At 44.2% G+C, this 71,751-nt stretch overlaps 3 protein-coding genes across 3 annotated transcripts in view; 2 read left to right on the top strand and 1 right to left on the bottom strand.

Moving 5' to 3' along the window:
• The window catches only part of NKAIN4 (sodium/potassium transporting ATPase interacting 4), a 114,817-nt gene extending 109,774 nt beyond the window's left edge, over positions 1-5,043 (top strand). Inside the window, exon 7 of the mRNA XM_032218124.1 lies at positions 4,529-5,043. Within this exon, the coding sequence (XP_032074015.1) occupies positions 4,529-4,538 (10 nt within the window). The 3' untranslated portion in view covers positions 4,539-5,043. The remainder of the gene's footprint in view (positions 1-4,528) is intronic.
• Positions 5,044-23,731: 18,688 nt separating this feature from the next.
• Positions 23,732-46,617, bottom strand: BIRC7 (baculoviral IAP repeat containing 7). The gene is made up of 7 exons (XM_032218620.1): positions 45,972-46,617; positions 43,375-43,474; positions 42,902-42,971; positions 41,564-41,692; positions 35,075-35,120; positions 30,469-30,540; positions 23,732-23,934 (listed from the first exon to the last, which is right to left on the bottom strand). The coding sequence occupies exons 1-7, from the start codon at positions 46,615-46,617 to the stop codon at positions 23,735-23,737; spliced, it is 1,263 nt and encodes a 420-aa protein (XP_032074511.1). The 3' UTR covers positions 23,732-23,734.
• Positions 46,618-55,098: 8,481 nt separating this feature from the next.
• YTHDF1 (YTH N6-methyladenosine RNA binding protein 1) lies at positions 55,099-66,949 on the top strand. The gene is given in 9 exon segments (XM_032217457.1): positions 55,099-55,768; positions 58,315-58,339; positions 61,484-61,562; positions 65,042-65,154; positions 65,157-65,323; positions 65,325-66,167; positions 66,169-66,364; positions 66,367-66,438; positions 66,441-66,949. Coding segments are annotated over 9 exon segments (1,683 nt in total). The 5' UTR covers positions 55,099-55,741; the 3' UTR covers positions 66,602-66,949.
• Positions 66,950-71,751: the final 4,802 nt, after the last annotated feature.

The following is a 71,751-nucleotide window of genomic DNA, read 5'->3' as shown; positions in this document are numbered from 1 at the left end:
CCTCTCTCTGTCATTTATAGGTATCTATCTACCTATCTCTCTATCTATTTATCTATCTATATAATCTATCTTTCAAACAGCCATCTATCTATCATCTGTCTGCCTGTCTATTATATATCAATCACATTTTTAAATAGGTGGAGCTTGGACTGACCCTTGTAGACGCCATCTTGACTTCCGCCTAAGGCCACCTCTGAATCTTGTGATCACAAAGATTCCCCAACTAATTTCATCAATTCTGCCAAATTCTTTTGACTATGAAAATCCTGCACAGACCAAGGGATTGGATTCAATTCTTCTATGATTCTAATCATCCATTTGGTGTTGCATCTGAGAAAAAGCTTGCAGATTCATTTTAATTTTGCCTTGCCAACATCAAACGATGGTTAATAAAGAAATAAAAAATCAATAAATTTTGGTTGTAGATTGGGATGACATATAAGAATGTGGTTACTGAGATGCATAATGGATAGAAGAGAAAGAGCCAGGAGATGGTGAGTTCTAGTCCCGCCTTAGGTACGAAAGTCAGCTGGATGATTTTTGGACCAGTCACTCATTCTCAGCCCAACCTACCTCACAATGTTGTTGTGGGGAAAACAGGAGGATTCCATTATTATAATATCTATATATATATAAATGTCTGTGAGAGAGTGTGTGTGTTTGTGTGTGTGGACTCTGGAACGCCTCGAGCAATTTTAACCAAACGTGGTACACAGATGACTTACCCTCTGGAGAAAAATACTGTGGGTCAAACATTCCTAACACCCCTCGGATGTGTCTTCTGTTAAGATACAGCCTGTTGTGCCTTAAAATGGCTTCTACTGTACAGCGCAGTGGAGTTCCCATGGTAACGGCTTCACACTACTCCACAAGGGGGCTTCCTCTGGTAAGGGGGGGGGAAATCCAACATTAGAAATTACGTTTGGCTGGGACACTTTCCCCCTATAAATAAATACCTGGGCAACTCCAGGTTATCATCTAGTTACTTATAAAGTAATAAAGGCAGGATAAACAGCTAATAAATAAAAATATGATGAGAATACTGAAAAAAAGAAAAAAAAATGGTAGGCAAACATACAATTCATCATATTGTCCGCTCACTTTCCAATTCAGTATAAGCAGAGAAGAATCAGCATCCAAATTTTCAGGGATCCTATTAATATTTCTGGAGTAGCTCCTGCAAATGCACTTGGGCAAAATTTAGACTATAGCATGTCAGGAAGAGTCTCCTTGTTGGCAAGGTGGGTGGCAAGCAAATTTCGCTAATGAATAAACGAGGGAGAATGCGGGATATTGCGGTCACCCGAATTAGCTGGATGGAATGCAAAGCCCATCAGCCTTTCTGGCACCCAAATTGCATTCCTGTTGCATTCTCTTCTAGGCGCTGCGCTTAATGCCAGAGAGAAGGGGAAGGCTGAGCTAATTTGACACAGCTCTGGCAATGTGGGATTTGGAGAAAGAAAGAAAAAGAATGAAAAGGGAAAAAAGGGGAAGGGAGGGGAGGCAGGGAGGAAGGAGATGGGATGAAGGAAGAAAGGGAAAGAGGGAGGGAAGGAAGGGGAAAAGGAAAGAAAGGGGAAAGAAGGGAGGGGAGGAAGGAAGGAAGTGAGGGAAGGAGGAAGGAAGAAAAGAGGGGGAGGGAAGGGAGGGAGGAAGAAAGGAAGTGTTGTGGCCTACCAGTGGCCAGCGGAGCTGGCAGTAGAATCGGACAGTGAGGAGGTTGGGGAGGAACATGGGCCAGTCCTGGAGGCTGGGGAAGGATCAGACAATGACTTTTCATCAGAGGCAGAGAGGGGGCCAAGGCCATCTGGCAGAGATCAGATGCCTACAGAGCTAGACAGCAAGGAGGCAGAGGAACAGCTGGAGCCTGTTCTCAGTGTGCATATGGCCAGAAGGAAAGAACCGCTAAGTCACGGTCAACTTAGGAGTAAAGTCACAGGTAGAAGATAATTGCCCCCCCGCATAGGAAATAAAAGAGATCTGTTGAAGATCTGTCCATGAATCTCAGAGACTCTATGCCCAGCCTTTCCTCGCACAGCACCTCATTTGGAAAATATTTACATGGCAGCTTTCCAAGCTAGATAAGGTCTGTGGTCATAAATATTCCTTTGAAAGACTGTTTGCCAGGTCTTTGCTGAATGTGAATGAGAGGGATTCACATCCATTTAATAAGAAGGGTTTTTGTCAGGACCAGGATTCTGCCTTGTGCTTTGGGGGGGAAGCCTAGGTCAGAACAGGAAGATTGGAAAGAGGGAAGGGAGGAAAGGAGCATCAGATGCAGCTGGGCCAGGCCAGTGTCTCGGGGCATAGAGAAAGTCCCGCGTCTCCCAGAGTGACCAATGCGCCATGTCGTAATGGGCTCCAGGAAGAGGAGGGGATGCCGTCTCCCCACTGTGAAGTGCGCTAAATTTAAGCCTGCTGGGCAGGGCACTGCAAGAGCAGCAAGCAGGCCATGGAGGCGGTGAGAGCACTGGCGCCAGCTGCAGCTGGGCTGGGACAGTGTCTCGGGGCAGAGAGAAAGTTGCAGGGCACCCCAAGCGACTGAGGTGGGCGCAGCACTAACGAGGGCTGGAAGAAGAAGAGGCGAGAACAGGTGGCGGCATCACTCCCGCTCTGGAATATGGCAAGTATCCATCTGCTGCTATCGCCTTCTCAGGCGAGGAGCAACTAGGAGGGGGAGAGGGAGGGGTGGGGCCAGCCAGTGGTGAGTTCAGCTGGCAGGAAGCCATAGCAGGGGGGCAAAAGAGCTTCATTTATTTGGGAACCTGAAATGACTCTTGATTTAAATCACATGGTAAAAAGCACCCAAATTAGAAGAAAAAACAGCATCAGCAAAAGGTTGCAGGAGGTTGTGGCAGCTGAAAACGGAGCTCAGGTGGGCCACAAGTGGCCCTGTCGAGGTTCATTTTCACCAGCAGAGGCATCTCTGACCGGTCCTTCGCTGTTTCCAGGGCTGTCCTGCGGGCCAGATCTAAAGACCCCGTGGGCCGGATCCGGCCCAAGGGCCTTGAGTTTGACACCTCTGCCCTGGGAGGGTGGGGGAGGAGATAAATACTCTTTGAGTTTCAGGATTGAATACCTTCCAAATTGCTCCTCATTTGGATGGATACAGCCGGAGATTAAATATTGGGGTTTTTTTCATGCAAAGTGGGGATCCACGATGCCTCTGTGGAGCAATGGGAAAGCTACTTGCTTTACTAATCCAGGAGGAAAGAAGCTCAGGAAGGAAGCAGGAAGAAAAGAGGGGCTTCAGGATCCAGAGGGAGGGGAAAAAGGAGGGGCCCCCAATCGTGTTGCAAGCAAGATAGCATAAAAATATTGGTGATTAAGAATCGCTGCATGCTTACATCCTGGAACCAGGGCTGGGCTGCAGGGGGTTTGCAGGGGTTCGGGAGAACCTCTAGCTAAGATTCTGTGCAGTTCAGAGAACCCCCAAATCTCACTCCTGGCTGGCCTCGCCCACTCCGCCCTGCCCCTCCCAGGAATCCCCACATGGCCCATTTTGGATGCAGGTAAGTGCAGGGCACGCGTGGAGGCTTGGGGAGGGCCTACCGGAAGTTCGGGAAGGCCAGAAACAGGCCTGTATCCGGCCTCCAGAAGGCCTCCGTAGCCTGGGGAGGCCATTTTCGCCCTCCCGGAGGCTCGAACAAAGCCTCTGGAGCCCAGGGAGGGCAAAAATCCCCCCCCCCACTGTGGTGCAGGAGGCTGACTAGACCATGCCCACCATAGCCACAGCAGCCAGGAAGAGAACCCCTTGCTAAAAATTTTGAAGTCCACCCCTCCTGGAAATATATGAGCCCCGAGCACAGCGGTAAATTACTACACCCACGTTACACCTATCCTCCGTGAGCTGCACTGGCTACCTATTGGTCTCCAGACTCGCTTCAAGGTGCTAGTCGTTACTTATAAAGCCCTACATGGCATCGGACCCGGGTACCTGAGAGACCGCCTCCTGCCGATTACCTCCCATAGACCGATCAGATCGCACAGACTAGGCCTCCTCCGGATCCCATCTGCCAGCCAATGTCGGCTGGCGACTCCCCGGGGGAGAGCCTTCTCTGTTGCAGCTCCAGCCCTCTGGAACGAGCTCCCCGTGGAGATCCAGACCCTTACTACCCTCCCGGCCTTCCGCAAAGCCACTAAGTCCTGGCTGCTCCAGCAGGCCGGGGGGCTGTTGAAGTATTCTTTTTAGCAGGGCTGCCTCACAAGACTGGCAGCAGCCTTGCGAGTCTGAAAATGCATTTCTCCCCCTCCCCCTTCCTCACCTTTACACTCCCAAGACATTAGGGAGGGTCCCTTCCGGAGACATTTGTACCTGCGTCTTGTCTGCAGTTCTTCCTCCTGTCTCCCAAAACCGTCTTCCCGTGTCTTTACACAACCTTGACACACGTTAACAACTTCCAGGAGAATCCAATGTTGCATGATCAATGGTGGCAAAGTGTGCAGATGGCTGGCTGTCTCTCACTCTGGGCTCCCCTCTGTCTTCTGCTCTAAACTCTTTTTTTTTTGTGTTCACACTTTCTCCTAGGCCTGCATAAATGACAAGGATCCAGTGACTGGATAGGCGGGAAGCATCCATCCCCATCCGAAATGCCAAATGTTCCGCCGGGTACTGTTGGCAGCCAAGGAATGGGAGATGCCTTCCAGGTGAAAGAGCACGACACCTCCATGGGATCACTATCCTCTACTTGGTGCTTCAGGCTTGCTGGCATCTGCTCAGACAATGCCTCATTAGTGGATTTCTAGGTTTTGTTATGAATGAATGAGTATTTCCTTCTTTCTCTCTCCTCCCCGCCCAAACCCTACCTTCACTCCGTTGGGATTATGAAGAGAACATTTGGAAAATGCATATTTGGCTCTTTTCTTCCGTATGACAATGAAATTGCATCGCCTCTGGATATTTGGAGGCATAAACTTTTGTTATTATCAATGGACTACTTCTCACTCCCCTTTCAACCTCCTCACCTACCCTGAACCATCTCAACTTTGTGGTTTCTATTAATGGACAAGCTGTTAATTAAAATTATCTGTATCTGGGAGTTCTTCTAAGTGTCGTAGGAAATAAGATTGGGAAAAGCCTTAAAATCCCCACTCGCTCTCCAACTATTCTTCACTTAGGACAATTAAAATTGGTGGGAAGCTTTGCCACATTCTAGGCCAGGGGTCAACAATCTTGCATTCCTCTGCTGCGACTCCCTGTCGCCAGTGGGCTCCACAATTGATGGGGCTTTCGGTTAGGACAGGTAGAGGAAAAAGGATGCCGCGCTAGGAGGAGACTCTCTGGTGGGGGAACCAAACTTCCGGTTGGTCCCAGGACTAAACAGGGGGCTTCCAGTTAGGACCTCTGTGGCTCTTTGAGTGCTTAATGTTGCCGACCCCTGTTCTGGGCAAAACAAATCAGGGCCAAAGACAAAGTGCCAATTTTAGCTCCCCTCCATTGACTTTGCAACTTGCAACTTTAATAAGATTTGTATGCCGCCCACTCCCAAGGGACTCTGGGTGGCTCACAACAAAAGTAAAAACATAAAAATATTAAAAATACAATTATTTAAAAATAAGATATCATCCATTCAATCAAGTGGGGCTGGATATTAATCAACAGCCCCAAGCCTGCCGGAACAGCCAGGTCTTGGTTGCTTTACGGAAGGCCGGGAGAGTGGTAAGGATCCGGATCGCTGCAGGTAGCTCGTTCCACAAGGTTGGCGCAGCTACAGAGAAGGCCCTCCCTCGGGGAGCCGCCAGCCGGCATTGTCCGGTCGACGGCACCCGGAGGAGGCCCAACCTGTGCGATCTTATTGGTTGTTGGGAGGTGAATGGCAGGAGGCGGTCTCTCATTGAGAAGGTGTGTCTTGACTTACGATTTATTGCATTTTCATTTAAAAGTAATATGTTAGTTGAAATGTCTCCAAAGTGTTTTGTCAAAAGACAACTGGACTTTTTTACACACACGCACCCCGACGACATTTCGCTTCTCATATAAGAAGTGTCATTGGTTCTGGGGGGATGAAGGGATCGTGTTTCTTCTGGTTGTTTGCACTCTCTCTGAGAGCCATTGAGGTCTCCTGAGAGTTGTGGCCTCAGGGCCACCTGAATTAGAGTGCAAACCGATATGGAATCTTCTTGAAACTGCTAAAAGGACTACCTCGTAGACGTGAGATATGTGGTGTCTTATCCCTCCCTTTCTGTTGAGAGGGGGCTGTTCAGTTTTAACCAGGGGTGGGCTTCAAAAATTTTAGCAAGCGGTTCTCTGCTCGGTTGCTGGGTGGGCGTGGCCTAGTTGGCCTCCTGCACCATGGTGGGGGGGGGGGCTTTCTGCCCTTCCTGGGCTTTGGAGGTTTTTCTCAAGGCTCTCCGGAGGCCGGAAATGGCCCCATTTTCGGCATTCCCGAACTTCCTGTAGGCCCGTTTTTCACCCTCCCCGAGCCTCCACCCATTCTCTGCACTTACCTGCATGCGAAATGGGCTGTGTGGGGACTCCTGGGAGAGATGGGATGCAGTGGGCGGGGCCAGCCAGGAGTGGGATTTGGGAGTTCTAGGAACTGCACAGAATCTTAGCTAGAGGTTCTCCTGAACCCCTGCGAACCCCCAGCAGTCCACCCCTGGTTAACATAGATGACCTCTTTTTATCCCTCTTTCAAACCAATGGTCCACATTCTGGATAGATCATTGGTTTGAAGAAGGTGGACTTCAACCCCCAGAATTCCCCATCTTGCCACGTATCTTAGAGTCGCATACCCAGCTGAGGAATTCTGGGAGCTGAAGTCCATCTTTCTTGAAAGTTACCAAGTTTGAGAAACACTGTGTCAGCGTTCCAAATATCATCGAGAATTAAATCAGAGTCCAAGGCAGAGCTTTCATCAAAGTTCCAATTTAATAAGAGAGACACGTTGGTACAAACTGTGGAAACCCGAATCTGAAGGCTTCCTGGGTTTCCACCCAGTTGAAAGTTCAAACCCTTGCCCCCACACCCACAAGTCCATCACATGGTCTAATCTTCTACTGCCACGCTGGCATTTCCACCCATCTAGTTCCGGTCAGGTGCAGAGGTGCGGAGACAAAGAATGACCTTGGGCTTCTAGAAAGGCATTTTTTATTTCAACAACAACCCATTCTACACCTTACGATTCTCCCCTCCCAATTCCCCACTAATGAAAAAGCATAGTAAAATAAGAGGGTGTGTGGCAGGCCAAAGATCTTAAAAGGAATATGACTGCAGGCCTTACACACTGATTTAGGGGAAGGATTAAACTTATACACATAGACCACAATACTTCATACACTGCACAGGTTGTGTCAATGCTGGACCGATAACATCTCTGCCCCCTTTTAATTGGAGATGTCAGAAATTGGATCTGGGACCTTTTGCATTTTGTGTTACAAAGTTGTGTGATCCAACTGCAGATATTCTAGCAGTGGGATGGCAAAGCTGCAGTTTTCTACAATGAGTATTACAATGAACCTTTAAGGATGAACAGGACAAGAAGAAGAAGAGAGAATGCAAAAACGGCACATGGTTTTCAATGGCTGTGGTAGTTAAAATCCCCATGAATTGGGACTGACTCCCTTACGTTGGCATGGACATAACTATACAGGTAGTCCTCCACTTACGACCACACCGAGCCCAAATTTTATGTTGCTAAGGGAGAAATGTGTTAAGGGAATTTCGCCCCGTTTTTACGACTTTTCTTGCCACGTTTGTTAAGCGAATCGCTGAAGTTGTTAGATTAGTTACATGGTCGTTAAGTGAATCTTACTCCCCCCTGGATTTCGCTTGTCAGATGGTTGCAAAAAGGGATCACGTGACTCCGGGACACTCCAACCGCCGCGCGAGTAGCGGCAAGCAGATGCAGAAGAAGGTGAGTCAGTAGAAAACACCCCCCCAAAATAAGACCTAGTGCCTTTTTTGGTGGAAAATGTATATAAGACCGGGTCTTATTTTCGGGGAAACATGGAATCTAGGTTGGTGAACCTGTGGTCAATTGTGCAATCCAGAATTCTCCATGCTACAATTCTAACTGCCCAGTTCTTCTATAACCACAGCCTCCGGGACATCATGTATCACTCCAGATTTTATTCCTCTCTTCATCACCATATTTTTATTTTTTTTTAGTTCTGGGTTAGTTCTACTAACCCAGTAGACTACCCAGTAGTAGTTCTACTACTCCCAATCCTGTTGATGTCTCCTCCTTTTGTGCGCCTAGATAAAATGTTGGCTATGTAAGCGACAGGCATTAAGAGACCTGGTATCACACACACTTAATTGGATAAGCGATTACATCTGATGCCTTCTTTATACCTTTGGTTCTGCACCAGAAGATTGAAGAAAGCCTTCTACATTTGGGACACTCGTAAATTATCCCTGATTTGCCGCAGGCGTCCAACTCATGACCAAGCAGGTTTGACATTATGGGAATCAAGATGGGGAAGCTATAATAAAGTCTATAAACTTGATTAAAATCTCAGAGCCTCTCAACCGGATCCAGCTTTGAAAGCAATTTTAGATGGCTCGTTCAGAAGACCTAACCACCTTGATTTGCACAAGTATATAAAATTATTGTACTGTGTGACCTATAAGGTGATGTGCATTGTCTAACTTCTATTAGATCTTTATAGGGTCTTGGGGTTCATAGTAAATCTCTAAAGACTTTTAAGGCTAGGTAATACACCCAATAAGTTCTTTATTTGCCTTTCTTCTCTTCTTATAAAACAAAATTAAACCAAGGCTCACTATATCACCCCCTGAAAACTAATCCTCAGTTGCTCTTTCTTTCCGGAACACAATTTCTGGCAGTAAGAAGACCTCTGTGTTATATGGGGCAAAGAAGAGAAATCTTCCCAACGGAGAAGTATTATCATTAATTGCACAGTGTTGGGTGCAGTGATCCAGAGCAGAATTGCAGGACAGCCTTTGTGTTTGTGTGTCTGTGTCTGTGTGTGTCTGTGTATTTACGAGCGCAACCACAAAACCGCTCCTTCAGTCTCAGCGCCTGGCGGGAATACTTCGCTTTATATTTCAAGGAGAATTCCTGGGCCATAGGATGCTTGATTTGTCCTTCAGCCAAAAATTACAAACCGGACCCAGTTTGCTTTGGGAACTAGGCAGTTGCCAAAACTTCAGCCAAAGCGCTAATGGGAAGGATGATAGACCCTTTGGCTTGTTTCGCAACTAAAAAGAAATGTTTTTGTTTTGGGATGTATGTTTTGGATCCTGGCCAAGGAAACGAATCGTTGCGAATTGCAAAGTACAAATCTGGGTTTCATTGTGAGTGCTGAAGAGAGAGATGGAACTTGATTTTTCCGGGTCCCTAAGCCCCCATCCCATCTGCTAAGCCCTTGGAAAAATTGGCCGTAGAGTTTCTCTCCACAGTGAGGCAGGAAATGCGACAATTGTAGTGTGAAAGCAACCGTCAGTTTCTAGACTGATAAAGATTCAGGATGTTATTGGGCAATGAGTCAACTAGAAAAATAGAATGCAAGGGATCTTGGAGGCCTTCGAGTCCAATCCCCTGCTCAAAGCAGACTTTATACAGCTGTGTTTTCCCGAAAATATGACCTACCCTGAAAGTAAGTCCTAGCTTGATTTTTTTTACATGTGCATCTAATATAAGCCGTAAAGGTAAAGGTTCCCCTCGCACATATGTGCTAGTCATTCGTGACTCTAGGGGGCAGTACTCATCCTCATTTCAAAGCCGAAGGGCCAGCGCTGTCTGAAGACATCTCCGTGGTCATGTGGCTGGCATAACTAAACGGAAGGCCCACAGAACACCATTACCTTCCCACCAAAGGTGGTCCCTATTTTTCTACTTGCATTTTTTACATGCTTTTGAACTGCTAGGTTGGCAGAAGCTGGGACAAGTCACGGGAGCTCACTCCATTACACGATGCTAGGGATTTGAACCGCCGGATTGCCGGCTTTTCTGATTGACAAGCTCAGCGTCTCAGCCCCTACGGCCCAAATATAAGTCCTACCACCCCAAATAAGGCCTAATTAAGACCCCGCCCACTCCAGGGTGCCTGGGTAAAAATTAAGCTAAGGTGGAGATGGGGGTGGTGGAGCTGCCCTACTGCTTACCTTCGGACAGTTGCAGCCAGGCTGGGCACATCCTGACACCTGCCTTGCCAATCCATTTCTTTGGCAGTTGGCAGCATTTTTATTTATGATAGTTGGAATGTCCTGGGATCAGAGTAACACAAAACCAGGCAGGATGAGACAGGATGATCAGATAGATTTAAGACGAGAGAGATAAGAAATCTGATGCTTGGCAATTGACCCATATTTATGATGGTTGCAGTGTCCCAGGGTCACGTGATCCCTTTCTGTGACCTCCTGACAAACCTAACAACCAGGTTACTAAATTAACGGAGGCAATGATTCACTTAACGACGTCGGCAGGAAAAGTAGTAAAACGGAGCCAAAACCACTTAAGAAATGTTTCACTTAGCCACATAAATTTGGGGCTCAATTGTGGTCGTAACTCAAGGACTACCTGTCAGGACTCCTTCACTTAATAACCAAGAAAGAAACCACTCAACTCCATTTTGCAGAATTAAGAGTACTTTTACTGATTATAAGTAATGAGAAGCTAAGCAAAGCTGGATCTGAGCAAAAGCGCGCGAAAGCGTTAGATATCAATACATGATTTATTCCCCTCCCCTTGGTAACCCCAGTCCATAGTCCAATCCAATATCTCCACAGCTGTCAGGTGGGAGACATCTTCAAAAATCATCATCAGGGTTGGGTAGTATTATTTTTTTTTACGTCATTTTATTGAGATTTATAGGCCGCCCTTCTCCCTGAGGGGACTCAGGGCGGCTTACAATCACAAGGAGAGGGGGTGCAGTACCAAGAGACAAACAATAGTGAACAAAATAAAATGGTAAACCACAACATGCATTCAACAGTCAACACTCGGGCGGGTAAATTGGAAACAGCCAAGGTGGCGCAGTGGTTAAATGCAGCACTGCAGGCTGACTGCTAGATCAGCAGTTCAGCGGTTCAAATCTCACCGGCTCAGGGTTGACTCAGCCTTCCATCCTTCCGAGGTGGGTAAAATGAGGACCCGGATTGTTGTTGGGGGCAATATGCTGACTCTGTAAACCGCTTAGAGAGGCCTGAAAGGCCTATGAAGCGGTATATAAGTCTACTGTTATTGCTATTGCTATTAATCTATCCCCAGGCCTGCTGGGAGAGCCAGGTCTTGAGGGCTGTGCGGAAGGTCTGGATGGTGGTGAGGGTACGAATCTCAACGGGGAGATCGTTCCACAGGGTCGGAGCTGCAACAGAAAAGGCTCTCCTCCGTGTAGTCGCCAGTCGACATTGACTGGCGGATGGAATTCGGAGGAGGCCCAGCCTGTGCGATCTAATCGGTCGGAGGGAGGTGATCGGCAGAAGGCGGTCTCTCAAATATCCAGATCCACTACCATGGAGTGCTTTAAAGGTGGTCATCAATACCCTGAAGCGCACCCGGAGACCGACAGGTAGCCAGTGCAGCTCGCGGAGGATGGGTGTAATGCGGGCGAACCGCGGTGTGCCCACTATCACTCGCGCGGCTGCATTCTGGAGTATCTTGATCTTCTTTGGGTATCAAAGATATAAACGCTGTCTTCCAAGATGGAGGCACTTCACCTTCCATTTGAATCATATTAAATAATTCTCTAAGAGGTTCTACCATTTCTAACTGTAAATTTTTATGGTAAACCGCTGTCAAACCGTCTGTACCTGGTGCTTTCCCTAACTTTTATTGCTTAATTACCTGCAAGATTTCCCCCGAGGTTATTGGTTGATTCAATTTTTGCCTGTGCTCTTCTCTAACTAAAGGTATTTTCTCTTTATCTAAATATTTGCCTATATCTAGAGCATTAATTTTATCCCCTTTATACAGTTCTGTAAAAAATTCCCGAAATGCCTTTTGAATCTCTTCCTGTTGAAACACCTCCTTCCCACTGTAAATCAGTTTAGATATATTTCGAGTTTTCCTTTTTTTCCTAATCTGATAAACTAACCATCTGCCAGGTTTGTCAGGTTGGTATGCCGGACAGTTGGCCTTGGCGGGAAACTCCCCTCCTTCCATATGCGCAAACGAATGGTGTGAACAACTCCCCATTAGCAGTCCTCCTATACAGATTATTTCCCTCACCCAAATACCATGCCCACCCTCCCCGTTTCAATGGCAGCCGAAAAGCAAGCAGCAAAACAGAGGCTGACACTGCCCATATTGTCTGTTACCCATGAAAAGTCTCTCTGTTATCCACCAAAAAAGCTGCCACTTCCCAAAATTCTAGGAAAAATGCTAGAAAGACTATCAGAGATTTTTTTTTTCACTCTTACGGACTCTCGCTCGATCTTGTAGATTAATCCTACACGGGAAATAGTTCAGGGGCTTGAATTTTTGTAATTCCACCCAAGCCTATCGTCTTTATAAAACTTGCTACAAGGGACTCTGTGAGAACCGTGCCTGGAAAATTTTCTCCTCTCCTAGAAAAAACGAAATACTCTAGGAAATATTAAAAAGGCAGAATATTGTATTTCCTTGGATGAGAAATGGAGAAACATGTTTTTAGGAAGGAAAAAGACTCACTCTTAATAGCCCCCACCATCCTCAATAGCTCACAGCAGATGTCCACACTTAAGAGATAAAGAGATAGCTAGGTCTATTCATAGGCAAATGCTTTCACCTAAGATCCAGCAAAGGTAGGATTAGCCCTCTACCATCTCACCACATGGCACCTGAGAAGATTACATCACCCAGCAAGGCTCAACCAAGCCTGGGACTCAGGACAGCCTACTGAGTTGCCTCTGCATGGCCCCATGGGAGTCTGACAACCAATCAGAATACAAGCTCAAATTCAAAAGCCCAGAGAGGGCTTAAAACCCAGGGACTCTCAGCATCTCTTCCCCTTTTTTCCTTCACCCAACATCTTCAAGGCATGTGATCCTGTCCACCATTAAAACCATCTTTCCAAACAGCCACCATGTTTCCAGCGTCTGTCTCCCCACTTGGAACTGAACCCAGGACATTTCTTCTAACAGGTTTTAGCAGCTGCCAAAAAGCTTAACAGAAAAGTCGAAATATATTTAAAACAGCTCTTATAAGTGATTTAAAAAAAAAGCAAAAGAAGAATTTTGGGCTTCATGTTTCCTGTAACGTATCTCTAATTAATAGATAGATATTATCTAATTTTATCTACTAAATATCTATTAAATATTATCTGGCTTGTTTAAATGTTCCCTCTCTCCCTATCGAGGGGGTGTAACTAGTGAGGTCCTCCGGCATCTGTCTTAGAACTTCTGCTTTGAAATATAATGATTTCAGGATCTGGATTCTGGATGTACCTTAATGGAACAGTGAAGCTTATTGATGGCACTAAATTATTCAGAGTGGTTAAAACAGTAACGGGGTTGCAAAGAGCTCCAGAAGGATTTCGGCGCATTTAAAGGCGTGGGTGTCAAAATTGCAGATGTCATTCAAAGTGAGGGATGCACATTAGTGCCAAAAAAAAACCTCACAGCTGCAGCTGCATAAAGTAATGGGGATGAGAGTTAGTAGCGGCTGATGAGAAACCTCGGAGTAATGGTAAACAGTTCAATGAAGGTGTCAATACGTTCTGCATTCAGTGGGGGGGAAAACCCCATGGCAAGTTAGGGATAAGAAAAAACGGTGCTGAAAATAGAAACGTCGATAGGATAATGCCCTGATATGAATCAATGGTGCATCCGCATTTTGGAATATTATGTGCCATTCCGGTCACTGCACCTCAAAAAGGGATAGGCAGGTAGTCCTCCACTTACAACCATCATTAAACCCACAATTTCAGTCATAAGACGTGATGCTCATAAAGCAGATCACCACACAGCTGTGAGCAATTTTATAAAAGTGGGGTTTTTTGCAGCCATCGTTAAGCTATCATTGCAATCCTTAAGTGAACCCCCAGCTGTTAGGGGGCATTTTTTGTGCGTATGATGGAAAATGGAAGTAAATGTCAATTTCTACACCCACCCCCCCAAAAAGCCCCTAATAATAAATATTGGCTTTTTGACTCGAGGGTGCTCCAACAATTGTAAATATGGGTCAGTTGCCCAGCGCGCAAAATGTGGTTGTGTGACCACGGCGGATAAGGGGGGCACGTAACTTTGAATTAGGATGATAAATCTGTTTCTCAGGGTTCAAAGAGTGACTGGCTCAAAGTCATCCAGTTTTCATGCAGAAGATGGGACTAGAACTCACGGTCCCCTGGTGATTGGTCCAAAGTCCCCCAGCTAGCTTTCATGCCTGGGACTAGAACTCACGGTCTCCTGGTGACTGGCCCCAAACCCCCCAGCTGGCTTTCATGCCTGGGACTAGAACTCACCGTCTCCTGGTGATTGGCCCAAAGTCCTCCAGTTGTCTTTCATGCCTGGGACTAGAACTCACAACTGGACAGGTGCAAACTTTTTAAGCCCTCTCCCCCAAGGGGGCTCATTTGCAGAGGTTCTGACCTTAGGAAGATTTGTTATTCCTTTCGGAGTTTAAGATTGGCAATTTGCAGGTTTGATGGCCTGTAAACAACATTCAGGGGTGCTATGGCTCAGCAGGAATGGGAGCTCACCCCATTGCATGGAGCCCGGGCCTTGAACCCAGCTGTCAGCCCTCCAGAGGAGAGCTGACAGCTGGGTTCAAGGCCCGGGCTCCATACAATGGGGTGAGCTCCCATTCCTGCTCCACCAGCTCCTGCCCATCTAGCAGTTTGAAAAATGCAAACACAAGTAGATTAATAGGTACCAATTTGGTGGGAAGGAAACAGTGTTCTGTGCGCCTACGGTGTACAGCCATAATGGCCCCATGATCATGGAACCATCTTTGGACAATGTTGGCTCCCTCAGTTAAGAAAAAGAGATGAATACTGTGCTGTAGAGTCAGACATGATTGACAGGGAAACCTGTCAGCTTTTAAACAGCATTCTTCAAATTGCAGATGAAGGTTGCACGCTTACCTTTTAAAGGTTGCGCAGGTGCTACTACAAATTTAGAGCAATTCTGTATTGTAACACACCTTGAGGGGACAAGGACAGGGGACCTTTTTCCTCCAACGAGTTTTATTAGCTAGTGGATTCTGCCCTCCAGTGGAAAAAAACTGTACATATATTTTTTCCCAAAGATTTTTGCACACCGTCTTTGCAACTCAACTGCCATATCAAGAATTACAATTAGAAAAAAAACCCATCTGTATGTATATAATAGGAGGTCCGACTGCAAGTATTTCATGGGGTATGATAAAGAGTCAAAGATGGTGACTGTGATGGTGTGATAGGCGCGCACGCACACACACACACACACACACACACCGAGAGTCAGGCACAAAGAGCCAGGATTATATGATACATTCCAGTTAAGAAGATTTAATGCTCAAGTCTATACAGAAGGTCAGCATTAAATTGGTTGCTAGAAAAGGATCAGCAGAATTCAAAGGGGGTGGGACTAGGAGCATTTGTGGACATGTAACGATTCTAGGCTAAGTCCTCTTTTGACTCTGCCCCAAGTTTAAGGAGAAATTTTCAGATACTGGGAACAATTAATCAGTGGAATAGCTTGATTCCCAGAGTTGTGGGTGCTCCATCACTGGAAGATTTCCAAAATAGACTGGACAGCCACTTGACCGGGATGGTGTAATGTCTCCTACCTTAAGCAGGGTGTTGGACTAGAAGACCTCCATGGTCCTTTCAGCCCTATGATTCATTGAGAAACTATTAAATGTCTGCAAATAACGAATACAGGTCGTCCTCAACTTACATCGGTTCATTTAGTGACCGTTCAAAGTTACAACAGCACTGAAATAAAGTGACTTTTGACTGTTTTTCACTCTTACGGCCATTGCAGTATCCCCATAATCACATGATCAAAATTTGGATCCTTGGCAACTGACTTGTATTTATGACAGTTGCAGTATCCCAGCGTCTTGCGATCTCACCTTTTGTGACCTTCTTACAAGCAAAGTCAATGGGGAAGCCATATTCACTTAACAACCATGCTACTCGCTTAACAACTGCAGTGATTCACTTAGCAATTGTGGCACCAAAGGTCATAACAAGGGGCAAAACTCACTGAACAAGTGTTTCACTCAACAACAGAAATGTCGGGCTCTTGTGATCGTAAGTCGAGGACTGCCTATAATGAATTGGTGGGGTTGGACTAGAAGACCTCCAAGGTCCCTTCCAGCACAATATTTCTATGTTCTCTTCTTCTCCTACACTATGGTTTTTATACAAGTTGCCCGTAAGTCCATACCCTCTGCTTTCTTGATTTTTTTTCACTAGAACCTATAGCTGTACTTGTCCCACCATTCCTCCCTCCCTCCCTCCCTCCCTCCATCTATCTATCTCTACCTACCTACCTACCTACCTACCTACCTACCTACCTTACATCCATCTATCTATCTATCTATCTATCTATCTATCTATCTATCTATCTATCTATCTATCTATCTATCTATCATCTATCTATCTATCTATCTATCTATCTATCTTATCTATCTACCTACCTACCTACCTACCTACCTTACATCTATCTATCTATCTATCTATCTATCTATCTATCTATCTATCTATCTATCTATCTATCTATCTTATCTACCTACCTACCTACCTACCTACCTACCCACTCTCTCTCTCTCTCTCTCTCTCTCTCTCTCTCTCTCTCTCTATCTATCTATCTATCTATCTATCTATCTATCTAAATGGCTGTGTGTGTGTATGTCTTCCAGCATAACTATGGAACGCCTCAAGCAATTTCAACAAAACTTGGTACATAGATAACTTACTCTCTGGAGAAAAATACAGTGGGAGTAAGACACCCTTAACATCCCTCAGTGTGTGTGTTCTGTTAAGATACAGCCTGTTGTGCTGTAAAATGTCTTCTACTGTACAGTGTAGTAGAGTTGCCTTGGTAATGGCTTCACAGTACTCCACAAGGGGACTCCCTCTGGTAAGGGGGAAAATCTAACATTAGAAATTACGGTATGTTTGGTCTAGACATTTCCCCCCTATAAATAAATACCAGGCCAATGCCGGGTTAATGGCTAGTTGTAAATATACTGTAACTGAGAACTATTGAATTTATTTTTATGTCTACTGCAGGTTACGTACCCAGAGCCCCATTTCCAGAATATGTGTGATGTGGGCTAAAGTAAACTTCTCTCAAGTTCATACTTCAACAGACAACTCCGTTCTCTTCTCGGAATAGAAGTGATAATTGCAATAAATCCAATGAGAACACTGCCGTTAGGGAGCTGGAAACTACCTTGTTTACTAGCCACCATAAAGAAGACACCAAAAACCCCTTCCTCTCCTACTGGATATCTATTTTTAGTGGTGGATTCAAAGCTGGACAACTGAAGTGGTTGTGAAAATAAGGTCTCTAAGTCCTCCTCAAGGCTGTCTGATCAATCAGCGACTGCTATATTTACACAATACACTCCAATTGTTCAACCAGCAATCCATTCTCCAGTTCCATATAAACACATTAAATACGCTCACCAGAGGTTGGATTTGTACAGGGTGCTAAGCAACCGGAGAACAAATAAGCTCTAACCAAGGTTAAAACAACCCAGCATGTTGAATGAATGCAACGGCTTGGTTTTCAACTGGCTTGGCAAGAGTCTGTTGCGTGAACCCAAGGAAGGAGATTTTTGCCGAGGGAGTGCAAGCAAGAATTGTACTTTGGCTTACTTTAAAGTGTAAATACTTTTACAGATTGAAAATCTCCTTGTGGGGATCATAAGCCTGAATAATTTTTGCAAGGCAGCATTCTAACACCATTGTTATTTTCCAAATGTTATTCTTTCCTTCTATGGATTTTATTTTGTATTACCATATTTTTCAGAGTATAAGACGCCCCTTTTTCCTTCAAAAGAGGCTGAAAATCTGGGTGCGTCTTATACACTGAATACAGCATTTTTTGCCTCCTGAAACCCCGCCCCCTTCACCAAAATGGCTGTGCATAGCCTTTAGGAGGCTTTCAGAGAGCTCCTGGGGGCTGGAGAGAGCAGAAATGAGCAAAAAATGGGTGTCTTTTTTCTCATTTTTGTCCCCCCCCCCAAAGCACTCTACAAGTCTCCTAAAGGCTATTCATGCCCCTTTTTTAAAAAAAGGCCCATTTTCACGAAAAACAGTCCATTTTGGGGAGGTTTGCAGAGTGCAAAAATTTTTTTATTTTAATTTGCCTCTTCAAAACCTCGGTGCCTCTTATACTCCGGTGCGTCTTATACTCCGAAAAATACGGTATGTGTACCACCCAAACCCATAATTAATAATTAGAATCAATTTGATGTAGTGATTAAGGCACAAGGCTATGGAGTGGTAGCCTAGAGGTGGAGCCTCACAATCAGGAGGCTGTGAGTTTGATCCTAGGTAGAGGCAGATATTTCTCTCTCTGGGCACCCTGTGACTATATCTGCTGTACAAAACTCCGCCCAGGCGATTGGAAGGGCATCTGGCCACTCTGCTTGCTCCATTCAGTTGCCCAGACTGCATCCTGCAAGGGATTAGGGGTCATTAAATGAAGATGATGATGATTGAGGCACAAGGCTAGAAACTAGGAAACCATAAGTTCTAATCCCGCTTTAGGCATGAAAGCTTGTTGCATCCGTCTGTATTCGTGTCAAAAGCTAACCACTGGTCGTTCTAGGTTGGAAAGTTTTGCTGGTGATAACACAGTTGCCCAGGGGATGCCAGACTGCCAAAATTAACGCAATCTTCAGGGATGCTCCTTTCATGATCACACACCCACACCCACACCCACACCCACACAAACACACACCAGTGACATGCGGTGAGCTTTATGGCTGGTGAGGCAGCTTTTTAGACTTGTGGACTTCAACTCCCAGAATTCCACAGCCAGGCATGCTCAGTTCCGATTTAAAGCAACAGCATTTTCCCCCCTTGCAAAATAAGTTTTCCCATTCTTTTTCTTCTCCCTCCCTTTCCTTCCTCCCTCTCTCCCTCCCTCCCCCCTCTCTCAAACAGACACACGCACACAGAGAAGTTGGATCCCTCTCTCACTCACTCACTCTCAAACAAACACAAACACAGAAGTTGGATTGGATATATTTTCCAAAGGCTTGAAAGCAGCTCCTCTGCCATACCCCCCCTTTCCCTGCTGCCTTCCGATCAAACTTTTTGAATTCCTCACCCCTCCCCACATATGCACCTTTTCCAGCTGTTTCAGAGACAATTTCAACTCTGCTTCTCCCTGCCCTCATGAAAGGCCAGAGCTCTGAGTCAGACTGACCTAGTCGCTCCCAGATAACGCTAAAAAGCCTCTAAAAATGCCCTCTACAGGAGGCGAGAGAACACGTGCCTCCTTTGCATACAATTTTTTTTGCTTTTTAACCCTTGCTTAACTCTTAAAAGGCAAAAAATTGCTTATGCACAGGAGGCCCCTATTTCTCTCGCCTCCTCCTATAGTTAACACTAAGCACTGTTCCAAGTCACTGTGACTTGGAATCTGGCAGCAACTACCTTGGCTTTAATTATATTAAAAAAATTCTTTAAAATTCTTTCCTTTTCCTCATGACTGGTGAGGCCACGCCTCCCCTGCCTCTAGTGACTGCACGTCCCTGACACACACACACACACACACACACACACACACACAGCTGGTTGCGTGAATTTGGATCAGTCTTTCTCTCTCTCAACTTATGTCTCAAGAGTTCTTGTGGGGAAAATAGGAAGAGGAAAGAATATTAAGACATGTTTGCCGCCTAGAGTTGTTTATAAAAATAACAAAAGGTGGGAAAGAAATAACAGAGTTCAGATAGTTTATAAATTTATTGCAATAATATAATAAATCCATAAATGGTTACAGAAACGATTAGAAATGGCTCCAGAAAGGCAGGTTAGTTTATTCTCTTTAAAGGAAAACCATCACAAGTCAAAACACACACAAACTTTTCACTCCAAATTATCTGCTTTAAAAATCTTACACAAGTAAGAAAGGGGAACAAGCGTTTCCAAATATGCTTTAAATAATTCCTCCCCATCACCACCACCACCACCACCACTCCATGAAGCTCCCAATCTCTCCACAAGAGAAACCTTGAAACAGTTTTTAATCTTTCATCTCTGAAATCGAAGGAGGTTTCAAAGAAGTTACGTCCGCAAGATCATCAAATGGGGTGCAGGGTTCAGAGGAAGGAAATCGAGTCTTTTTTTGGAAAGGGGCAGCCGGACCAGCCAAGTCAAATAAATAATTTAATCCAATAAATAAATAAATAAAGCACCCCAGTATATTTATTGATTCAAGTCCTTGTTTGGTTCCTCTTCCCTCCTCGGGCAGAGTCGAGTCTTCCTGGGCCCAAGGAGATCGTCCCGAGGAAGAGTTGAGTGGCTGTGAATGTTCTGAAAAGGCAAGAAATGTCCCTGTGACGGATTTGTCTGCCATTTCTCAATCTTGCCTGACATACAGATAACTCTTGATTTACGTTTAAAGACCGTTCAAATGTTATAACACCACTGGAAAAAAAAGTGACTTATGTTTTTCACACTTACGACCGTTCCAGCATCCCCATGGTCATGTGGCCAAAATTCGGACGCTTGACAACCGACTTGTATTTATGATGGTTGCTCGCGATTAGCAGTTAGCAGTTAGACTTATATACCGCTTCATAGGGCTTTCAGCCCTCTCTAAGCGGTGTACAGAATCAGCATATCGCCCCCACAGTCTGGGTCCTCATTTCACCCACCTCGGAAGGATGGAAGGCTGAGTCAACCTTGAGCCGGTGAGATTAGAACCGCTGAACTGCAGATAACAGTCAGCTGAAGTGGCCTGCAGTACTGCACCCTAACCACTGCGCCACCTCGGCGATTCCCTTTTGCGACTGTCTGACAATAGCAATAGCACTTAAGACTCATCTACGGCTTCACAGTGCTTTACAGCCCTCTCTAAGTGGTTTACAGAATGAGCCTCTTGTCCCCCAACAATCTGGGTCCTCATTTGACCCACCTCGGAAGGATGGAAGGCTGAGTCAACCTGGAGCCTGGTGAGATTCGATCCGCCAAACTGCAGGCAGCCGGCGATCAGCAGAAGTAGCCTGCAGTACTGTCTTCTAATCACTGTTTCATCGCGGCTCTCAATCAAAGCCAATGGGGGAGCCCGATTCACTTAACAACCGTGTTACTGACTTAACAACTGCCCTGATTCACTTCACAACTGTGGCGAGAAAAAGTCGTAAAAAATGGGGCAAACTCACTTTGCAGCTGTCTCACCTAGCAACATGAATTTTGGGTTAATTGTGTTTGTGAGTCGAGTACTACCTGAATTGGGGAGGAATGAATCACAGTTGATAATTTGGTTTATGCCTGTCTAATTTTTCCATGGCTATCGCACCATCAAGGCAATGTGATAAAGCAATGAAAGCTTAACTAGCAGCCGGGAATCTATTGGCAGAAACAGAGGACATTCAAAACACCGTGGACTAGCTTGGTGGGCAGGAGGAGATTGGGGTAAACATCTTTGAGCTCTTCCTGGATCCGCAGCTGACGTTAGAACATCACTTGTCGGCTGTGACCAGGGGGGCCTTTGCCCAGGTTCGCCTGGTGCACCAGTTGCGGCCCTATTTGGATCGGGAGGCACTTCAAACGGTCACTCACGCCCTCGCCACCTCAAGACTGGACTACTGTAACACGCTCTACATGGGGCTGCCCCTGAAAAGTGTTCGGAGACTACAATTGGTCCAGAATGCAGCCGCGCGAGCGATACTGGGTGTACCAAGATACACCCATGTTACACCTATCCTCCGCGAGCTGCACTGGCTTCCTATCGGTCTCCGAACACGATTCAAGGTGCTGGTCATTACCTTTAAAGCCCTACATGGCCTAGGACCCGGATACCTGTGAGACCGCCTACTGCCACATACCTCCCAACAGCCGATAAGATCGCACAGGGCGGGCCTCCTTCAGGTGCCGTCAGCCAGGCAATGTCGGCTGGCGGCTCCCCGGAGGAGGGCCGTCTCTGTAGCCGCTCCGACCCTATGGAATGAACTACCCCCAGAGATCCGGACCCTACCCACTCTCATGGCCTTCTGAAAGGCTATCAAAACCTAGCTATTCCGGCAGGCCTGGGGCTGTTGACCTCATGCTGAGGTCCAGCCCCGACCAGATTGAGTGCATGATGTGGTTTTTAATCTGTTTTTCTCTGTCTTTTTAATTCTTATTTTTAAAATGTATTTTCTGTAAGCCGCCCGGAGTCCTTCGGGATTGGGCGGCCTATACATTTATTAAATACTAATACTAATACTAATACAATTAAGGGGCAAATGGTAATGGAAGGGAAAGCTGGATCTCTCCATCCTGACCCTCAGTTATAGTACCTCAGGCCTTCAAAGCCTGCATTAAATACTACCTATTAGAGGGCACTCTGCTTTATACCGTAGAAGGAACCCAGATCAACAGGATTAACATTAGACTGGCAATCAAGTAAACAATAGAAAACAAAAGAAGAGAGAATCAAGCTGTTCTCCAAAACACCTGAGGGTAGAATGAGAAGCAATGGGTGGAAACTAACCAAAGAGAGAATCAACGTAGAACTAAGGAGAAATTTCCTGACAGTGGGAATAATTAATCAGTGGAACGACTTGCCTCCAGAAGTTGCGAATGCTCCAATACTGGAAGTTTTAAAGAAGATAGCAATAGCAATAGCAGTAGACTTATATACCGCTTCATAGGGCTTTCAGCCCTCTCTAGGCGGTTTACAGAGAGTCAGCATATCGCCCCCAACAATCTGGGTCCTCATAAAGCCCTATCAAAAGTCATTCCGATTCCCTACCCTGCTTTGCCTACATCCGGAGGCTGCCACGTTCGGCCACGGTTAAGGAGAGTCAGCATATTGCCCCCAACAATCTGGGTCCTCATTTTACCCACCTCGGAAGGGTGGAAGGCTGAGTCAACCCTGAGCCGGTGGGATTTGAACCGCTGAACTGCTGATATAGCAGTAGCCTGCAGTGCTGCATTTAACCACTGCGCCACCTTGGCTCAATAGCAATAGCAATAGCAGTAAGACTTATATACCGCTTCATAGGGCTTTCAGCTCTCTCTAAGTGGTTTACAGAGTCAGCATATCGCCCCCACAGTCTGGGTCCTCATTTCACTCACCTCGGAAGGATGGAAGGCTGAGTCAACCTTGAGCCGGTGAGATTAGAACCGCTGAACTGCAGATAACAGTCAGCTGAAGTGGCCTGCAGTACTGCACCCTAAACACTGTGCCACCTCGGCTCTAAGATGTTGGATAACCATTTGTCTGAAGTGGTGTAGGGTTTCCTGCCTAAGCAGGGGGTTGGATTGGAAGACCTCCAAGATCCCTTCCAACTCTGCTATTCTATTCTGTTCAATACCCCAATCAAGGAACTATCAACACAGACATATAAGTTGACACTAAAAAACAGCCTAATCAAGAATCCACCAAGCACAGGTGAGACAGCCACTATTATATAAAAATAAGATCAAACCCCACTCCCTCCCAGCACTGATGATGTTACCTAGTTTGGTAATGAAATGTCTGCAAGAAAAACCACCAAGCTCAGAGAGCACGGAGGTTCTCGCGGATTAACAATGTCTTTATTCTATCTTTTTATTATTCTATCGTTGTTCAACTTGAAAGTAGCCCTATCAAAAGTCATTCCGATTCCCTACCCTGCTTTGCCTACATCCGGAGGCTGCCACGTTCGGCCACGGTTAAGGATTCGAAGCTTTCACTTACCTTTCAAGGTCAGGACAAGAAGGCCTTCATACTGTCCCGAATGGCCCCTCTGCAGATGGGGCAGCGCCTCAGATTGGGAGCACATTCAGCGCACACCACTAGGTGGCCACAAGGAACCAGCACAATGGACACATCTTTGTCCATGCACACTTTGCACATCCGTTCCTCTTGAAGCCGGCGTAGTTTTTCTTCCATGCTGGCGGTGGATTCTGAAAAGAGAGGAGAGATCATTTCGGAAGGCAGTGGGGAGTTGGATTAGCAATAGCAACAGGCGTTGGACTTCTAGGCCACTTCACAGTGCTTTTTACAGCTCTCTCCCTAAGAGGTTTACAGAATCAGCCTGTTGCCCCACAACAATCTGGGTCCCGTGACCAGACAAAAGGGCGAATGACAAAACCGCGTTGCTAAAACCGCGACGTCATCAACGTGCCAACAACAGCACGGCGACAACAGCGCGGAGACAGAAGGGCGCTTTACAACAGCGCGTCGACAGAAAGCCGATTTAACTTAAGGTAAGGGTTAGGTTTAGGGTTAGGTTTAGGTTTAGGGTTAGGTTTAGGTTTAGGTTTAGGGTTAGGGTTAGGGTTAGGGTTAGGATTAGGATTAGGTTTAGGGTTAGCGTTAGGGTTAGGGTTAGCGTTACGTTTAGGGTTAGGTTTAGGTTTAGTTTTACAGCGCGCTTCTGTCGCTGCGCTGTTGTCGGCGCGATTCAGCGCTCATTCGTCGGAGCGCTTTAGAACACGCGGTTTTATCACCGCGGTTTAGTCGGGCGCGGTTTAGTCGGGCGCGGTTTTGTCGTTCGCCCTTTTGTCGGTGAACCCATTTGACCCACCTCGGAAGGATGAAAGACTGAGTCGACCTTGCTCTGCACTCACAATCTAGGACTATGAGATACATTGAAAAGTTTGACCCAGTGATAATGAGCTCAGCTTTAAATTTAGGGGGAATAGATTGGGACATTGTTTGTGCAGATAGGTCAAGCCGTGGCACGACAAAACTGTGCTCGACTAAAGCGCGCCCGATTAAACCGCGTCGCTGACATCATCAACAGGGCGACAACAGCAAGCGCGGAGAAAGAAGGGCGCTTTAAATAGTGCTTTGAAAGCAAGCCGATTCAAGTTAAGGTAAGGGTTAGGTTTAGGTTTAGGTTTAGGTTTAGGGTTAGGGTTAGGGTTAGGTTAAGGGTTAGGGTTAGGGTTAGGGTTAGGTTAAGGGTTAGGGTTAGGGTTAGGGTTAGGTTAAGGGTTAGGGTTAGGGTTAGGGTTAGGGTTAGGTTAAGGGTTAGGGTTAGGTTAAGGGTTAGGGTTAGGTTAAGGGTTAGGGTTAGGTTAAGGGTTAGGGTTAGGTTAAGGGTTAGGGTTAGGTTTAGGGTTAGGTTAAGGGTTAGGGTTAGGTTTAGGGTTAGGTTAAGGGTTAGGGTTAAGTTTAGGGTTAGGTTAAGGGTTAGGTTAAGGGTTAGGTTTAGGGTTAGGTTTAGGGTTAGGTTTAGGATTAGGTTTAGGGGGGTTAGGTTTAGGTTTAGGGGTTAATTTTAGGTTTAGCATTTATAGCGTGCTTTTTTTTCCACGCTGTTGTCGCGCTTTGATGACATCAGCTATGCGGTTTCGTTGAGCGCCCTTTAGTCGAACGCGGTTTTGTGGTGGAACCAGGTCAAGCAGCTATGTCCCATTTTTCTGGGGGAAAAGTCTCGTTATATGGAGTTATTGTCTTGCATAAGAAGCCTAACAACTAGACTCACCAAAACAGTGCAGTATGTACCAACATTATAAGGTGCTTTTTTAAAGAGGCAACAGGGCTTTGTTTTTCTTTGAAGTCATTTTGCTTCTCATCCAAGAAGCTTCTGTGCCTGTGCGCAACAGGGAAGGGATACAGGGCAGAAAAACATCCCGCAGAAAGCACAGCTTCACAACACAGGCCTTTCAGCAGTCCCAAGGAGGCTCCACACCCATTTGCACCACCCAGGTGACCCTAAAGACACAGATAAACCTCCAAGTGGCCTCAGCGACCCTCTAAAAGGATGCAAATGACCAGCGGTCTGCAAGGAATATAAATCCTTCCATTCCCCACCATTCAGTCAGAGCTGAAGAAGCTTCTTGGATGAGAAGCGAAATGTCTTCAAAGAAAAACCAAAAAGTCCAGTTGCCTCTTGAAAAAAGCATGAGAATCTCCATAGACATGTGTTCTGACCCCCCCTTCACACACCAAAGCACGCCGAGACAAAGATACTTCGAGGATTTATTAACACACAACTAGCCCTTGGAAGCAATCCAGCACAGACTAGACGTTGGCAGCAATCCAGCAGACTAACCTTGGCAGCAATCCAGCCTGCCAAGCTAGCCACGAGAGTTCTCCAGTTCTAGTAAATACGTTGACTCCTGCAACGGGCGTGTGGACAATCATTCCTTTTATAGTCTTGAGAGGAGCCTAATTACCAGCAGCTGAGTGCAATTATCTCCTGTAACTGCGTAACTGTTCCTTACGCCTATTAGCTCTCCGTTGCCGGGCATCCAGGACCAACTCCCTTGTCTCCTCCCCACTGCTGCAATGCATGAGGTCAGGATCACACTCCCTTGTCTCCTCCCCACTGGTCCAAGGCTCAGGCGCCTCCTGGTAGCCAACAAGCCTCTCTGCGCCCTGTTCAGAGTCGGAACCCTGTCCAGGGTCCTCCACATCCTCCAGACCCAACTCATAGGGCCCCTCGCTGTCGGAGTCTGGTGGCAGTTCCAACGGCTTCTGCTGGGCCGCAACAGACATGTACCAACTTTATCCATCAAATGTCATAGGTAAGACGAACTATGAGTTTTATCATTCACATGTTGTCAAGTATCGGTGAAACACATAATATGCTCACAGTGTTTCTCAACCTCATCGACTTTAAATGTGTGGACTGCAACCCCCAGAATTCCCCAGCCAGCACATTAGGAAGCCTGAAGCTAAAGAAGAATGCTTTTCAGTAGCATTCACCTTTAGCTTCATGCTCCCTAATGCTTTGTGTTACGTAAGAACAGTGCTTGTTCTCATGCTTTACAAGAAGTAGTAAACCCTAGCTATTCTAAGAAGTAGAAGAGAACAGAAAAGAAGAGGAAGACCAGCTGTCAGGATGGATGGACTCAATTACCAAAAAAAAAAGTGGATATCCTGTTGGAAGACCTGAAGGACACAGTTGGGGATGAGTCAGAACCTTTATTGTTATGATACATCATGTATACAACGAAATTGGTTAGATCCTCCTGGAGAAAAATTATCTCCATGGTTGCTAAAAGCTGACACTGACTTGATAGCACATCGTCATGATTCCAGGTTCATACATTTAATTTGATTTAGACTTAGGAAGCTTCCAGACTGTCAAGTATTTCATTAACTTGAACTCCCCATGCAGCCTGAAAGCAATTGGCAGTGGTCTGCCGATTGGATATGCGGAGAACATTGCAAATCAATTCAACGGAGCCAACATCATTGTCCTGGTCCTTCCCTTCCATCCCACACAAAGGTCATTCAGAAAAACAAAGCCAGCAACCTGGCATTTTACAGAGGTATTTTCTCCTGCTGAAGAGAAACTGGAAGTCTCTTTAAGAAGAAACTATTGGACAGTCACTTGTCTGAAGTGGCATAGGAATCTTCTGGTTGAGCAGAGGGCTAGACTGGAAGACCTCCAAGGTCCCTTTGAGCTCTACTCTGAATAATGTTCTGGTTAAACAAGGGACTAATTTAAGCACTTGTTGATATCACTCCTGCTCCTTCTGGCTTTGTTACTGAATGGAAGTAAAACTATCAAACTACTAATTCATTTAAAAGACTTGAAGTATTCAGGATCCAGGAAGACGACGGCCGAAAGAAAGGCTCTAAAGACAAAAGGCCGCCCATGTTTTGTAGTTTGCAGCTAAGGCAGAAATTATTCATCTTAATTTATTCAGCTAAAATTATTCAGTTTCAACACTCGAAGACCAGACAAGGAACAATGGATGGGAACTGAACAAGGAGAGATTCAACCTAGAAATGAGAGCAATTTCTGACAGTGAGAGCCATCAACCAATGGAACAGAAGTTGCCTTCAGAAGTTATGGAAGCTTCATCACTGGAGGCTTTCAAGAAGAGACTGGACTGCCATTTGTCAGAAATGGTATAGGGTCTCCTTCTTGAGCGGGGTGGGGGTGGGGGGGTGGGGGTTAGACTAGACCTGCAAGGTTCCCTCCAACTCTGTTAATCTGTTAATCTATTCAGGTACATCACCTTTGTAGTTGACACAGAGGAGAAAAGATGCTTTCAAATTGGTCTGGAATGTGGAAGCACCCAAAATCACGACCAGTGAATTGATTTCTAGTAATAGCAGGAGATGGTTCACTTGGGGGGGGGAGGAGGGGGGAAAGAATCCTCTGGCAGGATATGGAACTGGAGATAGTCTTAGGCAGAACAACCAAAGAGAAGGACAGCCCTCATAGCAGATGTCTGCAAAATGAGTCAACAGTGTGACCTGTGAGGCTGTGAAGGAAAACAAAATTCTGAGATGTATCCCTAGAGGGACCACCAGCAGGATAAAGGAGATCCTAATGCCAACAAAAGTGTGTATAGTCAGGATTATGGTTTTCCCAGTTGCAATGGATGGCTGTGAAGGTTGGACGTTAAGAAATGCTGAGCACCAAAGAATGGAGGCCTTTGAACTCTGGTGCTGGAGAAGACTCCTGCGAGTCCCTTGGACTGCAAGGCGGTCAAACCGGTCAGTCCTAGAGGAGATCAACCCTGACTGCTCTTTAGAAGGCCAGATCCTGAAGAGGAAACTCAAAGACTTTGGACACCTAATGAGAAGGAAGGACTCATTGGGAAAGACTGAGGGCAAAAGAAGAAGGGGACGGCAGAGAAGGAGGTGGCTGGATGGAGTCACAGAAGCAATAGGCATGAGCTTAAATGGACTCCAGAGGATGGTAGAGGAGAGAAAGGCCTGGAGGAATGTTGTCCACGGGGTCGCAATGTGTCGGACATGACTTCACAACTAACAGCAACAACAATAAAAATCCCACTTTATGGGGCGTTGGGCAGACGCCATGTGGAATACTGTGTCCAGTTCTGGAAACCTACTTAAAAAAAGATATCGATAAGATCGAGGGAGTCTAGAGATGGGCAACAAAAGTGGTGCATGGTCTGAAGGACGAAACGTGTCAGGAGAGATTGGGGGAACTGAATATGTACAGCCTGGAAGAAAGGGGGACTTGATTGAAACCTTTAAATATATTAAGATAGCAGTGGTGGGATTCAAATAATTTAACAATCGGTTCTCTGCCCTAATAACCAGCTGGGTAGGTGGGGCTCGGTGGTCATGTGACTGGGTGGGCATGGTCAACTCATCATTCATGTCGATGGGGGCTTCGCCTTAGGTGTTACAATATAATAAGGGTTATCCAGAGCAGCGTTTCCCAACCTTGGCAACTTGAAGATGTCCGGACTTCAACTCCCAGAATTCCCCAGCTGGGGAATTCTGGGAGTTGAAGTCCGGACATCTTCAAGTTGCCAAGGTTGGGAAACCCTGAACCAAAGAGACAGTTTCTGTGAGCAGGTCAATAAAGATTAGGCTAGAAACAACACCAGAATGTTTCCTTCCTGCCTTCCTTAGCCCTGTAAAGTAGAAAAAACCCAAAGGAGATTTTTTCCAACAACCGGTTCTCCGAACTGTTTAGAAAGTTAACAACCGGTTCTCCAGGATAGGTGCGAACTGGCTGAATCCCACCACTGTAAGGGAGTGAATAATGTTCTAGAAGGCAGTATTTTCAATATTAAGCCAAAATCACGAACACGGGAGCATAGCCTCAGAATGACAGGTGTGAAATTTAAAAGTCATGTTAGAAAATATTAGTTCACCAAAAGAAGCTTGGAACCAACTTCCGGCAAAGGTAGTAGGTCAATCATCAGTAGCTGCGTTGAAATGTGCTTGGGATATACACATGCCCATCATCTGACAAACATTTTAAAAAAATAAAATTTAAAGAAAAACTGTCAAAGGGCAGACTCAAGGAACCACTAGGTCTTTTTCTGCTATCAGTTGTCTATGTTTCCAATAGATATATGTTGTGGCCCAGCAGGTGCCGTTGGAGCTGCCACCAGACTCCAACAGCGAGGAGCCCTCTGAGTCGGCTCTGGAGGATGTGGAGGACCCTGGACAGGGTTCCAACTCCGAGCAGGGTGCAGAGAGACTGGTTGGCCACCAGGAGGCACCTGAGCCTTGGACCAGTGGGGAAGAGACAAGGGAGAGTGAGCCGGAGGCCAGTAGTGAGTTGTTCCTGGATGCACGCCATTGAAGAGCTACTAGGCATCAGGAACAATTACGCAATTACAGGTGATTGTACTCAGCTGGTGGTCATTAGGCTCCTCTCCAGACTATAAAAGCTACTTGTGCACACGCCCCTCTTTGCAGAAGTCAACGCAGGATTGAATGTCGGAGGACAGTACTGTGAGCTTGGCAGGCTGGATTGCTGCCAAGCCTTATCTGTCTTTATTGCTGCCTGAGTTTGTCTGAGTTGCTGCCAAGGTCCTTATCTGTTTGTTCTGCTTGGCTTTCAGCCACCAAGGTTTTGGTGTCTTGCTATTAAAGTACATTCCAGTTAAGCTTGTCTCGGCATTCCTTACTGGACGGAGGAGGGGGTCAGATCAGATATACTAGTAGCAAATAATAGTAATTTCTACTAGCGTTTGCTACTAGTAACACAACTTGTTACTTTTTCTTTGCCATTGTTCTCCACCTGCAGGAATCTTTACCTGGCTCACGGGAGCTTTCTGCTTGTGCCTCTCTTCTCACTCTCCAAGGATCAGGTTCTCTTTCCATAGACTCTGGATGAATATGTGGAGAATAAGAGAGTGCATTAAAAGACAATGCTTAGAACTGCCTTAGTGCAAAAGAAAATGTGTGTCTCAAAGACATTTGCCGAAGTTGTCTAAAATAAGTACCTATACAGTTGTCCCAAAGTGGCTTTTTCAAAAGGCAACTGGACTTTCTTTGCTTTTCCTTGAAGATGTTTCACATTCTCATCCATGAAGATGGATGAGAACGGAAGAAGCTTCTTGGATGAGAAGCGAAACGTCTTCAAGGAAAAAGAAAGAAAAATCCAGTTGCCTTTTGAAAAGGCACCTTTGGGGACAACCATGACCTGGATGACTGAGAATCTGCGTAGACATTTTCCTACAGAGTTCAATCTTCAAAGGATGCCATCAGAAGAAACTTCTGAATATGTGCTTTGTGTTGAAATACTCGCCAGAAGTAACAAGATCCTTCCCTTGATTTTGGATTATCTGCATGTGGATAGGCCACCCTTCCATCAACAGTGATTTTCATTTCTGCTGGAGGCAAGTGGTGCACAGTGACTTCTTGGAAACAATGGCACCAGTGGAGGTGGGGCACATAATGGATAGTTATTCATTGTTGTAGTTTTCTTTAGAAGTTTTTCTATTTAAGGTTAGAGCTAAAGCTGCCAAGAATGGGAGCTTAGGGAAGAAGCTACATGAGGCATAGTCACATTACTCAATTCACATGTTACAATTGGTGTATTAAACAGATCCAATTATTTTTTTTAAAAAAAAACCCCTACAACTGTGTAAATTACAGATTTCCAATGTACGTATTTTCTATATAAAGCTTTGACTTTGACTAAATAAGATACTTAAACTGCCTTATACTGCACCCAGTTTTGGTTGCCACGATGTAGAAAAGATGTGGAGACTCTAGAAAGAGTTCAGAGAAGATCAACAAAGAGGATTAAGGGACTGGAGACTAAAATATATGAAGAACGGTTGCAGGAACTGGGTGTGTCTAATAAAAAGAAGGACTAGGGGAGACATGATAGCAGTCTTCCAATATCTCAGGGGTTGCCACAAAGAAGAGGGAGTCAAACTATTCTCCAAGGCACCTGAGGGTAGAACAAGAAGCAACGGGTGGAAACTAATCAAGGAGAGAAGCAACTTAGAACTGAGGAGAAATTTCCTGTTAGTTAGAACAATTAATCAGTGGAACAGCTTGCCTCCAGAAGTTGTGAATGCCCCAACACTGGAAGTCTTTAAGATGATGTTGGATAGCCATTTGTCTGAAACAGTATAAGGTTTCCTTCCTAGGCAGGGGGTTGGACTAGAAGACCTCCAAGGTCCCTTCCAACTCTGCTATTGTATTTAAGGCTTACATCCCAAAGCTTTTTTTTGTTACCTTATGTGGAACTTTTGAGTTTGTTTATTCCAATCAAGTATTTCAGTGCAGATATTCTCTCCATTTTCTCCTATTAAGAGTGGGCTGACCTAGTCCATATCACTCCATATATTTGCAAACACACACAAATAATCTAATTTTGATGGGCAATGGACAGCTTATAAATCTAATAAATAAAAAATAATCTGTGAACTGCAAGCAAGTGTGGTAATGCAGCTTTCAAGATGGGAGAAATTTACTTACACTTTTGTCTCAGGAGATTGTTAGTCATCCATCCAGGTCATAGTTGTCTCAACGATGCTTTTTTTTTTTAAGGCAACTGGATGGTTTTTTAGGAAAAAGTAGATGCTTCGCTTCTTATCTGCTTCTCAAATGTCTTCTTCCTCAAACAACAGTCCAGTTGCCTTTTTGTTTAAGGCACATTTGCGATACCTACACTTATTGGCATCAAACAAAAATGGGAACCTTTGTTTTGTTCCTCTAGTAAAGAGAGAATTTTCCAGTTTTTGCTCATAGATAAGCTAAATGACATAATACAGATGGAAAGAATGGCGTTGTGTAGTGTCCATGGTGAAAATGTTTTTACTTGCAGAGAATACTGACTTATTAAGAGAATTACACCTCTTTGTCCGTGGAAGGTTTTTTTAAACAGGTCTGATTGATAACGGAAGTATACACTCTTGTTAGAGAGACCCCATGCTGTCATTCTACTAATACCTTTTACGTAACAAACATGCTCTGGAAATCACTAGTTGCTCATCTTTGGAGATGGCCTTAGTCTGCATGAGGCTTTTAACAGCATGTCAAGTGTTACAATCACCTCACATGATTGAAGCCAGGATTTTTTTTAAAAAAGGACCAAGGGGTCAGGTCAACAACTACATTTAAATCAGAGGTGATTCGGTGTTCAAAAAAATTGTGGGACAACAATCTCCAGGGAAGTCACAGAAAACACAAGTACACTGAAGTGTGCTTGATGCGGCCGTGAGGAGCAAGATTTTACAGGCATATATACTGCGTCTGGCTTAAGGAAAAGAACAAGAATGAAGAGATACTCCAATGAGGGCTTTAAAACTTATTTCTCCAAGCTTCAGCATCCCATTATATTAAACTGTCCCACAATGCCCTGATCTTTACCTCAATAAGCATTCTTCTTTTTAGTATTTAAATTATTATTAGTTTATCAAAATATAAAATACAAAGAAAAATGAAAGTAAAGGGAAAGTGAGGGAGGGAAAAAAAAGAGGAAAAGTGTAGAGTGAAAAGCCAAAAAGAAAGAAAAGCATTGACTTGCAACTCCTTTTAGCAAGGTAGAATAAGATAATAACACACAGTCTCAACTTTTTGCTTTTACATAATAATATAGGCTAGTCATTTCTCTTAACAACAAAACCCCGAGTTTCATTTTTTCCCCACCTCAGGCCCAACGCCCAGAAGTGGTTTCCCAGTAGAAATGACTCAATATGCATTCTGAGCATTACAAACATTACTATATGATCAGAGCAGATGAGAGTCGGTCGCAGGTCTTGTGCCTTCTGCTTGGCTGCTAATTTGATCCCAAAGTGCCAGTGGATTTCAATTTATTTTACTACTGGTTTGCTCGTGCGCGCACCGTGCGCATGCGCAGAAGCATCCGGGTGGGTGGATGGGTGGGTGGAGCCTCCCGCCACCATTACTTGTTCACCCGATCGGGGGCAAACTAGCAGAAACCTACCTCTGCAAAGTGTCCAAAGCAAATATGGGCCTTGTTCAAACACAGTTGGATAAGAGCTTCCATCTCTTGGTATTCAGCCTCAGGCCCACACCAGGATGGAGGGAAAACCCACCAAGAGAGCATTTTGCACCACAGTGATCAGGGGTGGGCCAACTGGCTCCCATTGCAGTTAAACAGCAAATGCTATATGATCAAACAAACCAAGCTAATTGGGGTATTTTTGCTTCTAGTTTTCCTCTTTTTTTGGAATTGATATTCTTGCCTAAATTCTCACAATATTTAGCCCTGCCAGCTTATCTCCTTCAGGTTTAATACCCATCTTTGTGCTGCGCTACTCATAAATGTTCCCCTTCCCTGAGCTCTAATATTTGCAAACTGTGTTTCTGGACAATAGATTATGTTGCAGCTTCTAAAAAGTGAGAATTATTCTTTCTATACAGGGAGTCCTCAACTTATAACCACAATTGGGGCCAGAATTTCCATTGTTAAGTGAGCAATTGTATGACCATTTTTCGCTGTGGTTGTTAAACAAATCAGGCTTGCTTCCCCAATGACTTCACTTGCTGGAAAATATCTGGGAAGGTTGTAAATGATGATCACATGATGACACTCCTCCCCACCCACATTGTAACCATCATTAATACAATTGCCAAGGGGCTGAATTTTGGCTGCATTACTGTAGGGCTACTGCAATAGCTTTAAGTGTGAGAACCAACTTCAAGTCAGTTTTTTTTCCCCAATGCTGTTTGAAAGGCTCTAAGTTGTAAAGTGAAGGACTGCCTGTTGCTGATACTAAAAAATCCCACTAATATACTGTTGCTGAAACTAAAAATGTACATTATAGGGTGGAAATAAGTAATCCAGTGTTTTTCAACCACTGTGCCGCGGCACACTAGTGTGCCGTGACATAGTGTAAGGTGTGCCGTGGGAGAATTACTTTATATATAGTCAATATAGGCACAGAGTTAAATTTTTTTAACATTTTCTAATGGTGGTGTGCCTCGTGATTTTTTTCATGAAAAAAGTGTGCCTTTGCACAAAAAAGGTTGAAAAACACTGAAGTAATCCATCCATCTAGATCAGGGGGAGGCCAACCTTTTTATACCTTCTGCCCACTTTTGTATCTCTGCTAGTAGTAAAATTTTCTAACCGCCCACCGGTTCCACAGTCATGGTGATTGATAAAGTAGGGAAGTAACTTTACTTTATAAAATTTATAAAGCACAGGAAACCCCTACCGCCCACCATGAAAGCTGGAACGCCCACTAGTGGGCGGTAGGGACCAGGTTGACTGCCACTGAACTAGATTGTCTAAAATGTACGATTATGGGATACTGTGCAAATAGTGCTGTGGTGTCCTCCTGATGTTAAAAGACAGTTGCCTAAGAGGTCAGCACTAAGGATAATGTTACCAAAATTAAGCAAGACTTAAAACCTCTTTTCTGTAAGAGCACCTACCACGAGAGCTTTCAGAATAGTCTTCAGACCAATGCAAGTTTTCTTCCTGAAAACCAAGACAAGATAGATGTCACCAAGGAGAAAACTGTATTAATTACTAAGGTATATACAGCCACCAAGCTCACAGGTTCTAAATGGCATAGAGATTAAAAGCAAATATTAAAAACAAAACAAAAGATTAACTGTAACCAGGGCCGGATTTAGATGAAAAGAGGCCCTAGGCTATTCCACTTATGAGGCCCTTTCACCTCCCATTTTTAAGTTTGTAAATTACATGAGAGACAATAAAATACATCATTACTGTGATATATATCAATATATATCAATATATATAGCTGGCCTCCTGACGGAGGGCGACTCTGCTCTGCGGCAAAGGCAGCGAGGCCAGCCGCCTCCCCTGCTGCGCTCAGCTGCCCGGCTCGGCCCCCTCGCCCTCACCTGCCTGGCCGCTGGTGGGCTCCGCGTCGACGGGGCGGCTACTGGGAGCGGCCGCGCCTCTCGCCCGACCGCCGGTGCCGGGAACGTGGGCAGGCTCCCCAACTGCCACGGCGCTGGAACGATCTTAACCAATACATTTTTATGTTTGTTTATTAGTCATCTGCGTAGAATTTCTCCTTATTTTCGGTTCAGTGTTTTAGTGTTCACTGTTTTTAGAATAGTGTAATTTTAATTTTGCTAACAATTTGAATGTAGGCCCCTCTTGATCTTGAGGCCCTAGGCTGAAGCCTAGTTAGCCTATAGGAAAATCCGGCACTGACTGTAACAGCAAAGATACAGTATAAAACAAGACTAACAGACATACAGGGAGTCCTTAACGTACAACTACGACTGAACCCAACATTTCCCCTGCTAAAACAGACAGTTGTTAAGTGAATTTTGCTCCATTTTACCACCTTTCTTTCCACACTTTCTTTTTAAGTGAATCCACTGCAGTTGTTAAGTTAGTAACGTGGCTGTTAAGTGAATCTGGCTTCCCTACTGGCTTTGCTTGTCAGGTCGCAAAAGGGGATCGACCCCATGACCCTGGGACCTGGTGACATTCAGAAATATGAGCCAATTGCCAAGCCTCTGAATTTTGATCAGGTGATGCTGCAACAGTTGTAGGAGAAACAGTCATCAGTCATTTTTTTCAGTGCTGTTGTAATTTTGAATGGCGACTATAAACAAATGACTGTAGTGTGGGAAGTTATCATCCAGCCCTCTCCCAGAAAAATGAAATATCCTAGGAAATATTGAAAAGGCAGAATGTTTCTCTGGATGTAAAAAGAAGCATGTTTTAAAAGACAGAATAGTTGCCTGTAGCTTCCTGCCTATCCCCACTTTGTCAATAGGCCCATTAAGACTAGCCAGGCTAGCCCACTTTACATAATAAAGACTTCTCCACTGCAGCTGTAGGGGGAAGGGATATTACTCAACTCCACATGGCATCTGATAACTCATCTATGGATTCAAAATAGCATAGAGAGTAGCCCCCTGCATGGCACCCTGGGAGTCTGACAACCAATCAGAATACATTTCTTACACAGGAACAGAAAACAGAGAGGTGGGACTAAACAGGGTATAAAAAGCCTAGCAAGCCCCTTCCTCAGCCCTTCTTCTCCACCTACATTGAAGCATGTGATCACCTTTTCTGTTCAGGACTCAAGCCATGTGGCCCTGTCCAACAATAAACCATCTTTCCAAGCAGCCTCCATGTCTCCAGTGTCTTTTCCCCCACTTGGAGCCGAACCCAGAAGGACATTTCTTTCAACAGTAGGTCGTGGGCTGTGTGTACTTTACTAAATGCCTGATGAGCAACTCCATGACCCATTCCAAGGTCTCGGGAAAATACAGATGTTCAGAGATTATTTAAAGTCCTGCAGGTTGGGGCAGTCTAAAGCTCTGGGGCAAGTGGGGGAGGGATATTTTTTTTTCCCAAAGGGCAAGTGTGGTGCCAGAGAAAACACACTCCCTAGATCCCATTAGATACCATTGCTTAACAAAAAGGACACGAAAGATTATGATGATGTCAGATCTTACCGGGATGGCAGAAATGTGAAAGAGTCCCTAAGATCATCATCACCCCATAATCCCTTGCGGAGTGGAGTCTGGGCAAGCGAATGGCGCTAGCAGGGTGGTTTTTAATGGTCCGGATGCCCTTCCGGTCACCAATACAGAGTTTTGTTCAGCACATATAGTATATTCTCAGTATACCCAGACAGAAAAACATCTGCCTCTATCTAAGATCGAACTCACAGCCTCCTGATTGTGGGGCAAAATCTCTACCTCTAGGCCACTGCACCACTCCAGTCCCTAAAATTCTGGACCATCTTCCAAATGGTCTTCAAAGATAGCTCCGCATACAGAATTAATTGCAATAATCCATGTGACCAAAGAGATGCTCCCACCTGATTTATTACCCACATGGAAAATATGCAGCACCCAGAGAACTGTGCGCTGATAACCACTGGTACTTTTTCTCCGGATTGAGTTTAAGCCTCTTCATCCAGATCTAAGCAGCTTCCAGTCACTCGGGCAAGACCCTGACAGACTCATTTGGTCAAGTTATACAGATATTATACATCTGTACCTCTGAATATCATCAGTGCACTACATCCCTATAGCATAGGACAGTGTTTCTCAACCTTGGCGACTTTAAGTGTGCTGTGCTGGCTGGGGGATTCTGGGAGTTGAAGTCCACAGGACTTAAAAGTCGCCAAGGTTGAGAAACACTGGCATAGGATGATCTTATCATATAGATATTAAAGGAGAAGTGTGAGAACACTGGGTACTGATGCACCATGTAAACTAGGAGCATTGGCTGAATCTCCACAGCCACAGAGAAAGAACAGAACCACTACATCTCCCATTCTCAAAGCCTTGTGTTCTGACCTACTAGGCTTCCCCAGCAGCATTAAGCAGAGTCCTCGTCCCTATAAACCCCTTTTATTTAATTTACACTGAATTCCTCTCCAGCCAAGTCTTTCCTCTCCGCACAGTCTTTCAAGATAGTTCACAATTACCGACCTTTATCAGGCTTGGAAAGTGGCCCGGCCGATATCGTTCAGATGCCGCAATACTTGGCAAGAATGCAGGAATGAACGAATGGTCTCCTGCAAATTCCACTCCCCCTTCGCTCCTCTTTTATTCCCTTTGGGAGGGGCCATTCACTGTCCACCTGTGGCCTTACTCCCAAGTCAACCCCTGTTCTTTAGCTGTTCCCTTCATCTGGCAACTCTGCACATGCGCACCCTGGGAACAGGCTCCAGCTGTTCCTCTGCCTCACTGATGTCTGACTCCGAAGGCAGCTGATAACTGGCATACGGCCCTGGACCCATCTATGCCTCCAACATGGAGCCCTCATCAGCGCCTTCCCCAGACTCCAGGACTGGCCCATGTTCCTCCCCAACCTCCTCACTGTCTGAATTTGCTATCAGCTCTGCAGGCCACAACATCTTAGACCAGGGGTGTCAAACTCACGTCGTCACAGTGGCATCAGTGACATATCAGGATTTTCCCCCCTTCACTAAACTGGATGTGGGTGTGGCCAGTGCGTGACATATCCGGCCCATGAGTTTGACAGCCCTGCCTTAGACCTTCCAGGAGGATACTTGTACCATCGTGGTATCAAAAGAGATCAAGAACAATCAGTATAATTGCACCGTCCCCATCTCAGCTCCACCAAAGATCCACAAGGATAACCAGTGCTTTCTCCATAGGATGTCCCAGCCTGAAACCTGATTAAAATGGGTCCAGATAATCCCCTTCTTCCAGTGTTTTCTAGAGCCGCAATGGAATCACCTTCTCAACAATCTTATTCAAACAGGGAAGCTTGGAGCTCGGATGAAAATTCTCCAGAACTATTGTACCCAGCAAAAGCTTTTTGAGGACAGGCCTCACCGCTGCTTCCTTCAAGACAGGCAGAACTGTCTCCTATCTTAAGAATTAATTAAGAATTATTACTTATTTGAGAGACCGCCTTCTGCCAATTACCTCCCTCCGTCCCATCAGATCGCACAGAGTAGGCCTCCTCCGAATTCCATCCGCCAGTCAGTGCTGACTGGCGACTACGCGGAGGAGAGCCTTCTCAGTTGCAGCTCCGACGCTATGGAACAATCTCCCCGTGGAGATCCGTAACCTCACCACCGTCCAGGCCTTCCGCACAGCCCTCAAGATCTGGCTATCCCGTCAGGCCTGGGGATAAAACTTCACTCTCGCCCCTCCCGAATGTTGAATGAATGTTGTGTTTTTACCGCTAATTATTTTTACTCACATTTTCTTTTTGTGTTTTGTCCTACACTCCCCTCCCCTATTATTGTAAGCCGCCCTGAGTCCCCTCAGGGAAAAGGGCGGCCTATAAATGTTTAATAAAACTAAAAAACTAAAAAAAACTGCAACGTGCTCTACATGGGGCAGCCCTTGAAGAGTATTCGGCGACTTCAGCTTGTCCAGAATGCAGCCGCGCAAGCGATTGTGGGTGCACCTCGGTTCACCCACGTAACACCTATCCTCCGCGAGCTGCACTGGCTGCCTATTGGTCTTCGGATACGCTTCAAGGCGCTAGTCGTCACTTATAAAGCCCTTCATGGTATTGGACCTGGGTACTTGAGAGACTGCCTGCTGCCAATTACCTCCACCAGACCGATTAGATCCCACAGATTAGGCCTCCTCCGAATTCCATCCGCCGGCCAGTGTCGACTGGCGACTACCCGGAGGAGAGCCTTCTCTGTGGCTGCTCCGACCCTTTGGAACGAACTCCCCGTGGAGATTCGCACCCTCACCACCCTCCAGGCCTTCCGCATAGCCCTTAAAACCTGGCTGTTCCGACAGGCCTGGGGCTAAAGAATCGTTGCCCCTATCTCGAATGGTATGATTGTTGCGTTTTAACTATGTATTGTTTTTGTGTTGTTGTTAACTGTCTGTATCCCCCTTCCCTTGAGTTGTGAGCCGCCCTGAGTCCCTTCAGGGAAAAGGGCGGCATACAAATGAAATAAAACTCAAACTCAAACTCAAACTTATCACAGCCCAGATCCAACCACACATTTCCAGGGAGTCCCTCAAACAAAGAGGGACATAGATCTAAATCACAAGTGCCTGGATTAACAGGCCCTGTTGACAAAGAGTCAATCATTTCCTAAGTGACACGGCTGTCCCTTTGGGCCTGATCAGTCACCGGTTAACTCAGAGCAGATCTGAGTGTTTGTCCAATGCCTAGAACATTTGTCAATAGTCTTGTGACCCTCAAATAAAGAATAAGTCACTTTCAACAGAGCTGCTAATCAACTATCTGTGGACGGAAGAAATGCATTTTGCTGTTCTAATTGCTGTGTAATTCTTAACACAGTAGGACTTCAATATAGAAGTGTGTGTTTTTCTCAAATGGTTCTCAGAGTATCTTTTTTTTTTTATCCCCTGAAACTCATCACAAAACCTGGGAAACCCAAAGGTCATATGGGAGCAATCCAATCTGAGATCCTTATCACACCTCCCTTCCAGACAGGGGACAAAGGCCTTCATAGGCTAAACAGGGGAAAAAATGGTTTTGGAATCCACCCAGAGCATTAGTCAACCAGAACAGACCAATTTAATAGGTCAGTGGCGGCTAACCTTTCTGCTCTCGCGTGCCGAAATTGCGCGTGTGACAGCACACACACGGGTGCCCACACCCATAATGTGTAGGAAGTTATCACCCAGCCCTTTCCCAGAAAAAATGAAATATCCTAGGAAATATTGAAAAGGCAGAATATTTCTCTTGGTGTGAAAAGAAACATGTTTTAAAAGACAGAATAGCTGCCTGCAGCTTCCTGCCCATCCCCCTTTGTCAAGGAGCCATTAAAGCCTGAGCTAGTCCACTTTACATAATAAAGAGTTCTCCCCTTCAGCTCCAGGGGGATGGGATTAAGGTATGATAATATTGGCCCTTTACCCAACTCACCACATGGCATCTGAGAACTCAACCAAACCTGGATTCAAAACGCAGCCTAGAGAGTTGTCCCTGCATGGCCCCATGGGAGTCTGACAACCAATCAGAATACATGCTCAAGTTCAAAGGCCAGAGAGGGCATAAAACCAGCAACTCAGCTTCTCTTCCCTTCCCTTCTCTTCTCCACCAACATTGAAGCATGTGATCACCTTTTCTGTTCAGGACTCAAGCCACGTGGTCCTGTCCACCATTAAAACCATCTTTCCAAGCAGCCTCCATGTCTCTCCAGTGTCTTTTTCCCCACTTGGAGCCGAACCCAGAAGGACATTTCTTCCAACAAATGTAATTTGCCCCACCTCCTGTGCATACCTGCATGACCCCCCCCCCCCATGCTCCTCCTGCCCCTGCGCATCCACGCGATCCCCCTGCCCTGTTTTGGGCTGCACCCCCACCCCACAGCCTATTTTGGGCCTAGCAGGCCCCCCTGAAGCCTCCTAAAATAAAAAATGGGCCACAAAGGAGGCACGCCACATACCCCGCGCATGCCCATGTAACACCCTCTCTGCGCATGCATGCGCGTCTCCTACATGCACGGCAGAAATCAGCTGGCCGGTAGGAGGTGGGCGCGTATCCGCAGTGGAGCTTAGCTGGGTGATGGCTCGCCTGTCCACAGAGAGGGCCATCGGTTCACCATCATGGTAATAGGTCTTACCTCCCTACATGGAAGGGCAGCATCAGCAACCCAAACAGCAATTAGAGAGAGATTTGAACATGATAAAGAAGTGATCGTAATATCCTTCACTTTTTGATCTTGTTGCAGCTGCTTGGAGTAAAAAAAAAAGCATAGGTCCATAGGACCACCTGTGGGTGTGGGGCCCTCAGCAACTTCATTGGGTCTATGGCTGTCCTGGAGAAGGGCGGCATACAAATAAACCGAAACTGAAACTGAAACTGAAACTGTCATAAAGGTCACGAACCCCTGAGCCATATCAGTCACGAATCCAATTAAAGTCTCCCAGGACTATTATCAGTCTTGGGGAATTCCACTGCCAGCTTACTGATGGATTCAAGCAGTTTGGTCAAGATGTCACTATGCAGGAAGGTGGACATAACAGCAGCCACTAGCTGACTTTCTCCCTGGAACCCAACTTTAACCTTGCATCCAGTTAGCTGCCCTGTAAAAGCTTCCAAAACTTCCTAGATGACAAACTGCCACCCCATCCCTGGTGCCAAACCCAAAACCCAGCTTGGATATATCTCAGAAAGGAAGGAAGGAAGGAGTGGTAGGTTTCAAAATTTTTTAGAACCTCTTCTGTAGGTGTGGCCTGCTATGTGGGAGTGGCTTGCCAGCCATGTGACCGGGTGGGAGTGGCTTGCCATCCATGTGACCGGGTGGGAGTGGCTTGCCATCCATGTGACTGGGTGGGTGTGGCCAACTTGTAAAATGTGGTGAAACTCACTTAACAACGCTCTTGCTTAGCAACCAAAATGTTGGCTCAGAAACTCTGGCATTTGAAGCACGCAAGTCTTAAAGCTGTCAAGTTACAAGACCTTTGCACCCCTAACCCCTTAGAAAAAAAAACCCAGGGGTGTTCAAACTTGACAGCTTTAAGACTTGTGGACTTCAACTCCCAGAATTCCTCCTCTTGCTCTTCGTCTTGATGATGTGCGGACGAGCGGGGGGAAGGCAACTGGAACCAGTTCTAAACGGCACTGTAGATTTGTGGAACCTCTTCTATAGAAGATGTTAGAACTGGCAGGAACCCACCCCTGGAAAGAAGGAACCCCTTCCAACCCCTTTGTGTGTTTGATATACAACATGCCAGGACAGCCACTTTACCTAAGATAAGAGAGCCCCTGTTAGACATATTCAGACATTTTAACAGCATCGGCTATTATTTAAGCTACCGTCAAGACATACTCACCAACATTACATTGGATTGTTGAGTGTGATCTATGAAATCTCTCCCTCTGGACTGGAGCAGAAATGCACATCTGTGGAAGTTGGGGGTGAGAGGGGTAAGGAAGAAGATTGAGAAAAGGTTAGTTGTAAATATTTGTTTGTTACTTAGTATCAAATTGCAACAGAAGGATATAAAACGTTATCTTCCATTGGATCTGTCTATGAGGATTCTCAAGTCATCCAGGCCCTGGTTGTCCCGAAGGTGCTTTCCCAAAAGCCAATTGGACTTTTTTCCCCTTAAAAGTGTTTTGCTTCTCATTCAAGAGGCTTCTTCAATTCTAACTGAATGGTGGGGAAGGGCCATTGCCAACACAATCCTTCAATCCAATCCCCCCTCCCCCCCCCATCATCAGTTACATCCAAAAGATCATTTCAACCTCAGGTTCAAAAGAGTCTGCCTCAAAAGAGAAACATAGGTACTTCAGAATGGATCACCTTGGAAACCACCTGGCGTGCTCTATCCAGGGATCGTCCCCTTCTTCCCAGTTCCTCAGCGCACCATCACAGTAGAAACACCGCACATAATCTTGTTGACCTGAAAACATCCATGGCGAAAGAACACAGGCTGGTCAAGAGCAACAGAGACAAACAAACAAACAAAAAATCATTGCCAGATGCCTGAAGATGCCAGGACCCCCACTCAGATTTAAAACTACGGCAGGGATCAATTACTACCCTCCCTGCTATAGCCGAGGTGGTGCAGTGGTTAGAGTGCAGCACTGCAGCTGACTGCAGTTCAAATCTCACCAGGCTCAAGGTTGGCTCAGCCTTCCATCCTTCCAAAGTGGGTAAAATGAGGACCCAGATTGTTGGGGACAATAGGCTGACTCGGCAAAACAATTAGAGAGGGCTGTAAAAGCACTATGAAGCAGTGTATAAGTCTAAGTGCTATTGCTATTTTGATGGCTATGATTTTTCTGGCTGGGTCCAGAGATGAAGAATTGGTTCAGAATTCAGGGAATCCACTCTCTTTATGTGCATCAAGGCCAGATTCACTTTTCACTCAGGACAAAGAACCCCAATGCCTATATAAGCCATGCTGAATTAATAGCAATAGCAATAGCAGTTAGACTTATATACCGCTTCATAGGGCTTTCAGCCCTCTCTAAGTGGTTTACAGAGTCAGCATATCGCCCCCAACATTCCGGGTCCTCATTTCACCCACCTCGGAAGGATGGAAGGCTGAGTCAACCTTGAGCCAGTGAGATTTGAACAGCCGAACTGCAGAACTGCAGTCAGCTGAAGTAGCCTGCAGTGCTGCACTCTAACCACTGCGCCACCTCGGCTCTACATTCCAACATGGGAAATAGTGGAAGAGGAGAACAGAGGTTAGCCGGATAGACTGAATTCTATTCCTAGTGACCAAAGCCTGAATTATCCCCCATTTTAGTTTGTTTTGTGATTTCAAGAGGTGCTCACAAGCCTGCACACCATTGCACCAAAACGGTGCGCCTAAGAGTTCAAAACTGATGGCAGGTTAGAGAAAATTCTGCACCCGTCAATTCCCTTCCACGGAAAAATCCTTGCCTTTCTGCTATGTGTTACTGCTCACTGGCCCACTTGTTGAGATGGGCACCTTTACAAATTCAATAAATATTCAACTGAAGCTACGGCTGTGGATTATTTCCCATAGGGTGCCAAATACTTAAAAAGAGAATGGGGAGATGTACTGCACCTCTGGAAGAAAGGATTCCTCCCAGAGGAAAGAGAAAGTCTGCAAAGCCTCTACGGCTTAGGTCCAAATTGCAAACAATTTCCCATACAGTCCACACTATATAAAGTGTTGTCTTTGTCTAGTTATTTCCCCTTCCCTTGTCTATTGTGAGCCGCCCGGAGTCCTTCGGGAGTGGGCAGCATACAAGACAAATAAATACAAATACAATAATACAAATACACTATACTTTCTGCTCTTTAATAGGGAACCATTTGCAGGTTGCGGTACACACATCTAACAGAAACTGTAAATTTTCCTTTTTAACGGCACACTTTTACTGTATGTCTCCATTGGAACAAAAGTGCCACAGACTACAAACGAGGAGATTGTGAATTCTTGGCCTCCTTTAGGCATGAAAGCCAACCAGGCGACTTAGTACGAATTATTCTTATTCACTTCACAGGGTTGTTGTGGGGAAAATAGGAGGCAGGGACATTAGTTATGCCTATCTCTGAGTTATACAAAAGTTAGTAGTTAAGGCAGCAGGCTTACTGTAAACCTCCATTAAACCTTCCAAGTGTGTTTCAACTTCCCACTTAGTCACAAAAGCAAGCAGGGTGACTTTGGGCCAGTCCCTCTTTCAGCCCAACCCACCTCGCAGGGTTGTTTTTATGGAGAAAAAAGGAGAAACTTGTGATATATAGATATATATATAAAATATATTCGTCACCTTGAATTATTTATAAAGCTGGGATACAAATAAATTTAAATACAGATTTAATACAGACATAAATTTAAAAAAATAAAATAAAATATGAAGGCCACCAGTTTCATGAGCTACTCCCGGGCATTCAGGAATAACATACGCCGTACATTAACATGGTTCCACCACAAAACCGCGGTAGACTAAAGTGCGCTCGACGAAAGCGCGTACCTGACGTCATCAAAGCGTGACGAAAACATCACGCTGTGAGCGGTAAAGTTAAAATTAACGCGAAAACCTTACCCTAACCCCCCCAAACCTAACCCTAAACCTAACCCTAAACCTTACCCTAAACCTAACCCTTAACCTAACCCTTAACCTAATGCTAAACCTAACGCTAAACCTAATGCTAACCCTTAACCTAACCCTAAACCTAACCCTAACGCTTAACGTAACCCTAAACCTAACCCTAACCCTTACCTTTATGTGAATCGGCTTGCTTTAAAAGCGCTTTTTAAAGCGCCCTTTTTTCTCCGCGGTCGTATTTGTCGCGCTGCTGATGACGTCAGGTACGCGCTTTAATCGGGCACGCTTTAGTGGACCGCGGTTTTGTCGTGCCACGCATTAACATAGATGGAACCTGGGTCATACCCATCAAAAGCAGTTCTCACATACCTGTATAGAAGAAGCCTGCTCTGGCCAACAACCGGGGAGACACTGGAGAATAAGAGGGCCAATTCTCAAACGACACCAACCGATCTCCTTCTGTCTCCATATATGGGTATTCTGGCTGACCACCTACAGGGCTCTCCTCCACATTTAAACTTTGTAGCATGCCAAGAAATTGGCCATCTACACAGTCTTGGTGTTCTTCGCTCCAAGGCATCTGTTGGATATTTCCTACAATTTTGTCCTGGACATACAGACATGATGGGAAGAATTTCTTGTGCTCTACCATAGGATCCTCTTCAGCTACCCAATTGTACAACAACCCACCACAGCAGAAACACTGGACGGTGTCCGCAGGACCGACAAAATAAAAACCAGCGGCTGCCAAATCAGTTGGAGCCACAGGGACGCTCGCTGGCCAGAGCCGAAATGTCTGAAGACGCTTAATCTCTGACTGCATGCTGGATCTCGACCAATGCAAAGGGGTCCACTGAGTGTCCTCTGAAGATGAGCTGCTTCCCTCATCCTGGCTTCCCTCTGGAGAAAAGCTATCTCCCATTTCCCAGCTGCTGGACAGGAGACTAGTCAAAACATTCGTAGCGAGCTGGACGCCCGATGCGATGAAATGTTTTGACATCGGAGCAGCCTGCATTTCTAAACCCTCTCTGACTCTACCCACTGTAAATTCTGGAAAACTCTGAACTCAGAGGCCAATCGGACTCCTGAACAGCAGATGAAAAAAGGATGCTGGGTTTTCTAGAGCGTGCCAATTTGTTAGGGTTGGGGACAATGGCAGTCTTTCTGTCCAGTTCTTCTTGGGCCTGGAGAGGGAAGGAAGAAAAAGAGAAGCTTTTAAAAAATCAAGCCTTAAAATCAGCTTCAAGCCTAAAATCAGTTTTCTGGGTGGGGTATATTAGGAGACAATTGTCCTCTCCAAAACTTGCAGGAAAACCTTTCAGAAAGAACTTGTTTTTAAACCTTTTCATTCTTTGTATACATGGTTAATACCAGGCAGGGGGGTGAGGGGTGGAGGGGGGGGGGGGAAGGACAGTGACTTGGTGACTCATTTTCTGAGTAATCATGCTTAGTGGTTATTCCATTTACAAAAGCATGAAATGTATAGAACAGTTTAGAAAGGATTTTCATTGAATATTTCAGCTTCCAATTCCACAAAAGAAAAAAGAAAAAACCCAGGGGAAACACTCCGTTCCTTTTAAAGGAATCTGCTTTTTGACAAACAAACCACAATGTGTTTAATAAGACAGTTAGCTGCATTGACAGATACATCCATTTAATGATCAGACTCAACTCAATTTTTATTTATTTTTTACCTCATACAAATATATAAATAAATCTGAAAACAAGGCTATCACCTTCAAAAAAAATAGAATTTTAAATATTCCTTCCACCCCCTACTCAAAACATAGCACCCTACCTCATATGCTGGAACAAGCCATAGCTTGTGGTTTACCAAATAAACCACAATTTACAGTAGAGGAATTGCAACGTATGCACATTGCACTGAACTCTTTAAGTCTTAGCGTGCTTTGGCTTAAAAGTTTGCCTGTCTTACGGACCACAGTTAAGCTCATTGCACAAAGCCGGCCAATTTTGTCTTGTGAAACAAGCTGCATTGTAGCACAAGTTGTAAATTATATCCAGGAAAAACACATATGGAAGCTAACTATGTAGCAGCCTATGGAACAAGCCAGCTACACCTCAATCTTAAAACCAACAACGCAAATAATTCAGAACACAGTGCTATTATTCTTATACTTACCTAAGTGGAACTGAACATATATATATAAAAAACCCCTTCTTCCGCAGCCACAACCTAAAAACACAACTAGAACACTGCCTTCTGGGCTGCCTTTAAATTCCTAACCCCACCCTGGTAATTACTTGTGTAACCAATGAGCCATTTAAAGCTGCACCCACTTTTAAGCCTGATTTATGGATACAAACTACTATGGTGTGGTTTAGAGGTTAGAGTAATCAAATATCTACCTTAATTCTGCCATGGAATTTAGTGGGTTGGCTATGCCGTTTTAATCTTATTTCAATGTAGACACTCTGAAATGGCCCCAGTAGGAAGGGGAACTAGATTAAATTATAATGTTAAATAGTCCCCATTATTTCTATAGCTGAATTATTACTCCAAAAACTGATCTTTCATTTGCCAAATGCTGAATTTAGTTCCGTTCCCCAGTCAAATGACAACACTCAATTTAAGAGAGGGAACAGCAGCAAAATGGTAAAGGCCATATGGAAGAAACCTTAGGCACTCAAGATGCGCAAACTCACGGAGCAATTCATTATCCTTTGCCCAAATAATTCATGATATCAAGTCAGGGCCCAAACATCTTGTTATGGACATTTATGTTTGTCCTGGATATTTTGTCAGTTTTGCACAATGAAAGCATTTTGTCCAAGTGCTATTTTAGCGAAGAGCCTAGTGTTTCGCAGCGTACAATGTTTTTGACACAAAGGACAGAGTATAACATTATTATTTTCAGGATACTTTTAGAAACTATATGACTAGTATTTGCCTATTAAGTAAGATTAAAAAGAAGACCACAGTTATGCCTTGTGTTTGACTGAAAGGTCTATCTACCTCAAACCTCAGAACATTGGCAACTGTTCATAACTTTCTTTCCACAAGTATTGGTTTAAGTTCAGAAATGTCAAGATTTTTTTTCTCCTATTAGAATCCTTCCTAAAACATTTGCCGATGTTGCTTTACATTGGCTGATTTGCTCAGGTCACACATTGATAAGAGAAGGCCAGGTTGTAATAATCCAATACAGGTAGTCTTCTACTTACGACCACAATTGAGCCCCAGAGTTCCATTTCGAAACAAGAGAAGTGAGTTTTACCCCATTTTAGGACTTCCCTTGCCAGTTAAGTGAATCTCTGCAGTTGTTCAGTTAGTAACATGATTGTAAAGTAAATCTGGTTTCCCCATTGATTTTGTCAGGGTGCAAAAGGTGCAAACATGATCCCAGGATGCTGCAACCATTATAAAAACATGCCAGTTGCTAAGCATCCAAATTTTGATCACATGACAGCGGGATGTTACAACAGTCATCTGAAAAACTTTTTAATGCCATTGTAGCTTTGAATGGTCACTAAAGAAATGGTTGTAAATTGAGAACTACCTGTACTCTTACTGGGGGGAAAGAGTCTCATATAAGATTACTATATCTGGCCTGCAAGAATCCAGATAGTGAAATGATAGCAAAGAGATATAAACTTAATACAATACAATAGCAGAGTTGGAAGGGACCTTGGAGGTCTTCTATCTAGACCAACCCCCTGCCTAGGCAGGAAACTAAAACTTCTTTAGCTTTTTATTATCAAGTAATAGTCTTCTGGATCATTGCAGCCTGATACAAACCAGCAGGACGTAATAAGTTTTCCTGTGAATTAATTGTATGTGTGGAGAAAAGTCATATGCTGCTTTGGCTTGTTGAAAGAAATGTCCTTCTGGGTTCAGCTCCAAGTGGGGAAGAAGACACTGGAGACATGGAGGCTGCTTGGAAAGATGGTTTATTGTTGGACAGGGCCACATGGCTTGAGTCCTGAACAGAAAAGGTGATCACATGTTTCAATGTTGATGGAGAAGAAGAGAAGGGCTGAGGAAGGGGCTTGCTAGGCTTTTTATACCCTGTTTAGTCCCACCTCTCTGTTTCCTGTTCCTGTGTAAGAAATGTATTCTGACTGGTTGTCAGACTCCCATGGTGCCATGCAGGGGGCTACTCTAGGCTGTGATGAGTCCAGGTATAGATGAGTTCTCAGATGCCATGTGGAGAGTTGAGTAATATCCCTTCCCCCTACAGCTGCAGTGAGGAGAAGTCTTTATTATGTAAAGTGGGCTAGCCTGGCCATCTTAATGGCCCATTAGCTGGGGATGGGCAGAAAGCTATAGGCAACTATTCTGTCTTTTAAAACGTGTTTCTTTTCACATCCAGAGAAATATTCTGCCTTTTCAATATTTCCTAGGATATTTCATTTTTCTGGGAGAGGGCTGGATGATAACTTCCCACAGGCTGAAATGAAGGGTACAACTTTCCTTGGCTAACACTTTGACTTCAACATCAACTCACTATTGAGTTATAAACCCAAACTACAATTTCTTGTCATTCCCAGCATGTATTAAAACCATGCTCATATACAACAGATAAGGCTGAACTTTTTGGAGGATTAGGATATTCCCAGATCAGTGGTGGGATTCAGATTTTTTTTACTACTGGTTCTGTGGGCGTGGCAGGGGAAGGATCTATAAAAGGGAAGGATCTATCTGTAAAATCTCCATTCCCTCCCCACCCCACTAACCTGCTTTCCAGCTCTGTTAGACCTAGCTTATCAGCTGGGACTCAGGAGGCAGCGAATAAATGGGGCGGAGCCAGCCAGAGGTGGTATTTGCTGTTTCTCCAAACTACTCAAAATTTCCGCTACCGGTTCGTCAGAAGTGGCTGAATGCTACTGTCCCAGATGTATTATCAGCACTTCTGCATCGGTGGTGGAATTCAATGTTTTTTTACTACCGGTTCTATGTGTGTGGCTTGGTGGGCATTGGAGGGGAAGGTTACTGCAAAAATCCCCATTCCCTCCTGATCAGCTGGGACTCGGGAGGAAGAGAATAGATGGGGGTGGGGCCAGCCAGAGGTAGTATTTACCGGTTCTCCAAACTACTCAAAAATGTATGCTCCAGAACTGGTCAGAACATGCTGAATACCACCGCTGTTCTGCATGAAGTAACTTGATGCTCTGAGATGGCTTGGAATCAGAAATGTCTCTTGGCTTGTACAATTTACACTGCTGAAGTGTGATCCACTGGTTAATGTTGTGCAAATTTGGTTTGTAAGGTTAACTAATTGAACCAGGGTTTTTTCAAACTAGGCCCCTTTGGAACGAGGGTGTTGGTGATATGTTGCTCATGTGATCACTGTTTGTAACCTTCCCAGCTGGTTTCTGACAAGCAAAGTCAATGGGAAAAGCCAGATTCATTTAATGACCGTGATACATTTAACAACTGGCAAAAAAATGGAGCAAAACTCACTTAGCAATGGAAATGTTAGGCTCAGTTGTGGTTGTAAGTTGAGGATTACATGTAATTGGACTCTGAAGATAAGTTTTTTTTAAAAGTTGACCCTTATATTCCATTACCCTTCAAACACCTGTGATGATTACAATCTACATATCTTTATCCCAAAGTATTTTTGACTGGGTTTATGCAGCATGCTGGGTTATAAAGTGGTTTGGGATATAGTACAGATAGTCCTCAACTTATACTGTCCCGGGGTCATGTGATCAACTTTTGCGACCTTCTGACAAGCAAAATCAATGGGGAAGCTAGATTCACTTTACAGTGGTGCTACCAATTGAGCAACTGCAATGATTCACTTAACAACCGTGGCAAGAAAGGTCATAAAATGGAGCAAAATTAACATGTCTCACTCAGCAACAGACATTTCGGATTCAATTGTGGTGGTTAAGTCGAGCAGTACCTGTTTTATATATAATGGTATTCATCACAGTTACATTGTCCCAGGGTCCCAGGATCACCATTTGCAAATTCCCCAGCCAGCTTCAACAAGCGAAGTCAATGAAGGAATCCAGATTTGTCTCACTTAGCAACCAAAATTTAGGGCTGTTGTGATTGTTAAGTCAAAACTACCTTATTTTGTGCATTGTGGTTACTGCAATGTGCATCGGCTTGACAAATTCAGTGAAATTTCCATCAAGGTTTTGCTTCTGGAGTTCAGTCCCTCCACACAACATGCTGAGCCTTGCAGGTTCTGAATCTGGACTTATTGGACTGGCTGAATCCAGCTGTCTGTGTCGTAGCAGGGTGAATCGTAGCTTCAGCATTAGCTTTAAACCCAAGTTGTATGTAGTTGATTATAAACCATGATTAAGCAAACCATAGTTTAGTACACTGTACTGTACTGCTTATCATACTCAATGGGACTAGTGGGATGCAAAACAAAATAGATGATTATGTTAATCAGGGAACTCATTAATGTTTTTCAGAAGATTAACAGAGTTGGAAGGGACCTTATAGGTCAGTTATGGCGAACCTTTTTTGACTCGTATGGCAAAAGCGGGGGGGAATGCACAGAGGTTGTGTGTGGGCGTGCCACACCCATAATGCAATGCGCACGAACCCAGCGTGCATGCGCACATGACCAGCACTCCCCCCCCCCCATTTTTGGCATGCTTTTTTTCACCCTCCCCAGGCTCCAGAGGCTTTATAGGAGCCTAGGGAGGGCAAAAACAGTCCCCCCTGCCCCCCAGAGACCCTCGGATGCTTCAGGAGCTTCCCTGAAGCCTCCGGCGTGCAAAAAACAGCCTTACGGGCAAACCAAAAGTTCAGGGAATGGACTTCCGGTTTGCTCGTAGGGCTGGTTTTAGCCCTCCGGAGCCTTCAGGGGCCTTCCCCAAAGGCTTTGGAGGATGAAAAACTCATAAGGTTGTTTTTTTGCCTTCCAGAGCCTTCAGGGAAGCCTCCGGAAGGTCTCTGAAAGCTCCGGAGGGCTAAAACCGTCCCTACGAGCAAACCGGAAGTCTGTTCTTGAATTTCCGGTTTGCCCATAGGGCTGTTTTTTTGTGCTCCGGAAGCTCCTGAAGCCTCTGGAGAGCCTCTGGGGATGGGCGGAGGAGGCTCTTTTCACGCTCCCCAGGCTCCTATAAAGCCTCTGGAGCCTGGGGAAAGCGAAAAATGGCCTCAAAAGAAGGCCGAAGTCGGCTGACCAGTGCGTGCATGCGCACTGGCCAGCTGACAGGGCAACACCTCGTGTGCTCTGACAAATGGCTCCACGTGCCATCTGTGGCATGTGTGCTATAGGTTCGCCATCCCGGTTATAGGTGATGAAAGAAATGTCCTTCTGGGTTCGGCTCCAAGTGGGGAAAAAGACACTGGAGACATGGAGGCTGCTTGGAAAGATGGTTTAATGGTCTCCTCCACCTCTCTGTTTCCTGTTCCTGTGTAAGAAATGTATTCTGATTGGTTGTCAGACTCCCATGGGCCCATGCAGGGGCAACTCTCTAGGCTGTGTTTTGAATCCAGGTTTGGTTGAGTTCTCAGATGCCGTGTGGTCAGTTGGGGCCAATATTATCATGCTTTAATCCCATCCCCCTGGAGCTGAAGTGGAGAAGTCTTTATTATGTAAAGTGGACCAGCTTGGCCTTCTTAATGGCCCATCGACAAAGTGGGGATGGGCAGGAAGCTACAGGCAGCTATTCTGTCTTTTAAAACATGTTTCTTTCTTTTCACATCCAGAGAAATATTCTGCCTTTTCAATATTTCCTAGGATATTTCATTTTTCTGGGAGAGGGCTGGGTGATAACTTCCTACATAGGTTATCTAGTGCAACCTCCCCTCAAGCAGGAGACTCTGCTTACACCATTTCTGACATATGACAGTCCAGCCTCTTCTTGAAAGCCTCAAGTGATGAAGTTCCCACAACCTCCGAGGGCAAGTTGTTCCATTGGTTGATTGATCTCTGTGTCACAACATTTCTCCTTATTTCCAGGTTGAATCTCTCCTTGGTCAGTTTCTACCCATTGTTCCTTGTCTGGCCTTCTGGTGCTTTGGGAAATAGCTTGATCCCTTCCTCTCTACAGCAGCCCCTCAAGTATTGGAAGACTGCTATCATGTCGCCCCTGGTCCTTCTCTTCACTAGACTAGCCATGCCCAGTTCAGTGGTGGGTTCCGGATCCCGTTGCAACCGCACGTGGGCACGTTTTTACCTCCTGCAACGCTCCAGCTGCTCGGTGGAGCATCACGCAGGCGATGTACTCTGTGCGCATGTGCAGAAGAGCTCAAATACAGGTAAGAAGGGTGTGCGTGCGGGTGGGCCCTCCGGAGCACCATACCAGAATGGGCACCAGTACGCCTGTATCGGGGTGTACTGCCTGCAACCCACCATTAGCCCAGTTCTTGCAAACGTTCTTCCTATGTTTTAGCCTCCAGTTCCCAAATCATCCTGGTTGCTCTTCTCTGCACTTTTTCTAGAGTCTCCACATCTTTTTTTTATAGTGTGGCGATCAAAACTGGATGAAGTATCCTAGGTGTGGTCTTACTAGGGCTTTGCAGAGTAGTATTAGTACCTCACTTGATCTTGATTGATCTTGACCCTCTGGAACGAGCTCCCCGTGGAGATTCGAACCCTCACCACCCTCCAGGCCTTCCGCAAAGCCCTTAAAACCTGGCTATTCCGACAGGCCTGGGGCTAAAAAGCTTCTGCCCCCCTTCTCGAATGGTATGGTTGATGTGTGTTTTTAAATTGTGTACTGTTATGTCTGTTTTTTACCCCCTGTCTGTACCCCTTCCCGGACTGAATTGTGAGCCGCCCTGAGTCCCCTTCGGGGAAAAGGGCGGCATATAAATGAAATAAATCCTAAATCCTGATTGTATCTCCCTGTTAATTTAGGATTGTGTTGGCTTTTTGGGCTGCACGCTGCTGGTTCATATTTAGTTGGTTGCCCACTAAGACTCCGAGATCCCTCTCACAGTTACTGCTATTAAGCCTGGTTTCACCCAGTCTATATGTGTACTTTTGGTTTTTCTTACCTAAGTGTAAGACTTTACTTTTCCTCATCCCAAAAATCCAGTTATACAAGTTACATCTTTGTGTGAACTCAACCATCGGCTGGTTCTCTTTAATAAGGCCAGAAAAAGGGAACCTTTTTTTCGCTCCTCGGGACTACTGAGGAACCAAAGTTCAACAGGTAGCATTCGGCCACATTGCCAGGGCACACCTGTTGAACTTCTACCTGCCAAGCGATATCAAAAAGGAAGCAGCCTCATGTGGGGAAGAAGCCATTTCCCCACGGCCATCCTTAAAACGAGTGTGGGGGTTAAACATGGGTGTGTGAGACTGTTATTTTGGGAGACAGAGATCGGCCATGATATCCCCCCCACCCTCAGCTTTTTTTTGTCATTCCGATTGGCTCAGACTCTTTCTTGCCTTGCCAATCACCCGACCTCCACGGAGGATTGGGCGGGAACTTAAAATCTGGGAGGGCTTGCGTTACAAAGACCTCTCGGCCTAACGGCCGTCTCGCTCCTGCGCATGCCCAGTAGGTGATGCCTTCCTCTCTCTTTCCCCCCTCCACTCTTCGTCGGCGAGCGCGCGGTGGCCCTTCGCTTTTTTTTTTCTTTCTCCCCTTCCCGGCATGCTCCGCGCAGCCGAGGCGTTGACGTCACCGGAGCCCGGTCTTCGCCGCCATTGGAGTTCGAAGGCTCCTTCGGCTGCCTGGGGGAGTCTCCTTTTGCCTTCCGGCCTCTCCGTGTTTTTCTTTTTTTTCCCCCAAGGAAAGGCAAGGATCCAGAAGTTTGGAGGCTAAGAAACGGGGAAAGCGAGAGGAAGGACCGGCGACCGCGCAGCAGCAACAGCAGCTGGCCTTTCCCCCCCCCTTCCCCCTACCCCGTCCCCCTCATCTCGTGTCTGTGTGTGGAGGCGAAGGATGTGAGGGAAGAAACGAGCGCGCGCACCGACGAGCCAGCGCGCGCGCGCGCGGCCCTCTTCCCCCCCCCTCCCTGCTTTCCCTTGACCTAACGCTCCCGCTCCCCTTTCCTCACTCCCCCCGCCTTCCCACGCACCCCCGCGCGTGCGCATAGGCCCCCTTCTCGGGGACGGGGGAAGAGGGGAGGGAGGGAGGGAAAGAGAGAGCGCGCGCGCTCGTGCCTGGCCTGGCCCCGCCCCTCCACTCCTCTTCCCTTTCCCCCTCCCAGCTCCCCTTCCCCTTTATTTCAGGGCGCATGAGAGATGTCTGCCACTAGCGTTGACCCCCAGGTAAGTCGATGGGAGTGGGGTGGGGGAAGGAAGACCAGGCCGCATTCCTCCTTTATTTTTCCTCCTCCTTTCCAGCTGCCCTTCTCTAATTCCTTCCCTTTCTCTCCCCCCCCTCCCCCCCAATCTCGTCTCCAGCTCTGCTTTCCTTCCTTGGCGCTCGGCCAATCCTTCCTTGGGCATAACGCGCTTTTTCCCCCCCATGGATGCGGGGAAGGCTCTCTGCTTCCTTTCTCTCCCCTTCCGCCCGCTCGCCTTGATCGAAGCCAGGCTTCGCCAGGGAGCACGATGGGAGATGTAGTCCAAACCAAACGTGTGTGGGGTGAGGGGAGGCAGCCCAGCCAGCGAGGTTCAAAGGAAGGAGAAAGGCCCTTTCTTCTCTGCTCTTTGGGCGAATGCTTTGGCTTCCCCGTCTTTCTTTCCTTCCTTCTCTCCCTTCCTTCTCTCTCTACCTCCCTTCCCTCTCTACCTCTTCGTTCCCTCCTCTCCCTTCCTTCTTTCCTTCTCTCCCTTCCTTTCCTCTCTCTCCCTCCCTTCCCTCCCTCCCTTCCTTCTCTACCTCTTCGTTCCCTCCTTCTCTCTCTTCTTTCCTTCTCTCCCTCCCTCTCTCCCTTCCTTTCCTCTCTCTCCCTCCCTTCTCTCCCTCCCTCCCTTCTCTACCTCTTCGCTCCCTCCTCTCCCTCCCTCTCTTCCTTCAGGCCTTTGTTAAAATATGAGCCTCCTTGGCTCTTAAAAGATTACCTACCCCTACGTTTGATTTTGGGCTGCTTGGCTCCCCCCATCCCTTTAAGGACTGCTATAGAGACTACTTTGGAGGACTGGGCCCTGGTGGCTTTGAGTGCCCGCTTGATGTCAGAATATAAAAAGAGGGGATGATCCTCCTGAGTAGAAACCCTGATCGGGCACATCTTTCAATAGCACCTTGGATGGCGGATCTGAATTTGGACTCTTGGGTTAGGTCAGAGCAAGCCACCCAAAGCCATTTTTAGATAGTTGCTGAAGACCAGATCCCCCTGCATATTAAGTTTCTGTATCCTGAGCAGTTTTAAGCTACTATTTCCGCAGGAATGTTCTTGCCAGCTTCAAGCTTCCTGTTTCTCTTCTAGGCCCTACTTTTATTTTCTTTATTGTACTTGATGTCAGTGAACTCCTTTGTGTTTTTGTTTTGAGGGTCAAACCTTATGCAGAAGTTTTAATAATTTTTCTATAATCGTCCCTTTTTATGTCAGCTGTTTCAGTCTTCATAGACACAGACCCTTCCACTTTCAGTTTTAAAGATCAGTCTCATTCTAGGAGTTTGGCTTTTAGATGGGAATAAATATTCCCATCTAATTTTGTATCCCAAGAATTTTTTTTTTAAATGAAAACTTCTCAAAGCACTATTGCTCATGACTGCAAAAGTATATCTTTGCCCTTATAATTGCTTTGTGGTATTTAAATAGTTCAATATTATTTCTTGTAAATTTACTGGTGCTGTAAAATGAATAGTATAATTCACATGTTAAGGCAGTGTTTCTCAACCTTGGCGACTTTAAGTCCTATGGACTTCAACTCCCAGAATCCCCCAGCCAGCACAGCTGTGTTAAGGGATCTGAGTCTCAGACATCATGACTTGCCTAAGGCGATATAGGTGGTACTTAAGCTTATTTCTCAATCATCTCTTGGTTCTTTACATGCTGCCTTTTCATTGTGTCAAAAGAGAAAATTCCTAGGACTTTTTTCTTGATATTTTTATTCCCCCCCCCCTTTCTCTTTATATACTGGGAGAACAAATACATTTGTCTATGTGCATATTCCTGTTGAAATTCAACTTCTTGCACATTGGATAATATTTGGAGGTTTGGAGTGTTTGCTGCCTTTTCTAGATCCTCCAGGAAAGCCATTCCTTTTTATTTTATATGTTTTTATCTAGTAACATAAAATACATATTAAGGGATTGTGAAAAGTTTTGAATTCAAACCCTTTAGGAAGTCTTTCATGGTTAAAACAACTGTTGAAAAAGAATATTTAGTGCACATAACAGTTCAGAATGGTAGGCAATGCCCACTTCAGATGCAAAACAGATTTGGGAGGCATTTCAGATTTAAAATATACTGCATATCAATATTTTCTGTACTCTAATTCTGAATTTCTTATTCTCCATCTGATTTATTTCCTCTTTGACAAAAATACTAAGTCCTCAATACTCAACATTGCATTGTATTATTATCATGTGGCTATTGTTTGTTTCCAATCTCCTGAAAGGCCCCATACCCTATTAACAATTTGTAAACGGATTTAATAAATGCAAATAATTTCAAAATCATGTTATATTTAATGAAAGACATAACACTTGTAGAATGTAAATATGAAGCCAGAGAAAATCTTGTGGTTGGGAATTACCTAGTTTTAAATATCTAAACAGACTCATCTGTCTTGAATATATAACACACTATTGTATCACTGTTGTACATTTTCAATAGATGGTAATTTGCTTTATTCTGAGTTCTCAACAAATGACAAATCTTTGTTTTGTCTCTTTTATTGTACCCTGTGCTATGGCATGACAGAGAGCGAAAGGTCAAGATAATAAAGGTAAGAAAAGTTCTAATCTTAAAGATAGTTCTTCTGATAGCAGATTTATATGAATGTATTCATACAAATGTTTGGTTGTAGGTAATTCATTAAAAACTTTAAAAGCCTCTGTTTTGTTATTTCTTTATCACTGTCAGTAAAGTTTATTCCTATACCTAAATTCAGTCCTGTAAGTGTCTATGCAGCTTACTGGATTTTTACCTAAGATTTCATCTTAAATTAATATCTATACTTTCCAGAATAAAAACCTCACAAAGTTAAAAACAAATTTAAATCTTCAAAATAATTAAAACAATGTTCTCTGTAGGCACTTGTTTCTCATACCCTTTTACTTTTTAAAAGTCAGAACATTTTCTTTGAGTGGTTTTTTTTCCCCTTAAGAAAAATCAAAAGTAAAAAATAATAAATTTCCAAGATGGTAATAATTTTGTACTGCAAGTACAGCTCCTTCTTCTGTCATTGGAACATTATGAGATTATAAATCATGAGTCTTGACACCTCATCCCTCTTTTTCCACTGAAGCTATTTTTGGAGCACTCCTTCCAAAAAGTTGAACATGTTTGGGAGTGCAAGATGTAGAGATTATATCTGAAATAGTGATATTTGATGGGGGAGTTCCTGAAAGAGAGTAGATCAATGGCAAAATCACCAATCCTGCTGAATCCGCTGTGAATTTGAATATAATTAGCACATCTTATTAGTAATAGCAAACTAGTCCTGACATTTTAGCATCAAAATGCAAAAGTAAGATAATATTTACATGTTCAAAGAAATGCTCCTGATTATGAAAGATATTTTATAATACATTTACTTTGATAGATAACATGGAATTTTAATTTTTCAAAAACTTTTCACCTCATGTATTTGTAGCATATACATATACAAGTAGTCCTTGAATTACAATCACAATTGAGCCCAACATTTCTATTGCTAAGCAAAACAAGTAAGTGAGTTTTACCTCATTTTGCAACCTTTCTTGCCCCAGTTATTAAGTGAATCACTGCAGTTGTCAAGTTAGTAACCCGGTTGTTAAGCGAATCTGGCTTCCCCATTGACTTGGCTTATCAAAGGTCACAAAAGATGATCACATGACCCCAGGACCACAACAGTTATAAACATGAGTCTGGATTTCGATCACATGACTACAGGGATACTGCAATGGTGGTAAATATGAAAAACAGTCACTCAATTTTTTTCATTGCTGTTGTAACCTCTAAACTCACAAACAAACTGTTATAAGTCAAGGATTACCTGTATACGTGCATGTATAAAAGGTAAAGCATCTGGTGGTTGTGTTTATAGCATAGTTTAATTGCTTATTTCATATTGTTCACTAAGCTTTTCTTGTAACAGTATGCAGTATAAACTGCATATGCAAAATGAAATATCACATACAATTAAAATCAAATTATTCCTCAGTGCAATAGTACCAGAGCAAATTTTAATTCCATAAGCTAAAGTTTAGTTAGCACAATAAACTTGACACAATATAAAGGTAGTCCTCAATGTAACAATTGAGCCGAAAATTTCTGTTGATAAGCAAGACAGTGAGTTTGCCCCATTTTATGAGCTTTCTTGCCAAAGTTATTAAGTGAATCACTGCAGTTAAGTTAATAACACAGTTAAGTAAATCTGGCTTCCCCATTGACTTTGCTTATCAGAAGATCACAAAAGGGGATCGCATGATCCCAGGACACTGGAACGATCATAAATGAGTTTTGATCAAGTAACCACAGGGATGCTGCAACAGTCGTAAATGTGAAAATGATCATAAGCTACTTTCAATAGTCACTAAATAAATGGTTATAAATCAAGGACCACCTATATGTAAATGTTGATCAATATAATATATATAAAACTCATATTTTTCTGATGATTGCCGTTGTACATATTCATTTCTATTAATGACCGTCAATTTTTCTTTTCCTGTTTACCACTTTCTGTATCGTTTACTATGGAATTTCTATATATGTTTCTGTACATACATAAATCTATTTAATTGCATTCCTATAACTGCCCATCTCACATGATGACATTGGGTGGCATTCATAATAAAACAGTAAAAATACATAAAAACCATTAAAACACCCAATTTAAATTAAAGATGAAATCAAAGTTTAAAAAAAAATCACATTGGGGTCTTGGGTGAAATAAGAGAATGCCATAGCTTAGAACATGTCTAGCATTTGTCTTCATTATTTGTTATGACAGAATGCAGTCCAAAGGATGTAGTCCATGATTGGATCTTGTGTTTTGTGTAAAAAAAAAAATCTGTGCTAATGATTTATCACATTGAGGGATATGTAAAAAGCTTATTAGTGTGAAATTCAAAAGGTTGCAGAAACCACTATAAGTTACTAAATACGACCCTCTTTCCCTGAAAATAAGACCTCCCTGGATAATAAGACCAATCGGGCATTTGAGCGCATACGCTAAAATAAATCCTCCCTGAAAATATTGCAACACAGCAGTAGCCATGAGATGACCATGTTCGCCGCCTCATGCACCTCAAAAATAATAAAACCTACCCCAAAATAAGGCCAAGTGCTTATTTCAGGGGTCAAAAGAAAATAAGACCCTGTCTTATTTTCAGGGAAACACAGTATTAGCGATGTGCATATAATCTAAAACAAAGAAGTCTGCTGATTTAGATCAATCTAACTTGCTACTAACAAGTGCTATACAGAATCCATGTCATACCTTAAGGGTTGAGCTTTATAAGGGCCATTCGTTCAGCATGTTATTGATCTTTTTCCTGGCAAGCTAGCTGACTTGGTGGCCTCTCTGCTTTGGCTTCCTGCTTACACTAAATGCTCCAGCTTTCCTTTCCTGGACAAATACATTTTAATTCATTCTGTGAGTCTTACTCTTGATCTTAACAAACTCTGTTGCTGGTTGTTGAAAAACCTGTTTTAGAGTATTCAGTAACTGTCATTTAGATAGTTTTTATAAGGAACAATGGTATCTTGAGGGCATATGGAAGTGTTTTTCATCATGTTGAAATCTGACCTTTTCCCCTTCTCTAAATAGATAATGCTGTGGAATAAACACAGTTCTATTTGTGTATACCGTCCTGCTTTAGAAAACAGATCTTTATTGAAACTTCAAAGTGTGCATGTTATAATTGCAGCTCTTTTGTTTCAGTGCAAAATGGTTCTCTTCATCAGAAGGATACAGTGCATGACAATGATTTTGAGCCTTATCTTTCTGGACAGTCAAATCAGGTTAGTCTATATGCCTGAAAAGTGATTTGATTTTTTAAAGGGGATTTTAAACTCATGTCAGTTGGAAGCAGTGAAATTTGTTTAAAGGATTTTTTTTAATGAATCAAAGGCCACTTATAATTTATATTATTCTTGTTGAATACATATTATTCTCATTGAATTTATAATAATAGCACTGGCTTAAGTAAATCCACATTAGCCCTGAATATTATGACTTCTTTATACAGTACTCATATCCAAAGTAAAACTATTTTTGTTGTGGGTTAAAGTTGAAACTGCTACTATTTTAGAATATTTAAATGGGATTGACTGAATCAGCCTTAAGTTGATATTTCCAACTTTTATTAAATTATGTAGTATCTTTCTACTCTGTAATCCAGCTTTAGGACTTCCTATTTCACATTTTATTGGCTTACTTATTGATCATATTTATATGCCCACCCACCTCATGAAAAACTTGACAATAAAAACCATAAAACAGTGGCACAAATACACATAATTAAACATTGTTATTGAAAGGTCAAAAAAGAGAGCAGAAGATATTAACAACAATGGAGTCACTTGGCACCTCACCAGTCCCTTGAGGCCCAGGCCTGATGACCCAACCATGTTTATGGCATGGAGCCGTGATGTTCCATAAGGTGTGCACCACTGCAGAAAAGACCCACCCTTTGGGTTCCACCAAATGTAGCTGTTTGGAAGATGGCACCCATAGCTTATCTCTTCTGCCAGATGCGATTGGTTCTTCTTGTTGATAAGAACTCTTTGTCTTATGGCTGGTTTCTATATCTGCTCTAGTCAATAATTGACTTAAAATGGGCTTCAGCTTCACAGAATAGGTTAATGTCACTCAAATAATTTTGAAAGATTTGAGTGTATTTGCCTATTCAAAGGATATGCTAGTCTTCTGAAAAACTAATGTGTAGTCAATAGTGATGTCAGGATTCCAAGTAACACACCCAATGAAAGAAGAGGTGTGAGTTTCCTCAAAGTTCCATTTTACTAGAGGTGTCATTGGCACATCTGGGAAAACCTGAATCTGAAAGCTTCCAGGTTTTCCGCACCCAAATGAAAGTTCAAGTCCCTGCTCAGCACCCACATGTCCCTCACATGGTCCAATCAGGCACTGTCCCAACTGGAGATGCCTCCCAGTCATGCCATTCCAAGTGCAGGGCAGGATGTTCTTGACTTTCTGAGAAAGGAATGTTATTTTGACTATATCTACTCCACTTCATTTAATCCCCCCTCCCAGTTTCCCACAGCAATAAATGTGGCAGGCCTGAAGGCCCAATGCAAAAGTTGGCTTCCAGGCCTGACAAGTGATAGAGCAGCATCCACTCACATAATAAATCTTCTATTTCATGCACTGTTCGGGTCTACCTTGAAGGTAAGGCCAACCCTCTAAAGCAGGGGTCCCCCAACCTGTGGTCCGTGGCCCACTAGTGAGGAGTTCGCAACTGGGCCATGGAAACAGTTGGTACGCGCACACACATCCTCGTTTGCGTGAGCAGTGTGCGCACAATCCATTTGTGTAAGCGGCAAGCGCATATGCATGCTGCATTTGCAAATGCAGTTGCACACGGACTTGCTGGCCGCTTGCACAGAACCATCCCCCCCCCCCCTCCCCCCAAAAAAACCAGAAACATTGGGGAACTCTGCTGCAAAGCATATACTGGGGCAGTGATGGCGAACCTTTTTTGGCTCGCGTGTCATAGGTGGGGGAGTGCAGAGGGGGTCGTGTGCGGGCGTGCTGCATCCATAATGCAATGTGTGATACCCCCCAGTGCGCATGCGCACATAAGCCCTCCCCCATTTTTTGTTTTTTTTTGTATGCCCCAGGCTCCAGAAGCTTTATAGGAGCCCCCCCGAAGACCCTTTGGAGGCTTCAGGGACCTTCAGGAGGCTTCCCTGAAGCCTCCGGAGGCCTTAAACAGACCCTACAAACAAACTGGAAGTCAGTTTCTGAACTTCCGGTTTGCCCATAGGGCCGATTTTTTTTGCGCTCCAGACGCTTCAGGGAAGCTCTTGAAGTCTCGGGGGTGGGGGGGCAAGTAGAGGCTCTTTTTGCCCTCCCCAGGCTCCTATAAAGCCTCTGGAGCCTGGGGAGGGCGAAAATGGGCTTTAAAAAAGGCTGACAGGGCAACGCCTCGCGTGCCTTGACAAATGGCTCGCGTGCCACCTGTGGCACACGTGCCATAGGTCACCATACCCGTACCAGGTCATTGTGCCGTGGAGCATTTCAAGCTGTAGAAAAAGGTAAACAGAAAAGAGAAGCTTTCAGAGAGATTGAGTGAAGATAGCACTGGCTACATGATATAATACGAAGACTCCTGATTCATGTGCAGAGTTTAAAAGCAATGTGAGCGTTCAATGAACATTGACAGAAAATGAGCCAATGTAGCTTGCAAAGGTAGATTTGCAGAAAGTATTGTGAAAAAAATGATGCTTCTGGGATCAGGCTAGAAGTGAAATGAACTGGAATCACTAAGTAGAAGGATGGTTTCAAAAATAGCTAGCAAAATGGACAGTTAAGCAGTGGGATTTTAAATAAATAAGTTGAATCAAGAATGAGCGTGGAATGCAAAGAAAATTAATGATTACATGAGCAAACCAAACATGAAACAAAAGACTGTAACGATTTTAAAAGGCCAGAATTTGTGTGGTTATGGGAAATAAGTAATGCGACAGATTAATGAATCAAATGTGGAAGTGTTATATTCCTTAATTGGGGTAGATGAAAAAACTCTGGATTCCGCATTTAGTCTTCGGGGGGCTTTTTTGAAATGCATAATTTGCACAGAGGAATCCGCTTTGTTTCAGATCAGTATATGCTTTAGTCAAAGAATCTACAAATATTGATTTTACTAAGATTTAATATAATGGTATAATGTTATATTGTTTGAGAACAGTTCAAAAGCAGTCAGATTAATTTAGCTCTAACATAATATTAGTGTACTGTGAAAGAAGTTAAAAATAACTTCTCACTTATCCAAACTGCAGATTCTCAAACAAAACATGTCTACTCAAATTGCTCTGTGTCTTGTGATTAATCCTTGAAGCAGTCGGTGAGAAACCATGTGAAAGAATTGTCCTGCCTTAATTTTGAAAGAGTTCAGAAGCAAGAGACATGTTTTCAGGCTTAAGGCATTTACAGTCTTTTATCAATAAAAGAGAATATTTGTAACTCCGCATTGAATTGTGGAGTCCTTGGTGCTCTCTGAGCTTGGTGGTTTTCTTGCGGACGTTTCATTACCAAACTAGGTAACATCATCAGGGCAAACTCCACTTCCTTCTAACGCTGATGATGTTTACCTACTTTGGTACTGAAACATCCGCAAGAAAACCATCAAGCTGGAGATAACCCAAGGACCTCAACGTCTTTTATATTGTAGAGTATATTTGAACTTTCCTGAATATTTTCTAATTTAAATAATGTGGTAAACAACTGAATCTGACATTGCGGCTTTGTCTTTTAACCGAGCAACAGCTATCCATCAATGACCGATCCTTACTTGTCCAGTTATTATCCACCTTCTATTAGCTTTCCCTACTCACTGAGTGAAGCTCCCTGGTCAACCGGAGGAGACCCTCCTATCCATACCTCACAACCTATGGACAGCTGAGTAACGGCGATCACCACTTCATGCACGATGCTGTGTTTGGACAGCCTGGCGGACTGGGCAACAACATTTATCCACACCGGTTTAATTTTTTCCCTGAAAACCCTCCTTTCTCAGCATGGGGAACGAGCGGCTCTCAGGGGGCAGCAGACCCAGAACTCGGCTTACGGAAGCAGCTACAGTTACCCGCCCAGCTCCCTTGGGGGCACCATTGTGGACGGGCAAACGGGATTTCATAACGATACTTTGAATAAAGCGCCCGGGATGAACAGCATCGAACAGGGAATGGTTGGACTGAAGATCGGCGGGGACGTCACGACTTCCGCCGTGAAAACTGTAGGCTCAGTGGTCAACAGTGCCGGCATGGCGAATGCCTTGTCCGGCAACGTCGGATCGAACCTCAACCTGCCAGTATCGAAGCCAACCTCCTGGGCTGCTATTGCTAGCAAGCCTGCAAAGCCCCAGCCCAAAATGAAAGCGAAAAGCGGGCCCGTAATAGGAGGGGCTTTGCCTCCGCCGCCTATCAAACATAACATGGACATAGGTACTTGGGACAATAAAGGCCCCATGCCCAAAATCCCAACTCCTCAACAACCGATCCCCTCTCCTCAGTCTATACCACAGCCACAGATCATCCAGCCAATTCCTGCCCAGCCACCCCCGCTGACCCAGCTGCCCTACCAGAATCCTCAGCCGCCGCCCCCTCAAAACCGATGGGTGGCCCCTCGCAACCGCAATGCAGCTTTTGGCCAAAGCGTAGGAACCGGTAACGAAAGCAACCCAGCCGGGAATACCCCAGCGAACGCCATCCCGGGTGGAGGAGGAGGAGGAGGCGGCGAGTCCCACCCCGTTCTCGAAAAACTGAAAGCCGCCCACAGTTACAACCCCAAGGATTTCGAGTGGAACCTCAAAACCGGACGCGTCTTCATCATCAAGAGTTACTCGGAGGACGATATCCACCGTTCCATCAAATACTCCATTTGGGTGTAGCACAGAACATGGCAACAAACGTTTGGACAGCGCCTTCCGCTCGATGAATAGTAAAGGCCCGGTCTATTTACTCTTCAGCGTCAACGGCAGTGGACATTTTTGTGGCGTAGCAGAAATGAAGTCGTCGGTGGACTACGGCACCAGTGCCGGCGTGTGTGTCCCAGGACAATGGAAGGGGAAGTTTGACGTCAAGGGATCTTTGTGAAAGATGTTCCCAACAACCAGCTTCGACACATCAGGCTGGAGAACAATGACAACAAGCCAGTGACAACTCCCGTGACACTCAGGAGGTGCCCTTAGAGAAAGCGAAGCAAGTGCTTAAAATTATTGCTATGTACAAGCACACGACCTCCATCTTCGATGACTTTTCCCATTACGAAAAGCGCCAGGAGGAGGAAGAAGTGGTACGAAAGGTAAACTGGCTTTAGACCATTTTTAATTCAGTTGGGGGAAGAAGTCCACCCTGGAGGTGAATGGGAATTGAGTTTGCAAAGGGACTGTGTTTTTTTAAAAAAAAAACAAAGAAAAAAAACCAACTTATTTCGAAGATAGATATTACACGTCCTTCAGATTTAACCCATAAGGCTTCAAACCCTACAGCTTTCTTTCCTTTTTTTTTTCCAAATCTGCTTTATTGTAATAGGCCAAAATTTGAGATGTGTCTGCTTTGTTAAATATGGCTTAGTTTTCAGTGCTGTAATGGATGGTACAGGGCTTGGAGTATACAGGTAGTCCTCGACTACGACCACAACCGAGCACAAAGCTTCTGTGGCCAAGTAAGACGTTTGTTTACTGAGTTTTGCCCACCTTACGACCTTCCTTGTTGCAGTTGTTACAAAGTGACATCCCTGCAGTTGTTAAATTGGCAATGTGGGTGTTTAAATTAATCTGGCTCCTCCTGTGATTTTGCTTGTTGCAAGGTCACACAAGGAGATCCCATGACCCCGGGAAACTATGACCATCATAAATAGGAGTCAGTCGCAAGGGGACTGAATTTTGTCATGGGGATGCTGCCAACGGCCGTACGGGTGAAAATGGTCACAAGTTCCCTTTTTCCCCAGTGCCATTGTAACATAGAACAGTCACTAAATGAACGGTTATAAGTCAAGGACTACCTGTAAGTGAAATATAAATCGCTTCGCCATGCACAGGCAAGATGTTTGTTTCTGCTTTAAAGAGATGTCTACGAAAGAAGCCTACGATTGGCAGGGTTTTTTTTTGGTTCCCTTATTCTGGTTGTTAATTGAGGAAGGCTTAAAAAGTATCCATGTGGAAATAGAAAGCCTTTTTACCACAAATTGGATGTTGGTGTCTCCTTAGCTCAGGCATGCAAAAGCTTACAAATCCAGAAGTGCCACATTTTGTCTAAAGCAATTATTCGCTGTGCAGAGTGGTCTGTTTCAACCTTTTTTTTTTCTGAGGTGTTTCAAGCTCATTATGGCTTTCAGAATGTATTGAGCAAGCCTGTTCAAACACAGAACAATTGATTCAACCTTGACAGTGAAGTATTTGACATTTGAAATTTTGTACGACACTCATATTTGAGAAAAAAATATATTAGTGTACTTCTCAATTACAGGAGCTATTTTCATAGTGTTAAAATTGATGTGATTGGGACATTATTAATACAGTATGATAGTACATCCTCAAGCATTAGGGCAATGATAGAATTTAACCAAAACCCAATGAACCATAAGGTTTTAAAAGGAAAGGACTATAAAGGCTACAAAATTCACCTGTAAATGAGATTTATCAAATACTCTCTGAGGGCATTAACAACTAAGCCATAGCACAAAATAGAAGCATAGACTGTTCAGTTTCTCCAAAATGCTGCGACGTAAGAATTTATCCTTATTTTTTAAAAAATTGCAAATCCCAGTATGGTAGATCTCACGAGTTTTCTCAGGAACATGGCATAAAATAAAAATGGAGGGTAAAAACAGCACAAAAGTCAGAAGTGTAAGTAAACTAGAGTTACTGTAACATTGAGTTCATTGTTAAAATGAGACATCCGGGGAATGTTTCTGTATATTTATATAAACAGCCACATTTATGTGCCTAGTAGGCTTGCAGACTTAATTTTTTTTTAATCAGTTACAATGCTTGGTCCTACTGCACCTACATTGTATCTCAGCTGCAGGTTTTCCACTGGTGTCAGGCTTATGGTTTAAGAGCTCTTTGGTCTACATGTTGCCCGGATAGATCTAATCAAGTATGGCTTAGCTTCCTATTTGAATAGGACATTAACCGGAAAGTTGGAGATGTATTTTGACTGGCAAATCTAGATAAAAAGCAAAGCAAACTGCAGGTTACTCCTTGACTTACAATCAGAGTTGAGGCCAAAATTGATGTTGCTAAGCGAGATAGTGGTTGGGTGAATTTTTGCCCCATTTTACAACCTTTCTTGCCACAGCTGTAAGTTAGTAACATGGTATGTTAAGTGAATCTGGCTTCCCCACGACTTTGCTTGTCGGAGGTCACACAAGGGATCACATGACCCCGGGACCTGCAACCGTCATAAATTTGAACTAGTGGCCAAGTATCAAATTTGATCGTGTAAACGGGGGGGGGGGTAGATGCTGCCACGATCATGGGTATTAAAACAGTCAGAAATTACTTTTTTTAGCGCTGTTGTAACTTGAATGGTCATCAAATGAACTCTTGTCAATCAAGGACTACCTGTAGTTTCATATCACCCTGGGAAAGTGGCAGAAATACATGCCGGTTGGTCCTCAAACTTGGCAACTTTAAGATTTGGGGACTTCAACTCCCAGAATTCTCCAGCCAGTATGGGAGAATTCTGGGAGTTGAAGTCCACAAGTCTTAAAAGTTGCTAAATTTGAAGACCTCTGGTATGTGCCATCAGGAGTGGACTCCAGTTGAAGATAACTTGTTTGTGAACTGTAGATAAGACCAGAGTATTTCTGTCCTTTTGTAAGCTTACTTGAATTACCTGAAATTTCAGGTGGTACCTTTACTTCACAAATCCCCTTAGGAATGGAAGAGATGTCTTCAACCGAATATTTGCTTGTAGAGTTTCAGTATGCCAGCACCAGCTTCAATTGTTGACACTGAAGCACAGAACAAAATGATCTCGCATTGCAATAACAGCGTGACAGGTTATTGTATTTAAATGGCATTATTTATTTTACAAAAAAGGTTCTTTTTAGCTACACTACTAACTTATCAAATATTTGCAAATAATTTACGGAACACAGCAGAGCAATTAGATTTAGGCTGACAAATAAATTAATGCATATAACTGATACCTAAAGGGGGAAAGAACCAGGTTTCTTGGTACAAATAAACTTGCCTTCTGGATAGCATTTTCTGCTTCTTTCACCTTAAAAGACCACCATGGATTGTGGCTTTGGAGTTACTGTAATGTAAAAAGCTGTGTAGTTTTGTTTTTTTTAAAGCACGAACATGCTTTAGGAGGCCGTGAAGTGTGTGGCTGCAGGTAATTTTTTTCTAAGGAGTGGACATCAGCCTGAGCAATCTTGAAAGATTACGTATTTCGAGTACTATATTTCCCTGTTTTAAGATCCGATTCAGTTCAGAAGTGATGCAGAACCTGCAAATGGCTGAGACTATCCTTGAAGGCAGGCAGGTCTAAAGTATTCAAAATATTTGCATGGTTGTTTAGGATATATATTTTTTATCCTGTTGATCAGCCAAACGGTTTTTGTTTCACAAAGGTTTTAAGGCCTTTAACATTTAAAAAATGGAGTTATCCAACTATTTATTAATCTAAACCCTTTGAAAACATGAAATCAATAGAATGAGGGGATGTTGAATGGGAAGTAGATGCTATTCCATCTTGTTGAAGATCATATCCAAACAGAAGCCCTCACTTGTTCAGGATATTGGAGCTACCATTTTTAAAATTGTGATTTTAGAAAGTTTTCACAGAAAAAAGTCCCAAACCACAAATGTCTATGGAGATTCTCAGTCATCCAGGTCATGGTTGTCCCAAAGGTTCTTTTTCAAAAGGCAACTGAACTTTCTTGTTTTTGCCTTGAAGATGTTTCACTTCTCATGCAAGAAGCTTTTTCAGTTGAACTGAACAGAGAACTGAAGAAGCGTCTTGGATGAGAAGCGAAACATCTTCAAGAAAAAACAAAAGTCCTGTTGCCTTTTGAAAAAAGCACCTTTGGAACAAACCATAAAATGTTTTTTCTGCCCTTAAAGTAACAGGCTTGTGAAATGATGTACTTTATCATACCTATTTCTGATGAGAAGAAGGCTACATTGAAGATTAAAGTTCCTTATACATACATTTGAAATGTTTTCGCATTATAGAATCCATTCATATCTATTTTCTGGCGTGCTGTGAACACCCCCCCCCCCAAGCAAAGACAAAGTTAAACGTGGATTACATCACTTTCCATCAGCAAAATCACTTTCCATTCCATAGAGTTCTAAAAACTACAAAACATACTCCTTTAAGCCTGGTTTAAGGTGTTACTTGTAATTTTACAAAGACATGTACTTCTCTATATTGGGGTATTCCTTAATTTTACAGGAAACACTGCCTTTTAGGTATCCTAGTTTAGCTTTAGGAGTTAAAATTATAACAAAAAGCTATATTGTGGTATGTTTAAATATGTAGCATGGCATGAAAGCAGTTTCCTTGTGTTTATTGTAAGAAATCTTGTAACATCATATGCAGGCCACAGTGTACATGCAACAAAATATAAATTTTAACGATTGGGTGTCCCATTGTTTAGGGTGACGCGGCTTGTAAAAAAAATTAAGACGGGTAAAGAGTTTTTATTGGGTTTTCATATTCTAATTTCCTGTTTTTCTCCTTTGCAGGAACGTCAGAATCAAAATAAACATAAGAATAAGCATATATGGTTTGCTATATATATATACATATATATATATATATACATACTAGAACTGATATTAAAATTTGATTATGAAAAATTGAATCTTTTTTTAAAAATGCCTTGGTGCTGTGTATTCTGGCATCAGGAGATTATAAAGCTTTCAGCTCCAATATCTTTTTTGCAGGGGGAAATTCAAATTTGCATCTTTTAAGTACACTGTAGTGGGAGAGGTTGGGTTTTTTGTTTTGTTTTTTGTTTCCCCAGCTGAATATGCATTAAGTTGTAATCTTTTCTATGTAAAATGCTGTAGAATCCATTAATAAGATGTTTCTTGTTTTTATTTTTTATTTTTTTTAAATTTGATTAAACAATTTCATCTACAATTGAAGATTTTGAAATATTAGCCTTTTTCAAAGACCTTTAATTGCGGCACAATTATGTTTCTAATTTGAAAAGTCATTGCTTTTATATTTATGTACCACAGATCCCCTTTGTCTCACCATTCCCACGGTCAGTTTGATTCCTAAGGCAAGTAGAAACAAAAATACCAGTTTTTTTTAAAAATTTTATTTTAGAAAATAATCTGTGTCAAAAATATTGACCATTTAATTTAGCAAGCTCAGGTTATTTTATGAAGTTCAGCTTTATCTGTCACGTTCATTATTTTTTGAAAAAGTTTTGAAAGCATACTTCTGCCTTCCTTACAGAAAAGCAAAAAGGCGTAATTCACTGGGGTAATTTCG

The sequence above is a fragment of the Thamnophis elegans genome, chromosome 5 (assembly GCF_009769535.1).
Source record: "Thamnophis elegans isolate rThaEle1 chromosome 5, rThaEle1.pri, whole genome shotgun sequence".
Classification (NCBI taxonomy): domain Eukaryota; kingdom Metazoa; phylum Chordata; class Lepidosauria; order Squamata; family Colubridae; genus Thamnophis; species Thamnophis elegans.
The sequence above is the reverse complement of the archived record's forward strand: the minus strand, read 5'-3'. Positions and strand labels throughout refer to the sequence as shown.

Coding starts and splice junctions, on each gene's coding strand:
- BIRC7 (XM_032218620.1), bottom strand. CDS start 46,617: ATGCAGGCTGCTCCGATGTCAAAACATTTCATCGCATCGGGCGTCCAG. Junction 43,475..45,971: donor AGCAGGCTTCTTCTATACAG/GTATGTGAGAAC, acceptor GGATGTTTTCAG/GTCAACAAGATTATGTGCGG. Junction 42,972..43,374: donor CACGCCAGGTGGTTTCCAAG/GTGATCCATTCT, acceptor CAACTTCCACAG/ATGTGCATTTCTGCTCCAGT.